General features: G+C 35.4%; 2 protein-coding genes and 1 pseudogene across 2 annotated transcripts; 2 read left to right on the forward strand and 1 right to left on the reverse strand.

Annotated features, from left to right (window-relative positions):
- The first annotated feature begins 33,243 nt into the window (after nt 1-33,243).
- LOC141719710 (uncharacterized) lies at nt 33,244-35,554 on the forward strand. Its single transcript, XM_074522083.1, has 4 exons — nt 33,244-33,326; nt 33,433-33,674; nt 33,759-33,989; nt 34,752-35,554. Exons 1-4 carry the CDS (start codon nt 33,244-33,246, stop codon nt 35,552-35,554), a joined length of 1,359 nt encoding a protein of 452 aa, XP_074378184.1.
- A 6,290-nt stretch (nt 35,555-41,844) lies between these two features.
- LOC141717380 (replication factor A protein 1-like) lies at nt 41,845-43,553 on the forward strand. Its single transcript, XM_074519441.1, has 4 exons — nt 41,845-42,103; nt 42,196-42,283; nt 42,578-42,792; nt 43,226-43,553. Exons 1-3 carry the CDS (start codon nt 41,866-41,868, stop codon nt 42,600-42,602), a joined length of 351 nt encoding a protein of 116 aa, XP_074375542.1. The 5' UTR covers nt 41,845-41,865; the 3' UTR covers nt 42,603-42,792; nt 43,226-43,553.
- A 3,878-nt stretch (nt 43,554-47,431) lies between these two features.
- Nucleotides 47,432-48,992, reverse strand: LOC141719711 (uncharacterized; annotated as a pseudogene).
- Nucleotides 48,993-72,089: the final 23,097 nt, after the last annotated feature.

Consider the following 72,089-nt stretch of genomic DNA (forward strand, 5'->3'; position numbering starts at 1 on the left):
AGAAGAAGCATGGTTGGCACACACACTGAGGGCACATCATTTAAAACTCCCTCTTTCATTCAGGGGGAGTTGCAACACTCAATCAAAATATTACAAATCTTATATCTCAAATTTCTTCTTCTTACAATGAAACACTTGAATCCACTTCTCAAGTGTTGCCAAAATCAAGTGACACAGTTCATGCAACTATGCTCACCGCCCAGGAACCACATTTGGTTGGTGAGAGGCTACATTCTGAGGTAGACCTTGATGACATCAACAAAAACACAGGGGTTTCATCAGTTTTTACTGAAGACCCTGTGATGGTACCAAATGCACCTTCATGTGTAAATCAATCTTCACATATTGAAAGGTTTGAGGGTAGTACTCCTGAGGGAGAGCTATCTAAATCCTCTCCAATTCAATTGGAGGTTCCTCATGTAGGGACAACTCCCCTCAAAACCCTGGCTGAAATTGCTTTATCAATAGAAGTTGGGAGTAAAATTGCCAATGATCCTACTATTGGGGAGATAAGTATAGCACATTCAAGTGCCAGTTCTTTGCAAGAAGAACAAGGGTTTGAGGCCATGGTACATGACAATAACTTGGTCAAATCCCCTTCAATTCAAATGGAGGTTCCCACTCTTGGTGAAAAACACGCTGTCACAACCACAGTTTCCACTGTGAGTTCAACTGTGATTCCAATCACAGGGTTACCTGCCACCTCACAACCCTCTACTCCAAACCAAACAGACATCTCATCAACCTCCAACCCTACTCAACAACCTTCTCACCTCATCTCTCAATGGATGCAGGATGCTCAATCTCAGCCAATAAACATTAATGATCTCCTTGTAGACCAATTATATGGCCTTGAAAATATTACTCAACAGTTACTCACAACTAACATGTTCAATCGGGATTATCAGGCTATCTTGCTGTCATATGAAGAAGATGTTGAAAAACAGCAGCAAAAGATGTTGATGAAGCTGAGAAAGATGGGAATGTGGATGCTTGGCTATCTAAGAATTTCAGTTTGAGTATGGATAAGGTCTTAGCTAGATTCAGAGAAGAATATGTCACCATCCTAGGAAGCAATGCCAAGGCTCTAAATATGACAATAACAGATGATGACTATTTCCAACAATTCTCTGAAGAAATTTTCAAAGTTTGTGTTGTTTTTAGCAGAACTCAGAATCTACTATTTGGATGGCTCATTCATTTTTCTTAGCATAGAGATAATGGAAACTTTTTCAACTACAGAACTGAAGAGGGTGATTAGCTTGATGAAGGACAATGATACAAGTATAAGGATGTGGAAGGCTGTGATGTCTGAGAGGCTGAGAGAAAGGAATGAAAGACATATAAGAATTAAAGCTGAAAAGGAAGAAAAGGACAAGAAATATGCAAAGGAGATAGAAATGTTTGAGTAGAGGTCAAATGAACTCAAGACAGGGGGTTGAGTAGAATATCAAAAGATGGACATTTCCTGAACATTCAAGTTGACAGATTTTCAAGATTTAAAGTTGGTTATCTCAATGGTTACATATTAAATGAATGGCTCAAGCTGGTAGAAACCTTAAGGGGGACATATATAATTGAATAACTTCAAGCACTTATAAATCTCAAGGGCCTCATTAGGAAAGAACTAGCCTATGAAAAATTCACTTGATGGCTGTAATTGTTGAACTTATGTAATCATCAAATGTATTAAAGTTTGTATTAGTCAATCTGTCAGTTTTTATGTAATTATTTTTAGCTCAGTGTTAGTCTTGTTATCAGGCATGAATTTGTGATAAGCAATCTTCTCACAAATTGGGGAGATTGTTGTGCAAGACATGCATATACAATAACAAGACTACGTCACATTAACAACTCTGAAATTTAGTTGTTTAATAATCAATTTTGTATTTTGTATTATATTTCTTGAGTCTGTAAATAGGTTAGAAGATTAGACTGGAGTATTTTTCTGTGAACAGATTCAAGCTAAGGAATAAACTCTGGAAGAAGATCAAGCAATGATCGTGTCTCAGAGAAAAGTGTAGAAGCTTGGAGTTGAAAAAAACTATTTTATGGAAAATATTATAAGTCAAGATATCGACAAGTCACAGATCAAGTTATATCGAGAAGTCATTCGAGAAGTCCAGAATGACTTATCGAGAAGTCTAAAATAGCTTATAGAGAAGTCTCATACATATCGACAAGTCAAATGAAGATGTAGAGAACTGGAGATATCGACAAGTCATTTTTGCATATAGAAAACTCAGAGATATCGATAGGTCAAATATAGATGTAAAGATTGGAGATATCGACAAGTCAATTTCTCATTAGAGATCTCAGAGATATCGACAAGTCAAAATGTGTATGTAGAGATCTCGGAGATATCGACAAGTCATTTCTACATGTAGAGATCTCAGACATATCGACAAGTCATTTCACATGCAAAATTCAAGAGACCTCTATAAGTCAAATATACCTATAGAGAACTCAGAGATCTCGATAAGTCATTATACTTATCAAGATGTCACTTCTCTATAGAATAAACTGGATATCTCGATATGCCTCTCAACTACAGAATGCAAACAAGTTCAAGATTCAAGATTATCAATCAACAAATGATCTATCCACTAGATTTAAAAGTCAATAAAGTGGCTGGAAGAATAAAAAATCAAGGGCCGGGATTAACTGGACAAATGATGGTCACAGACCTGCAAGATTCTGCACAGATTTGCTAAGCTAGAAATGGAAATACAAAAAGGTTGCTTTAGAAACTAGTTTAGTACATTTTATGCAAGTCTTGTAAACCCGTGCTGCTGGTGTATAAAGCATGCACTGGTCCTTAGTTTGGAAGTAACAAACAAATTCATATTTTCTTGTATTCTCTCAAAAAAGAAATTGAGTTCTTATATTTTTAAGAACACGGAATTTGTAGCAAGACAAACTTATTTAAAACAAATTAATTGAGTTTTAAAATACTTTGCTTGTTGTTTTAGTTCTATTAAATATAATATTTCTGCAAATTATAAACTGCTTTGTTCACCTAATATCCAAACTGTTTAAAAAGGCTAAAATACAAAGAAAAACATTCACCTCCCCCTGTGTTGTACTCAATATCTAACAAACCTCATTATGCAAGTACCATTTAGGCTATTTAGTGGCACCGCCCACACACACCCGTAAACACAACAATCACAATCTTTTTGATCGAAAAATCCACCTCCATACTGTGATCAAGTAGCACTCTCCGAGATTTGTTTATTCTCTTTGTTTAAATTTAGTCATACACCTATTACAAAACTTTGTACGTATCGCTAAATTCCAAGTTAATTAATTTTATTTTAATAATCAAAATTAAAATAGGCTGCTAATTTAAATTAGAATCCTAATTTTAGTCTTGGCATTTCGTTATTGCAACTTCTACTATCAAGAACACGTGTCTAATCGAACATAAGCTCTATAACATAAACTCGAGTAAAGAATACTAGTATAAATTTTCAATTTAAATTCTGGATCAAACTAATAAACAAACACACAATATATTGGACTGGATTTTCAACATTCATATATAAGACAATTAAAGTCGAATATAGCAATCATGAACCCTAATTAAAAACAAAGATTAATTATATACCTGCGCTCATTTGCTTTAATTTAAAAATGAAATCCTCTGCAACAAGCTTTTAGGTTCTATCAAGTCAATTCTGATTATTAAATCCAGTTTTATTTTGAGCTAAATTTGTTGGATATATGGCCTAGTTTACAAGTTTTTGCTAAATTGATTTTTACTACAGCTAGTCACAAACAGAGCTTTAAACAGGTAGCCACGGTTCTAAAAATCGGCAAAATCGCCGATTCATCCTCCGGGGAATCGCTATACGGGATGTCACCGATTTGATACTGCAAAAACGGACAAAAAATCATTTTTTTCACAAAACGGGTCAAAATCGGGTTGACATCGGGTTAAACTCCGAAAAATCAGATAGCATTCAACTGATATCTAAAGCTTTTTGATCAATTTTCACAAATCAAACCCAAGATATACATATATGTATGTATTGTATATTTCTAGATTGTATCGGAACGAGAGGTTGATATGAATATACGAATAGATTGTAAAATCTTGGTGAATTGACTTTATAGCATTAAAAGAAATGATTAGATGGTTTAGAATGGTTTGTTCACATGTATAAGGGTAAGAAGACGATGAGAGAAAGTGATGAATTGGGGAAGAAAGAGTAATGAACCGGGGGAGATCAGATATGTACGTATCAGCTTGATACTTGACTAAGTTGGACTAAATTAGTGTAAAGATGACATGTGTTATATTTGTTCGAGCCCATGGCCCATATAAACCCATATCTTAGACTGCTCAGATATTATCGGTATATACTCTTTGTTTATAATATATTTGATAAAATATATTATAAAATTGTACCCTATTTTTGCTCAGATTAATCATTCCGATTATTCCCCGATTTTTACAACCATGAGGTAGCTTTAGATTTTATTTAATAAAAATGGAAAAATGAAATTATAGGTCCGTGAACTGACAGGTTAAGGGACAATAATAGCGTTTTTTGGATATACAAATTACAAAAATAACCAGTTTCAAAATTATGAGCAGATACATGAGAAATGTTGATACCATGTTGCACAAAACTCAAATCAACCCTAAAGATGACTTGGATGGTGATGAGCAGAAGAAAAATGATCAAAAATCTTCTGGCTCAAATCCAAGTCAGTCTTCAAGAGCAACTGACAATAAAGTGAATGAGAAGAGAAAGAGTAATGAAGAGAAAAAGAGAAGAGATGGAGAAGGGGATACAAAGAAGAACAATGTCCAAGACACCCTAATCAAATTCAACCTACTCAAACCCTTTAACCTAACAATTCAAACACTCAACAACCTTCAACCTTAAAGCCTAAATTCCTGTACAAGCAAACTGCAAACACCTTACTCAAAATACCAATCACATCCAGCCATGTCACTTTAAAGAAAATATCAAACCTACCTTCATTCAAGCCTCCAATCAAGACTCACTTCAAAACTCTTGGGAGAAAACAAAAGAAAATGCAAGCTAGTGAGGGTGTTATCTGGAACTGCTTTGATCAAGCTGATTTTCTACCTCTAAACTAGTGCACAGATGATGACTATTACCAACAATTATATGAAGAAATAGTCAAAGTTTGGGTTGTATCTTTGAGTGAAGTCAGAATATAATACCAGGATGACTCCTTCATTTTGCTTAGCAGGGAAGTAATGAAAACTTTTTCAACCATAGAATTGAAGAGGGTGATTAGCTTGATGAAGGACAAGGATAAAAGTACAAGGATGTGGAAGGCTGTGATGTCTAAAATGCTGAGAGAAAGGGATGAAAGACATGCAAGAATAAAGGTTGAGAAGGAATAAAAGGATATGCAATATGCCTAGGAAATTGTAATGTTTGGACAATGATCAAATGAGCTTAAGGCAAAGAGGTTGAGTAGAATTTCAAAGGATGGACATTTTCTGAACATAAAGATTGGCAGTTTCTCAAGATTCAGAGTAAATTATCTCAACAGTTACAAATTGGATGAATGGCTCAAACTGGTAGAAGCCTTAAGAGGGACATAAATAATTGAAGAACTTCAGGTGCTAGTAAATCTCAAGGACCTTATTAAGAAAGAACCAGGCTATGAAAAATTCACCTAGTGTCTATAATGTTTGAACTGGTGTATTACTCTATATATAAACATTTTTAATAATCTGTCAATTTTTTATGTATTTGATTTTAGCTTGGGGTTAGTCTTATTATCAGGCATGAATTTGTGATAAGCAATCTTCTCACAAATTACGGGGGATTGTTGTGCAAGGCATGCCATATAATAACAAGACTAAGTCAAATTGACAGCCCTAAGATTCAATTGTATTGATAATCTATATTTGTATTCTGTATTGTATTTCTTGAGTCTGTAAAATGGTTAGAAAATTAGACTGGGGCATTATCTGTGAACAGATTCAATCTAAGGAATAAACATTGGAAGAAAATCAAGCCATGATCATGTCTCAGAGAAAAGTGTAGAAGCTTGGAGTTGAAAAAAGTTGTTCTATGAAAAATGTTCTAAGTCAAGATATCGACAAGTCACGGATTAAGTTATATCGAGAAGTCCAGATTGACTTGTAGAGAAGTCCAAAATGGCTTATAGAGAAGTCTCAAAGATATCGACAAGTCAAATGAATATGTAGAGGACTGGAGATATTGACAAGTCATTACTACATGTAAAGAACTCAAAGATATCGATAAGTCAAATGAAGATGTAAAGAATTGGAGATATCGACAAGTCAATTTCTCATATAGAGATCTCTCAGAGATATCGATAGTCAAAATATGTAAATAGAGATCTCAGAGATATCGACAAGTCATTTCTACATGTAGAGATCTCAGGCATATCGACAAGTCATTTCTCATGCAAGGATCTAGAGACCTCGGCAAGTCAAGTATACTTATAGAGAACTCAAAGATCTCGATAAGTCAGTATACTTATCGAGATGTCACTTCTCTATAAACTAAACTGAAGATCTCGATATGCTTTTCAAATACAGAATGCAGATAAGTTAAAGATTCAAGATTATCAGTCAACCAATAATCTTTTCACTGGACTGGAAAGTCTACAAAAGCAGTTTGAAGAATACAAGATCAAGGGCCAAGATTAACTAAATAAAAGGTGGTCACAAACCTGCAAGATTGTGCACAGATTTGCTAAGCCGGAAATGGAAATAAAAAAGGTTGCCTTAGAAATTGGTTTAGTACATTTTAGAGCAAGTTTTATAAACCCGTGTTGCTAGTGTATAAATTATGCACGGGACCTTAGTTCACAAGTAACAAACATATCTAAATTTTCTTGTATTCTCTCAAGATAGAAGCTGAGTTCTTATTTTCTTAAGAACCCAGGATTTGTAGCAAGACCAACTTAGTTATTACAAATTAGTGAGTGTTGAAAATATTGTGCTTGTTGATTTATTCAGTAAACATAATATCACTACAACATCTAACTGCTTTGTTCACCTATAATCCAAACAACTTTAAAAAGGATAAAAATCCTAGAAACACATTCACCCCCCACTGTGTTGTATTCAATATCTAATTTTTTTTTAAGGTTGACCTCTTCAGCTTCATAATACTTGTCATGAAGCTGTAAATCATTTATCAACTTATTGGACCTCTCAAAAACTTCAGTTATGCCTTCCTTTGGTTTAGCCATAAAACCCTCATACTGTGAAACCAAGATCCTTCTTTGATTTGATCTAACCTCTTCTGTTCCCTCACACAGTATTTCTATTTTCTGCCAGATCTATTTAGTTGACTCACAGTTAATAATTTTATTGTACATTACATTATCAAGGTACTCAATCAATATGAGTTGTAAGCCACTATCCAGTGAAACCTTTTCCTTTTCAGGCTTTGTGTAGGTTGAGGGATCTATGGGTGCAAAATGTACAGGTATGACCATGTCTCCATCTGTTGATTCGGGAACCCTTTCCATAGGAATGAAGGGTCCATGCCTGGGAATCTCAATGTAGATTGGATTGGCCATCTTTATGAACAACAACATTTTCTTCTTCCATAATATGTAGTTTTTTTTATCAAAGACAGGTATCTTGATACTGCTTATTTTCAATGCACTCATTCTTCCAAGATCTTTATCTGTTTTCTTTCATATTTTGCTCTGATACCACTTGTTAGATATTGAGTGCAATAAAATATAATACAAAGAGGGGGGTGATTGTGTTTCTTTGAATTTTAATTGGCTTTAAAATTATTTGGCTTAAATTGAACAAAGCAGATATGAACTTATAGAGATAAATTATTTAACAGTAAACACACAAACAAGATATCAAAAATTCACTTGATTGTATTAATTAAATTTATTTTACTACATATCTGTGTTCTTGAAAATTAGAACTCAATTACAAATCTTGAGAGAGAATACAAGTTTCTAGATCTGTTTTGATAACTTCTAAACTAAGAACCCGTGCATGCTTTATAAACCAATAGCACGGGATTACAAAACTTACACTAAATGTACTAACACAGTTTCTAAAGCTATCTTGACTATTTCCTTTTCTTGTGTTAGCAAATCTGTGTAGAATCTTGTAAGTCTGTGACCATCCTTTGTCCAGTGAATCTTGGCCCTTGATCTTGTCTTCTTCAAGCTACTTTTATAGTCTTTCCAATTCAGTGAATGAATTGTTTGTTGACTGATAATCTTGAATCTTGAACTTGTCTGTATTCTGAATTATGAAATATATTGTCGAGGTCTCCTTTTGTTATGTGAAGAAGTGACATATCGATAAGTAAAATGACTTGTCGATATCTCGAGTTATCGACATATATAAATGATTTATCGAGGTCTCTAGTTCTCGACATGTAGAATAGATTTTCAACATCTCCAGTTCTCGATATAGGCTTTTGACTTGTTGACATCTTGAGTTCTCTACATGTGGATTTTGACTTGTAGATATCTCTAGATCTCTATGTGAAGAAATGCCTTGTCGATATCTCTAGTTCTCAACATAAACATTTTGACTTGTCGAATTCTGAGATCTCTATATGTATGTTGACTTGTTGATATCTCTTGAGACTTCTCTACAGGTCATTTTGGACTTCTCGATAGATTTCTCGATATTTCTTAATCTGTGATTTGTCGATATCTGACTTAGAACATTTTTACTAGAAAAAAATTATTCAAATCCAAGATGCTACACTTCTCTGTGAGGCATGATCATGAGTTGATCTTCTTCCAGAGTTTATTCCTTAGCTTGAAGTCCGTTCACAGAAAAATTCTTCAGTCTAATCTACTTAACATTTTTACAGACTCAAAGAATACAATTACAAAATACAAATATAGATTATTATACAATTTATCCTTAGGATTGTCAATATGACTTAGTCTTGTTATGTAAAAGCATGTCTTGCACAACATCCGATATGAAATGTGTATTATGTATTACTCCATTACCATATATGCATTCCATCGGCTAAAATTGGACACTTTTTTGAAACCGGCTATTTTTGTAATTTATATATCCAAAAAACGCTATTCTTGTCTCTTACCTTGTCAGTTCACGGACCTATAATTTCATTTTTCCATTTTTATTGAATAATATTTAAAGTTACCTCATGATTGTAAAAATCGGAAATCGGTACTAATCGGTGAGAATGGAGATACTGATTAGAGATTAATCGGTAAATCGGGGATTAATCAGAATAATTAATCAGAGCAAAAATCGGGTACAATTTTATAATATATATTTTATCAAATATATTATAAACATATCGTATATATCTATACTATTATATAAAAACCGGAATGGGGTATAATTTGGTATACCCCTATTTTGGTTAGTTAAATTTTTTTTATTAGTTTGGTTATCCCTCTCTTTTAATCTTTTTTATTTAAGACTAATACAAAACAACCTGCACAGCTATCACACTTTTAACCGGACTCTCCCATCCAATTTCAAATGTACCAGATCTCAACTTACGTTCGGAACTTATAACTCCCATCCAATTTCAAATGTACCAGACTCTCAACTTACGTTCGGAACTTACCTTCGGAGCCTCTTGCACGGATCTTGCGTACCTGTAAACTCCAGCAACACAAGCGGCCGCTTCTCAATGTACTTCCTTTATTACTTCCTTTATTTAATGAAGAGAATAAAAAAGTCGTGATCTTTTATTTTTGATTGAGTGATGTCGTAACCTGTTTGATAAAAGTCCCCTGAGAAACTTAAACTGAATTTGGTTGTATTATTGATGTATGGTGATTGTAGCCGGCTTCTGCGTGTTTGATGATTTGTTTCAGTTGTTTTCTACATGTAATTTAATAAACTTAAGTGTTTAATTCTAAGCCTTAACATTGTATATACTGTCACCGCAAATATGAGAGTCGAGGTACGTTTTTAAAACCATAAAACTACCCAAGTTTCTGATAGTTGCTGATTGTGGAGTGTTGACTGATTTGATTTATTTATGTTTAAAAACTATGACCCTGGTTGGAACCTAGAACTGAGTTTTTTTGTCTCTAAGGGATATTAGGATTTTAGTTTCATATTATAAAACTTTACCAAAATTCGTGATTTAGGATCTTTGAATCTATTAATTAATTTTACATGCTCAAAATTTCAACTCTTTTCAGTAGCCTCATTGTTTGGAAAAAGTAATAGGACAAATGTAAGAATGCATAATGGAAAAAGAAAAAGGATAATCTATTAGGCTGGTATGGTAATTCAAAAACATATATAATAAAGACAAAATACCCTGGAAAGAGTCACAGGGATCATATACGAGGAGCATATGCATCAATAGATGTAAAGTTGATCTGAATTGAAGCTGTTTTGGCGAAAGCTAAAGTACACACAGCAATACAAAATACCAGTACTCTACTACAAACTGTACATATAAATACAACAACATAGTACACAGACATACACATACAAGCAGCAGTTCTTGCTCTTTGTTTCTCATTCAATTTTATAGGATTCGATTGAAAGAAAGCATGGAATCGAACAAACTAATTGATGATGTTTTGTCTTCTTATTCATCTCCTGTTCTAATTCCTTGGATAATCATTTCTCTAATTAGCTTCTTTTTTTCTTTTTATTATTCACTGTGATTTTTCATTTTATATTACTACATAGCTTTCTTATTTAATGCTTTCATCACACATGTTTTCACTAATATTAAACTGTGGTTGTTTGTTCTTTTTAATTAAACAAGGTGGGTGTTTAATATTTTTTTAGTTTTGTTTTACAAGAGACTTTTTTATTTGATTTGTAAACTTGGGGATTTTGATGTGTTTATGTATTAATTCTATGGCATTTTGGATTAGCTTATTGAATTCCTAACCACAAATAATCATTCACCTACATTATTGATACACCACAATAATAAAAAAACTGTCCTGCAGAATCACCAATCTACTACTCACGAAACAGACGTCAATTTCTTTATTATTGTGTATCTCTTGCTTTTTTGCATATTCCTTGGAGCATCTCTAATGGAAGCACCGTTTAAAGGTGCCCGAACATTATCAAGTCATTGTATATAATAATAATTTTTATTTTCTCTCTTTTGGCCAATGTTATATTTGCCAACATTTAACTAGAAACTGCTTTGATAGTTGTCGCTCCAGAAGGTGCCGAATGAAGGGGCAAAAAAACTGGAATATAGTAAAAAACATACAAATGATATATACTTTTGATAGAAGGGTTTGGTTGTTTACATAAATACTTTCGATTTTGACAGCTTGTAATAGACATAATGTCACGATTATAAAGGTGCCACTCCCCTGATCAATAATTTTATTTTTGTATACCACCCATTAATAGGCTTCTGGCGACACCCTTAATGCATAGAGATAGACACCCTTAACGCCTAGAGATATCTAACACATTTCATATATTTTGTACATTTAATATATTAGATTTCCACTTCTTTATACACAAAAAGTACTCTGTATGGTGTGTAGAATATCATATGCTCGAGTTTTAACTGAAGTCATGGTATTTAGTAATAATATTTGATGAGTAATCCCAAGTGGTTTCTATCTGACTGATTTGATATAGGTTGTCGTAACAAATTGTGTATTAATGCAAAGTTGTGTTCTTGACTTGCTTATCGTTACCATTGCGCTTGTGAAATTCCAGAGAAAAATACACTACCAAATTCCTTTCTTTTTATTTGTCAAACTAAATTGACAAAAAGTGATTTTTCAGAAATTCATCTCAAGAATATTTGCAAAAAAATTCTTATTATTCTGTCTTATTGATCTTTGGTTGTAAATTGCGAAAGATGAGCAAATAGATGATGTTAACGCAGTGATGCCAAATGCAAGTGGAATTTGTTAACATTTCCACTTTTCTTTTTAACCAAACCTTGGTTCTTCTTCTAATGATTAATAATATAATATTCTGCTTTGATTATTGTAGTAATAAAATAATGGATTTAGTTTAGCCTTAACCTCCTCTTTTGACCAAACTGTGGTTCTTCTTCTAATGATTAATGATATAATATTCTGCTTTGATTATTGTAGTAATAAAACAATGAATTTAGTTTAGCCTTAACCTGCTCCTATTTTTTTACTAATTTTGTTTGTTTTCAAGTTTGATGCCTAATCTTTTTCATATTTAGAACCCGGAGAATAAGAAGTGTGCGTATCTATTATTTTTACCAAAGTACTTCAGAGTGGAACATGCCAGAACAAAACGTATCTACTATATTTAATATAAGCGTGTGTTTCTATTATTTGCTCATGTATATAAGAAAGAAAAGACCTTCAATATAATAAGTTGAAATAATAATTATGCCACTATAGTAGTGCAACTGGATGCAACCCCGACATGGGTAATAAAGGAGAGTCGTCTTGCAGTAGCTACCCTCTACCTCTAAAAAAATAAAAAGGGCTGGAGTTTTAAATAAATTCTGAGAAATTTACTTTATTCAATCTATCTAAGCTTTAATGTTTTTCTTGATTGGCAGAATTACTGAATTATGAAGCTTCCAGATAATAAAATTAGTGATTTTGAACCCGGAATTGATGAGGAATGGATTTTTGGTAATAGCAATTGTTTGAAAAAGTACCTAAAACAAAACCAAAAACTACAGGAATTATGCAAGAATGAGGTATTACAAGATGTAAATGTCTTTTGAAATAATTTAAATGCCTGCTAATTTAGGTACTAACCTTAAAATGTTTTAAATTTTTTTTGGAGATTATTCCGGAGAAAAGTATGTCAGAAATTATTGCTGGCAAACGCAGGATAAAGCGTGATGCACAAATGCGTGAAGATTACAGGAAAAGAAACCTACACTCTGGTTTGTACTTCTTGATATTTATTTTGCTTCCACGCTAAAACTAGCAATGAATATTTTTCAAATTTTTTAAATTATGATACATTAATGAATATATTTATCAAAGTATTAACATCTGTCTGCAGGAAATGACTTTGACGAAAATTCATTGCCAAAGTCAAAACTATTTACAGGATCTTATATTTCATTTTATTAAAAGGATTGTTTATGTGGTTTTTAAAAGTCCGTTATATATTGATTTTCATGGAAATACAAATAAAACAGTTTTTTGAATTATTGAATACTATTTATTTTCCTAAACATGGATATCAAAAGAATTAGATTTTTTTTCCATAAAAGTCGTGTATTATATGTTTTGTTTGTAGATAATGACTTTGAGGAAGACACACTGCAAGAAGCCCCTTTTGGGGAGTCAGGCCTGTTGACCGGTAAATTAAACTATCTTTTAAATAATATCTTAAGTACAGAAAGGATCGATATTAACATTCCACTATATATTATAGATATGAAACTACTGCTATGTCCGTAGGTCGTGACTTTATGTTACACGAATGCATTATATTTATTAAAGTATTAGCCTATATTTGCAGAATATGGCTTCGAGAAAGATTCATTACCTGAAGCACAATCACTCATGTTGGGGTCAGGATTATTTATAGGTACTCTTATGTTTCCTTTGTTTTGGCAATAACCTAAATACGGTGAAGTTAATATTACATATATGTGTTATGTTTACAAAAAGTGTTGTTTACGTAGTTTTGAAAGGTCCATTGTGTATCGATATTTGTAGAAATACAAATAAAATAGGTTTTCAGATTATTGAATACTAATTACTTTCCTAGATTTGGATACTGAGAGAAATTGTGATATTCCCCCCCCCTAAAAATCATATATCATATGGTTTGTTGGTAGATAATGGCTTCGAGGAAGACATGCTACTAGAAGCATCTTTTGGGGAGTCAGGACTGTTGACCGGTAAATTAAATTATCTTTTCTTTGATATATTGATTACATACTGGATTGATTGGCCAATATTTAAAAAAAAAATTAGTTGTAGTAGCGGAAAGAACAAGGTTGATATTAGATGGATATGTTATATTTATTAAAAATCTGACCTTTGATTTTTTATTTTATTTTGAATTATGTATAATTTTAATGCATATATCCGCAATTTCGCAAAAAAAATATAAATCCTCATAACTAAATCTGGTGTACATTTTTTAAGGATTAATAGTTTTCAGAATTGTAACTTTTTCAATAATGATTATGTAGTGCTGGAGAATGACATTACATGAATAAATACTAATTATCAAGTAATTCGGCTTTGTCTACATGTAATAACTTGGAGGGAACCCATCATGAGAAACACTGATTGATGTTCATAGAAATACAAATAAAAAAGATTTTTAAATTGTTAAAAACTAATTATATATATATATATTAAGGTTTAAATGAAACTAACTCTTTTCATATAGTTGCGACCGTAAGTTATAGAGTTGAGAGAAGCCGTGCACAAGAAAAATATCGTAGAAAAAAAGAGAGTGAAACTAAAGAGGAACAAGCTCAACGCAACAAAAAACTCCGAGAAAGATACAAAGAACAGGTATTACATGACAGGTTTTCAATTTTAAAATATATAGAATGTTTGTTATATTTTACTGACCTCTTTATTTTTTATTTAAAACAGAAAATGAACTCAGAAAAAAACCAAGGTGAAAGTAAAGAGGAGCAAGACCAACGCAACAAAAAACATCGAGAAAAATACCAAGAACATGTATTACATTCCGGGTCTTCAATTTTTAACTACATGTAATATTTGTTTATGTATACTAACATCTTTGTTATTTTGATGATATATAAAATGAATGAAAAACTAGTCTGAAAGTAAACAAAAATGAGAACAGCGGAAGACGCCGAGAAAAATACAAACAACAGGTATTACATGTATGGTTTTTTTTATTTTTAATACATACAAAGTTTATTTATACATTGTTACTAACCTCTCTATTTTTTACTGAAATAGAAAATTAATGCAGAAAAGAACTGTTTAAACCATTATACAGGTTTGCAATTATCATTTCTATGAATAGATTTGTCACGTTTCTTTTGATATTTTAGATATTTGTTGTTACTATTTTTTCGTAATCCTCTCAATCGCACCGCCATTGGTAGCTGGTGAATATGACATTTACTTATCCATTTGAATTGTATGTTTAATTTTGAAGGAGACCTAGATCCCATTCAGCACACCATACCTTTATTAAATGTTGGAGATTGTCAACAGCCTGGAAGTATGTGTATTTTGTACCCAACTTATCATTAAATATTCAAATTTATAAATAATGGGTGTTATACGGTTGATTTATCTAGAGTAAATCTATAATATTGTTGTTTTTTGATTATTAAATAGTCTACCTTATTGCATGAAAATAGTTAATTGATTATTACATTTTTAAAACGTTGACTATGACTAACCTTATTTATTATAATTATCCCTCATAGTTCTTGCTTTACAAGATGAAAGGCAGAAAGCACATGGGAGGGGAAAAATTCTTAAAAGAAAGGCCTTGGAAACTAAAGAACATCAAGAACAATGCAACAAGAAATGTCGAGAAAGATACATGGCTCAAGTAGTATTTTTTTACTTTATTATAAGATATGTATATATACACACACGTCCACAAATGCAGTAACTAACTTTATAGTATTTTCATTTTTAAATTTTTATTATTTTGATGATATGTAAAATGAATGAAAAAACCAGTCTGAAAGTGAACAAAAACGAGAACAGCGGAACAAAACACGCCGAGAAAAATACAAAGAACAAGTATTACATGCCGGGATTTTTATTTTTTAATACATACAAAGTTTTTTTATACATTGTTACTAACCTCTCTATTTTTTAAATGAAATAGAAAATTAATGCAGAAGAGAAGCATTTAAACCTTTATACAGGTTTGCAAATATCATTTCTATAAATTGATTTATCACATTTCTTTTGACATTTTGAATGTTTGTTGTTACTATTTTTTCGTTATACTCTAAGTCACACCGCCACTAATAGCCGATAAATATGACATTTGCTCTTTCACTTGAATTGTATGTTTAATTCTGAAGGAGACTTGGAACCTATTCAACACACCATGCCTTCACTAAATGTTGGAGATTGTCAACAATCTGCAAGTATGTGTATTTTGTACCCAACTTACTTATCATTAAAGATTCAAATTTGCAAACGATAGGTGTTATACTATTAATTTTATCTAGAGTAAATTGATAATATTGCCGTTTTGATTATTAATCTGTCAACATTCACCATGACTAAACTTCTTTATTATTATTATCCCTCATAGTTCTCGCTTTACAAGCTGGGAGGAAGAAAAGACTTGCGAGGGAAAAAAATCTTAAAAGAAAGGCCTTGGAAACTAAAGAACATCGAGAACAATGCAACAAGAACCGTCGAGAAAGATACCTGGATCAAGTAATACTTTTTACTTTATTATATATACACACACGCACACAAAATTTATTTGCAGTACCAACTTTTTAGTATTTTCATTTTTAATAGAAGGCCAATGCTGAAAAGAACCTTACAAACTGTGGTATAGGTATTTGTTTTACAACACTGATACCCTATTTTATTGGTTGAGTGTATATGTGAAAAAATTGTGATGATAAATTTTAGAAACTTGACACATAACAATATTTAAAAGATTTAACTATTCATATGTTCTTTTAATCATTGTAAGTTTTATAAACGTAAATTTAACATATAAATACCTAATGGTACAATTTTCAAAATTCCCAATTAGCTCCCTTTTTTTATTTATCAAAAGGAAATGTTAAAATGTTAAAAGTTAAATGAACTATGTTCTAGGTTTTTGAAAATTATTATTTGTTCAAAGAACTAAAAATGGTTCAAGCAACTTTATTTATAATAATATGTTGTGTTTATTAATAGTGCTTAATTTATTTTCGTATGTAGCAATTTAAGACTATTTTTTTGACTCAATCCTTAGTATTAGATTTTAAGAATGATATACTGAAGCGTTATTCTATTTAAGACTTTTATAAGAAAATTTATTTTTATAATATATGAACCACTTTTAAACACAATGTGTTATGCATTGAGTAATATCTCTATTTTTAAAAGCATATTAAATGTTTTACCATTGGTATTATATTTAAAAAATATATTAAATATTTCACCTTGGAATGATTAATAATTATTCATTTAATCTTCACTTCACACAATTTTTCCTTTTCTTTTTTTCCCCATGCATTAGTTCCGGAAGTAGAAACAAATGCTACATTATTTATTTACAAGCCTTTGTTATAGCATATGTGATTCTTTTTAATCTGGCCTTTCATGTATACATAATTTTTTTTATTGCAGAGAACGAGAGATTAAATTTGAATTGTGATGCGTCAAAATTAATTGTTAGAATTCCTCAAAAGTTTGCAGGTTAGCTAAATTATATAGTGGGTTCTGATTTATTTATTCCCCTACTATTTATTAACTTATTCATTATGTTGCAGCTTTACCATCATTAAGTAAGAGGATGAGGAGTAAAATAAAGTTAAATAAAGAAAATTTTGGTAATTTTAATTTAGATTTATAAAATTGTGTTAAAGTTAGTTTAAAAAGCATCTAATGTTTGTCATGTTTTTGTGCGTGCAACGTCGAACAATGCAATACTTGATATTGGTTGTGCAGATAAAATTTGTTCTGACTGTGGGGCTTTGATGTGGATGTTTGAATAAACAAGAAGGGAACAACAAGTAAGATCAAGCAAGTTTTCTTTGTGTTGTAGCAAGGGAAAGGTTCGTTTGCCATTGTTACGGGAAACTCCACCAGAGTTAAAATCGTTGTTAGATGGAACAAATGAAAAAGGTACCATTTTCCAAAAAAAAATTTGGTTGTACAACAGTGCATTTGGATTTACTTCTATAGGAGCTAACGTGGATAAAAACATTAATAATGGGGGTGGCCCTTTTGTCTATCGCGTGCATGGCGTGGTCTATCATCAAATGGGAACTTTGTTTCCTCAAGAATCAAAAAGGTAGTTTTCTTGCAAATTTATATGTGTGATAGTCAGGAACAACTTCACGCACGTTTGAATTTTCCAAATAGTGAGGATACACTTGATAATGAAATCACGGAATCTTTATCTTCAATGTTACATCGAGAAAACGCTTTGGTAGATATTTATCGTCAGGTTCGAGATAAGTTTAAAGAGTCTGAAATTGTTCCCGGAAGGTTACGTTTGATTGCAAATCGAGAAACTGATGGTCGAGAAACAAATATACCAACCAATGCCTATGAATTTGCAGCATTGGTGGCAAATGATAATCTACTTGATGAGAAGGATATAGTTGTGGACCCAAAGATTGGCCCTTTGCACCGAATATCAATATTGCATCCATGTTAAATGTCCCTTCAGTACCCGCTTCTTTTCCCATACGGAGAAGATGGTTACAGAGTTGGTATCTTACATGCTGGGGTTCGTGCTAAATCAAAAAATAAAAAAGATGTAGTAAGTATTCAACAATACTATTGTTACAGACTCCAGTATAGAGATAAAGAAGGTCATACGTTAATTGTCGGGGGCCGATTATTCTTGCAGTTTGTCGTAGATGATGGACATGTATTGAGCATGCTAGGCTTACATGGGTTATGACATACCAGACAATATTGAGATCTGATCTCTACAATAATGTTGTTGATTCCGTTAATAGAGGAGATACCAATGCTTCCACAGTTGGAAAGCGACTTGTTTTGCCAGCATCATTTACAGGAAGCCCACGTCACATGCAACAAAACTATCAAGATTGTATGGCTATCTGTAGACGATTTGGGAGCCCTGATTTCTTCATCACATTTACATGTAATCCACAATGGCCTGAGATCAAGAACTATTGTGATAAAGTGCCAAACAGTATTCCGACTAACGGACCCGATGTATTGGCTAGAGTTTTTAAGATCAAGCTGGAATTGCTTTAGAAGATTTGACAGATAACCATGTCCTTGGGAAAGTAATTGGAGGTAATCCCTTTTTCATGCATATTTTGACATATCATCTAATTTAACAAATTAACACAGTAAAACTCTAATCGTATGAATGTTTATGTTTAAAAATGTTTTTAGTTATATATGTGTTTTAAAATTTGTGTTGAACAAAAGAACTCTTTTTACCCCTTTGCAAAATATGAGAATGCTAAATTAATTGACTACTCTTATAAACGAAAGGATGGATTCTTAATTAGCTTATTTATTTATGACAATACTTACAATATTTGATTATATTAAGGTTGCACTGTTTTAAAAATGTTCCAATAAAATGATGCAAATGAATTAGTTACATTTTTATAAAGGTTGTAAAATAAAAAATTGAATAAGGTATTAGAATAGATAAAGTATGGAATATGTTATTCCTAGTGGACTAACAATGAGATTTACAGAAGGGGGGGTTGAATGTAAATCTCAAAACTTTTTCAAGTTTTGAGCAGTTTATGAAAGTTGTGTGTTCAAGAAACAAGTGTGTGAATTGCTTTAAGCTAATACAGACAGATATATATTCAAGCACAAATGTAAAGAACACAACAGACCTTAAAAACTTTTCTGGTGGATTTGTTGTTCCACCAGAGATGGTATTTTAGAAAATCTGTGATTAAACAATGTTGATCACAGCTGCATCCTAGTACAAACTAGATGAATTTTCTCTCAATATTTTTCTAAACAGCTCTGGAAAATCTCTCTTCTAATTACTAGCTTCTACTTGGTTTATATACTACCAAGTGCACAAGTGAAGAACAATATAAAATACAGTAATAAAATAAGATCTTCACTTGCTTCTTTTCCTGTTCACTTCAGTACTTTGTTGACTATTGCATCTTTGTACTAAAGAAGAACGGCTGCTTTTTCTGTTGTTCCTGAAATTCGGCTACCACATCTCAGTTGTCTCTATCAACCCATGTGCCTCTGCTTGAAGGTACAACTACCCCTTATCAACGGCTAATCATCAGAACATCAGTTGAAGCTTTCATCCGTTGATGCACTCATCCGTTGAAGGATGTTATCCGTTGAAGCTTTCATCCGTTGATGCACTCATCCGTTGAAGGATGTTATCCGTTGATGACTTTATCCGTTGAAGCTTTAGAGACATCCGTTGAAGCTTAGCTTCTCATCCGTTGAAGGTCTTTAAGTCATCCGTTGATACCACTTCACTTATACAAAATTACAAGGCATGAAGTATTTACAATTGGTCTTCCTATCTGCATATCATCTAGTAGTCAACATGACTCATAGTTTCTCTCAACTTCCAAGAATTACATTTTAAATACAGAGACTGAAATATGCTACAACACTAGACTTATTTCTAAGTAAAGCTACACCATCAACGGATAGCCAAAGTGGTCTTATCCGTTGAGGCTACAGACACTAAATTTCTACTTAAGTATTTTGTTAAACATATCATCAAACTAATGCACATACATTCCTAACAATCTCCCCCTATTTATGTCTATAAGAATTGTAGGCATAAATTCAGGGTTAACTTGATGATAACAAAACACTTAACAGATATATGAATTGAAACTAAGTAGAAATTTAAAAATGCTGCAAAAGTGTATGTACTAGGAGATAATTGAAGATTTACAGTGTTTCCAAGGACACTCCTTTAGTCTGAGCAAATCATCTTTTTCTTCTTTGTTCCCTGGTTTTCTTTCCTAGCCTTTTGTCATTTTCCTCAATTTGGAGTTGGAGTTGTCTGAAGAATTCAGCTTCATCTTCAACACTGACATCCAACTTAGATTGCATTTCTTTGAGAGTTTCATTGCTGGCAATCTTGAGTTGGTCTTCAAGTCTGAAAAATCTTCTGACTCCTTTATCATCTCTAAATTCCATCAACCAATGAGGTGATTTGTGAATTTTCATTTCCCTTTCTTGAATGAGTAAAGTCCTTGGTAAAGCATTGGGCTCCCTCCAAGTTTTCCTTATATTGGCTATCTTGTTGAGAATTTCAGTCTTGGCAGTTCTGGTAAAGCCAGAATCCTTTTGTATAGCTGAATAGACTCTAATCAAGGTAGAGTAGCCTTCATCCAGAATCCTGTGGAGAGGCCATGTTCTTTCCCCAGCTCCTTTATATCTGAACACTAATCTCTCTGGTAGCTGTCTGTAGGCAGCTATTCCCCTTACATCCTCCAGCTCATCCAGATAGAGTTCAATGTCTGAAATTTCTTTTATGTCACAGATGTGAACATAATCATCTTTAGAAATGGGTGACTTAGGCTTAGGTTTTTGTTTTTGAGTGAATTTCTTAGAGGTTATGGGAGGTGTAGATTTTGGTTTTCTTTTCTGTTTCTTTGGCAGTGGAAGAGTGGTTAGAAAGGTAGGCAATTTGATAGTGTCCCAATCAATAGGTTCCTCTTTTGGAATGATTGGTTCACCATGGATGTTTATTGTGGGATCAGCAACAAGGGGTTCAGGTATGGAAGGTAGTGGTTTAGATATAGATTTGGTTACTTCAGTGTTATCTCCACTCCTTCTATGTGCCTTGGCCTTTCTTCTGTTTCCCTTCTGCCATTCCTCTCTTTCTTCCACACTCTCACCAAATATACTCCCTAAAACCTCATCTAGGTTTGTAGTCTTGTCTTCACCCCTGACTTCAATCCCTTTTTCTTTTTCAACCAGACTTGACTTTAGCTGTTGTTCAAGCTTTGCTTGTGCTCTTTTGTCAGCCTTTAATTGCTTGTCTTCTTCCTTCTTGGCTATTGAGAATTTGGTATGTCCTTGCATCACACATATGCTCTTTCCCTCTCTAATGATAATAGCTCTATTTCTCCTTACAGCCTCATCCATGGTCTTTTTGAGATAAGCAATACTCCTGCCTAAAATCTTGTTCTCATCAGCTTTTGGAGGAGGAAAGTCCACTTCTTTTAAAGGATTCTTTGTTGAGTCCTTATTGGATCTTTCATTGGGCTTGAGAATTATAGCTTGTAGTTCTTTGGAAGAAGCTTCTCCATCCTTATGACTCCCTACTGGCATGAGCTCCATGTTGATTGGTTCAATTTTTGTGCTGTATTTCACAGATGTTGATTTGTCTTGTGTAGAACCAAACAACAGTTGCAACCTTTCATCAATTCTCCTCCTTTGTTCTTTCACTTGTATTTCAGCTGCTGCTAGCTGAATCAAATCAATTCCATCAGGCTTGCCCTTGATTTGAATGATTGGAGAAGTAGTGATGGCAGGAACTAGCACTTTAGATATGTTAACTTTTGTAGATGGCTCTCCTTCCCCTTCCCTTTTACTCTCCCCCTTTTTGTTATCATCAAGGAGAGGGGTCAAGCCTTGTGCTTTTGCCAGCTGCATTAGGAGACTGGTTTGAGATTGTTGATTGTGAAGAATGGTGGCCACAGAATCTTCAATAACTTGAACTCTGTCTTCTAACTTGGCCAACCGTTTTTCAGTAACAGATTCTTTCTTCAATCTCAAAACCAAGTCCTGCAATGTACCATAGGGCATGACTGACTCCAATTTTTCTGAAGTATAGGTTTTCAAGTCAGCAATATCCTTCCTGAGATCATCCATACTCAGATTCTGCTTCACTTGCTGCAGCTTCATGAGATGCAGTGAGTCCAGGTGAGCTTGAAGGATAGCCTTGATACTTGCATGTGAAGTATTCTGAATGGCCTGTTGAATAGTGTTGATTTGTTTGACTAAAGAGACATTGAATTCCCCTGATCTATACTCCTTAGTCAAGGCCCATTCAGGTAGATTTGGAATTGAACTAGGGCCTTCATCTCCCCCTAAGTTCATGCTACCATCAAAAGAAATAGAGTCATCATCATCAGAATTTGCTCCAAATTCCTCAGATGGCTCACCAGCTGTAGAAGGCATTTTGTGAATGGCAGCTTTATCCCTTTGAAGAGATTGTGTTGTGTGCACTAGATGTAGTGACCTTTCTGCCTCCTCATTGCCCTGAGCAGCCAACAGTTGATAGGCTGTCACAGGATGAGTAAAAGTGTCAGCATCCAAGGAAATGTTATCAATTACAGCTTTGTAATGTTGCTGAAATTGTCTTTCCTTTTCAGCATCATCCACAATCATTGACTCATTGGCAATGGCTGGTTCCACCCTTGTATCTACTGTACCTGCTTTTCTCTCTTTTTCTCTATGTTCTTGCATCAGGGGCTCCCCCTGGCTCACACATCTCACTCCCTCACCTTCACCTACTAAGGTGGTACTCCACTCACTTACTTTTGCCATGCTGGAAGAAATAGCATGCATTTTTGAGCTCTCAATCTCTCCTTTTGCCTGGGAGCAACCCAGCCTCTCACTCAAATTGTCACTCCCTTCCCTCAATCCTAAGAGTGATTGCACAGTATTCATGTCTTCTACACTTGGAATTAATTCATTTATTTGTGTAGAGACTGTCAACGGATGTGGAATATCCGTTGAAGATGAAACTGATGTTATCAACGGATAACTGCTGTTAAGCTTATCCGTTGAAGAACAACCACTTGTCAACGGATGAGTGATATCCGTTGAAGAAGGAAAAGAAGTTGAAATTGAAAGTGATATAACTGTTGAATCTGTGTAGATTGATTTGAGATGTGGTGACACAGATCCTTCAATTATATCTGAAAGAATTTGCGGGTGATCCAACAAATCATCTAAGAGATGATGATCACCTGTATTTGAGTGGGGCTTCTCCCTGAGTTGTAAAGAGGGAGAATCAGGAATTGATGGGAATAACATATCCACATCCAGAGATGGTGATGAAGTGTTTGGTGATTGATGTGTGATTATTGTGAGAGAATGGGGCTGTGACTCCACATTTATTGGAGTCACATCAAACTGAGTTTGAGAAGGCATAGATACAGATGGATGTATCTGTGCAGTGTGTGCACCCTGTGTAGAAGATTGGGTTCTGGCCTTCTTTCTTCTAATAAAGGCTTTTGTTGGTGAGTGTTTGGCTTTAGTGTCCCTCCCTCTTTTGTTCTGTGTTCCTGGTTTGGAACTATTTTCAATAGTAACATCCTTTTGGGAGGATGCTACTAGGGATGTGCTAGATACCTTTTCAACCACCACAGCTTTTTGAGAAGCTGTGGCTTGGCTAGCTTGGGAAGCACTCAACTTTCCTTCCTTATCCTGGGGGTTTCTTTGATGTTCACCCCTCCCCTCACCACTCACACCCTGTTCACTCACCTCAGGGTTAATAGTTGGTGTTACAACTGTTGTCTTTTGAGAAACAACAGAGGTGGATTTCTTTGTCTTGGATTTTGAAAGTTTAGTTTTGGTGACCTTGGTAGAAATCTGTTGGGGCATCACAGATTTCATGGTCACACTAGAAGATAAAGAAATAGAGAGGTTGGAAGAAGTAGGAGTTGTAGAAGCAATTACCTCACCTACCTGAGGTGCATTCATGATTGGTAAATATACCAATGGCACACTGCTGTTAAGATCCATTCTCTTCAAGTCTGCAAGAACTCTTTTCTCTTGTGCCCAGCACTTGAGTTTATTATTCTCATTGATTATGACTAAACCTTCAGCAACATGGTTAGCCAATAACATAAAGAATCTAGCATAATAGATGTTATTAGGTCTATTAGCTTTGTTACCCAATCTAGTACCTAATTCTAGCATCACATAGTTGCTAAAGTTAAAATACCTATCAGAAACAAGCATATAGAGCATATTAACCAGAGATGAAGTTATGGCATCAAAATTACTAATTTTCCCAGAGAAAACCTTTATAAAGGCATCCCCAAGGAAACTCCATTCTTTCCTAAGGCCTTTTCTTCTAATACTCCCTAAATTAGCAGAGTTAAGAGAATAACCTATGGAATCTAACATGCTGGATACATCACTATCAGTGTGTGGTGTCATGGCATTGTTCTCAGGCAATTTAAAACATGCTTGTAAATCATCACAGTTAATACAGTGAATTTTACCTTTGAGAGTGAAGGAGATAGTCATATCCATGGAGTTGAACTCAGCAGTTGTCCAAATCTCCTCAACTACTTCACAGAGAATTGTTGGGGCTTCCAGCATTGCATAGCTAAGTTTACAGTTTTTGATGAAGTCCATCATTTTGTGATAGTCTGAGTGGGCTTCATTCTTTTCTACCAAAGCTATGAAATTGTTCTTTTCATAGATGAACCCAGATTGAGACATAATCTTCACGACTGGTGCCATTTTTGTGAGTAGAAATTGCAGAGAATAACTTGAAGTTTTTTGCAGAGAGAAAATGGTAAATGCTTGAAATTTCAAGAAAGCGTAAAGTAAAAATGAACAATCAGAAGGACTTATATGCTTTCTCAAATTAATAAACAAAAATATAAAATAAAGATTTATCAATAAATATGCGTTAGTGAATTTCAGCCGTTTAAGAATAAACTGCAAGTATTCTAAAAACTACCTTTAAAACCAATACATACAGATGTATGTATGAGTATCAACGGTTAAGAGAATAGAATCAACGGCTGTTAAACACCTGAATCGATTGATGTGACATTTCAACGGATAAGGCAAATTGTCATCCGTTGAAAGGTACTTCAGTTTTATCCGTTGACGGATAAAAATTCCAGAAATGTATTTGTCTTTCAACGGATAATGACTATCCGTTGATAGAGCAATTTTGACTTTCAACGGATAGGGAACATCCGTTGATGGAATAAACTATGTTAAAAGTCAAATTTGTTCTTGGCAACTAATATATTTCAGGCTTCAATTCAAATTGCAATAAAGACATGAATTTTAAGAGTAATTAAGCATACCTAGCTCACTTACCAATCTTGTGAATGTTGATTCATCAAGTGGCTTGGTAAATATGTCAGCAATTTGTTGTTCACTTGGAACAAAATGTAGTTCCACTGTACCATTCATGACATGCTCCCTAATGAAGTGGTACTTGATATCAATGTGCTTGGTCCTTGAGTGCTGCACAGGATTCTCTGTTATGGCTATGGCACTTGTGTTGTCACAAAAGATAGGAATTCTATCAACATGAAGTCCATAGTCAAGGAGTTGGTTCCTCATCCATAATACTTGAGAACAGCAACTTCCAGCAGCAATGTATTCAGCCTCAGCTGTAGAAGTAGAGACTGAATTTTGCTTTTTGCTAAACCATGATACAAGCTTATTTCCCAGGAATTGGCAGGAGCCTGTTGTACTTTTCCTATCTATTTTGCAACCTGCATAGTCTGCATCTGAATAACCAATTAGATCAAAGCCAGATTCTCTAGGATACCAAATACCTAAATTTGGTGTACCCTTGAGATATCTGAAAATCCTTTTGATAGCAATTAAGTGAGACTCCCTAGGATCAGCTTGGAATCTAGCACAAAGACATGTAGCAAACATTATATCTGGTCTACTAGCAGTTAAATATAAAAGTGAACCAACCATGCCTCTATAACTTGTAATATCCACAGACCTTTCAGTCTTATTTAATTCAAGTTTGGTGGCAGTGGCCATGGGAGTTTTTGCAGATGAACATTCCATTAAGTCAAACTTCTTTAAAAGATCATAAATATATTTAGTTTGACTAATGAAAATTCCATCACTAACTTGTTTAACTTGTAAACCAAGAAAATAGGTTAGTTCTCCCATTAGGCTCATTTCATATTTACTTTGCATTAGCTTAGCAAACTTTTTGCAAAGTTTATCATCTATAGAGCCAAATATTATGTCATCTACATACATTTGAACAAGTATACTAGAGCCATTAACATCCCTAAAGAAGAGAGTTTTGTCAACAGTACCTCTAGTGAAGTGATTCTCCAAAAGAAATTTTGATAAGGTTTCATACCAGGCTCTAGGTGCTTGCTTCAGTCCATAGAGTGCTTTCAACAGATAATACACATAGTCTGGAAAATTTGGATCTTCAAATCCTGGAGGTTGACTTACATAGACTTCTTCCTCTAATTTCCCATTTAGAAATGCACTCTTGACATCCATTTGATAGACTTTGAAATTGGCATGGGCTGCATGGGCTAGAAATATTCTGATGGCTTCAAGTCTTGCAACAGGAGCATATGTTTCATCAAAATCTATTCCCTCTTGCTGAGAATAGCCTTTAGCAACCAGTCTGGCTTTATTCCTTATGATAATGCCATTTTCATCCATCTTGTTTCTGAATACCCACTTTGTGTCAATAGGACTCTTGTTCTTTGGTTTGGGTACCAGCTTCCATACTTGGTTTCTCTCAAATTGGTTCAGCTCTTCCTGCATAGCTAATATCCAATCTGGATCCAATAGAGCTTCTTCCACTTTCTTAGGTTCCTCCTGTGACAGAAAACTACTATACAGACATTCATCTTGAGTGGCTTTTCTTGTTTGCACTTTAGATGATGCATCACCAATGATCAGTTCAAAGGGATGATTCTTGGTCCATTTCCTTTGTGGTGGAAGATGTGCTCTAGATGAGGTGGCCTCAGTATTGTCATGATGTGAGACAGAGTGTTGACTAGTTGAAACTCCCCCTGAGTTGTTGGTCCTTTGCAGGGAACTTGGAGTTCTATCAACTGATGATGTAAATCGATTATCCGTTGATGAACTATGATCAACGGATGCTTCATTTTGTACTTCAACGGATGATGCACTATGTCTTTCAACGGATACTGCATTGCCTCTATCAACGGATGCAGTATTTTGTGCATTATCCAAAGGCATGTTTTGAATCCCTTTTGAAGTGTCATCTCCATCAGTCTCCTCTTCACTATCATCACAATATATCTCAATGTTGTCAAATTTGAGTCTCTCATTATGTCCCTCATCTGTTAGTCCATCAATCTTTTTATCATCAAACACAACATGCACAGATTCCATAACAATGTTGGTTCTTAGATTGTAGACCCTATAAGATTTTCCAGCTGAGTAACCAACAAATATCCCTTCATCAGCCTTTGCATCAAACTTCCCTTTATGGTCAGATTGATTCCTCAGTATAAAGCATTTACATCCAAAGACATGAAGAAAGTTTAGAGTTGGTTTTCTTCTCTTGAACAACTGATAAGGAGTCATGCCTTTAGCTTGATTGATCAAAGAAATATTCTGAGTGAAGCAGGCACAATTAACAGCTTCAGCCCAGAAATATGTTGGTAACTTTGATTCTTCAAGCATTGTTCTGGCAGCTTCAATTAAAGATCTGTTCTTTCTTTCAACAACCCCATTTTGCTGAGGTGTTCTTGGAGCTGAGAACTCATGCATGATTCCATTTTCTTCACAGAACAGCCTTAATGTTAAATTCTTGAACTCAGTTCCATTGTCACTCCTGATATTTCTAACCTTCAAGTCAGGATGATTGTTGACTTGCCTGATGTGATTGATAATGATTTCACTTGCTTCATCCTTTGATCCAAGAAAATAGACCCATGAGAACTTTGAGAAATCATCTACAATCACTAAGCAATATCTTTTTCTTGCAATAGATAATACATTGACTGGTCCAAACAAATCCATATGTAGCAGCTGTAATGGTTCATCAATTGTTGTTTCAAGCTTCTTTTTGAATGATGCTTTCCTTTGTTTGCCTTTCTGACAAGCATCACACAAACCATCCCTTGAGAATTCAACTAGAGGGATTCCTCTAACTAAGTCCTTTTTGACTAGATCATTCATTGTCTTGAAATTCAAGTGAGATAGCTTCTTGTGCCATAGCCAACTTTCAACTGTGCTTGCTTTGCTGAAGAGACAAGTAATGGATTCTGCATCTGTAGAGTTGAAGTCAGCTATGTACACATTTCCTTTTCTAACTCCAGTTAGAACCACTTTGTTGTCTTTCTTACTAGTGACAACACAGGCTTCAGAATTGAAGGAAACTGTATTCCCTCTATCACATAGTTGACTGATGCTCAGTAAATTGTGCTTGAGACCATCAACTAATGCAACTTCATTAATGATGACATTCCTTGTTGAAATCAAGCCATATCCCATAGTAAACCCTTTGCTGTCATCTCCAAAGGTTATGCTAGGGCCAGCTCTCTCCTTGAACTCTGTGAGCAGGGAGAAATCTCCTGTCATGTGTCTTGAACAACCACTGTCCAAGTACCATAGATTTCTTCCATTTCCCTGCACACCATAAAATCAATCAATTTGATTTTGGTACCCAAGTTTCCTTGGGTCCATTCTTGTTAGCCTTTTTCCTAGACTTCATTCCTCCTGCATCTTTAGACTGAGGTAAGTTTGAGTCAACCTTGATCTTAGATGTAGTTGGTTGAGGTGTAGGGTTAGTCACAGAATCATTTAGCATATTTGTAAAATTATTAGGCATTGATTGTGCAAACATGTTATTCCACATAGGCATATTGTATGGCATTTGAGGCATACTAAATGCAGCAAGATAAGGATTGTTAAAATATGGCATGTTTACAAAATGTGCATAAGGATTTTGTTGAGACGTAACAGGCATAGCATGCAGAGGTGATGCAGACATATTAGGCATAGAAGAGGGTACAGTTATGGGAGTCTTCTTAATGGATTTACAGTTAGCAGATAGATGATTAACACTACTACAATGCACACAGCTTTTTCTAGGAGCATACCTATCAGGTGTGTAATTGTTGTGTTTATTAACTCCTACCTTCCCATTTCTATTGGATTTTCTTTTAGATTCCTTTTTATCCTCAACCATCTTGAGCCTATTATTTAACTGTTCTAAGGTCATGTGCCCTACATTCACCTTACTGACATCTTTGGATGTGCTTGCTTCTTCTTTGACAAAGTTCTTTGAAGTTGAACCAAACTTTTTGTTGAGTTTCTTTAGATTCTCTCTTTTAGAAACATCTGCCTGTTTTGATTGAGGAACCTTCAACGGATGCTCCTTTTCTTCCTTCAACGGATAACTTTCATCATCCGTTGATTCCACATCCGTTGACAGCCCATCAATTAATTCCAGTTTCTTTTTATTTTTATCCCAGGCAGTTTCACAGAATGATTCAATTCCTTGGACCTTAGCAATTTGAGCACTTACATCCCTAGATGTCTTCCAGGCTTTAATCACCTCTTGCTCTTTCTCTAATTGATTGGAAAGTATTTCTACTTTCTTAACAGATTCAGCTAGTTCATTTTCAACAGATATACAATGCAACTTTGTTTTCTCTAGGTCAATCATCTTATCTTCTAACAAAGCATTTCTATTACTTAAAAACAGATTGTTCTCTCTAATCCTACTATTTTCTTTAGCAAGAGATTTAAGAGACACACGCAAATGATACAATTCAGTAGACATGTCATTAAAAGCATCATTGCACTCTTCTTTAGTAAGTTGTGTTAAGTCAGTAGTGATTACCTGATTGCTTGATGAACTAACTTCATTTTCTTCAGAATCAGCCATGAGAGCAAGGTTGACATACTCCACATCTTCATCCTCTTCATCTCCATTAGCTGCCCAGTCCCTTTCTTGAGTAATGAAAGCCCTCTCCTTTTGCTTGAGTAGATCAAAATATTTCTTTTTGTAATCTACTTGTTCAAATTTCTTCTTTTCAGAAGTTGGCTTTCTGCACTCACCTGCAAAGTGTCCACTTATACCACAATTGAAACATTTGAACTTGGATTTGTCCACAGTGTTTTTGTGAGGTTTAGTGGCTCTAGTGTTTTTCTTGAATTTCATCTTTGCAAATCTTCTGGACAGAAATACAAGATGCTCATCAATACCATCTGAGTCATCTTGGCTGGAGTTGTCTTCATTTTCAGCAACTTGCTCTTTCCCCTTGCTTGATTCCTGATTTCTTATACCATCTTTGGAGTTTGATGTAGATCTCACAGTTTCTTGTCTGCATTTCCTCTCATCTTCAGCTACCAATGCAACTGAACTTCCTTTCTTTCTCCCCTTCTCCAATACCTCATCCTGTTCCAGCTCTAGTTCATAAGTCTTCAAGATTCCATACAATCTTTCAAGAGTGAAGTCCTTATAATCTTGAGAGTTTCTTAAGGAGACAGTCATGGGTTTCCATTCCTTTGGCAAGGATCTTAAAAATTTAAGATTTGAATCCTTCACCTGGTACACTCTTCCATACAGCTTCAGTCCATTCAACAGCTTTTGGAACCTATTGAATGTTTCATTTAAAGATTCATTTTCTTCAAAATGAAAGTATTCATACTGTTGAATGAGAAACTGCATTTTGTTTTCTTTCACTTGTTCTGTACCTTCACACAGTAGTTGAACTGTGTCCCAAACCTCTTTGGCAGTTGTGCAATTTATCACATTATCAAACATATCCATGTTAAGACCATTAAACAAAATGTTCATAGCCTTCTTATCCTTGTGGACTTCTTCTGTGTCTTCCATTGTCCATTCTGCTCTAGGTTTTGGAATGGATTGACCAACAGCAACTGTGGCTGTAGCAACTGTTGCTACTTTGTGGGGAATGTGAGGACCATTCTCAATGCAGTTTACATAACCTTCATCTTGGGAGAGTAGATGAAGGTGCATTTTCACCTTCCAATGGTGATAACTGTCTTTGTCAAGAACTGGGATCTTTACTCCAATATCCTTCTTACTCATCTTTGTTAGATTCCAAGATCTTTAAACTCTTTGTATGTCAAGAGCCTGCTCTGATACCAATTGTTATTCCTAGTGGACTAACAATGAGATTTACAGAAGGGGGGGTTGAATGTAAATCTCAAAACTTTTTCAAGTTTTGAGCAGTTTATGAAAGTTGTGTGTTCAAGAAACAAGTGTGTGAATTGCTTTAAGCTAATACAGACAGATATATATTCAAGCACAAATGTAAAGAACACAACAGACCTTAAAAACTTTTCTGGTGGATTTGTTGTTCCACCAGAGATGGTATTTTAGAAAATCTGTGATTAAACAATGTTGATCACAGCTGCATCCTAGTACAAACTAGATGAATTTTCTCTCAATATTTTTCTAAACAGCTCTGGAAAATCTCTCTTCTAATTACTAGCTTCTACTTGGTTTATATACTACCAAGTGCACAAGTGAAGAACAATATAAAATACAGTAATAAAATAAGATCTTCACTTGCTTCTTTTCCTGTTCACTTCAGTACTTTGTTGACTATTGCATCTTTGTACTAAAGAAGAACGGCTGCTTTTTCTGTTGTTCCTGAAATTCGGCTACCACATCTCAGTTGTCTCTATCAACCCATGTGCCTCTGCTTGAAGGTACAACTACCCCTTATCAACGGCTAATCATCAGAACATCAGTTGAAGCTTTCATCCGTTGATGCACTCATCCGTTGAAGGATGTTATCCGTTGAAGCTTTCATCCGTTGATGCACTCATCCGTTGAAGGATGTTATCCGTTGATGACTTTATCCGTTGAAGCTTTAGAGACATCCGTTGAAGCTTAGCTTCTCATCCGTTGAAGGTCTTTAAGTCATCCGTTGATACCACTTCACTTATACAAAATTACAAGGCATGAAGTATTTACAATTGGCCTTCCTATCTGCATATCATCTAGTAGTCAACATGACTCATAGTTTCTCTCAACTTCCAAGAATTACATTTTAAATACAGAGACTGAAATATGCTACAACACTAGACTTATTTCTAAGTAAAGCTACACCATCAACGGATAGCCAAAGTGGTCTTATCCGTTGAGGCTACAGACACTAAATTTCTACTTAAGTATTTTGTTAAACATATCATCAAACTAATGCACATACATTCCTAACAGAATACTTGGATCCTGTATCAAAAAAAAATAAGTAGATGCCAAGAACCAAAAATTAAATAAACCAAGGACTAAACAGTTGATAGATTCAATGTACTTATAATGATCAAACAGCTGAAACTGATCGTTTTAAGGTATTTTGTATGAACTACAACATCTAGATATACATGAGCTCATAAAATAGTTTTTAGTTCTTTAACGTAATTACTAAGAAGAAATGTTGTCTTTTTAGTAGCTTCTGCTTTGATTTACGTTGACCTCTTTCCGGTGTATAAAAATTAATACAACTTTGAAACTAGAGTCAATATAAGCAAGCCTCATATTTGGTACAAACTTTACATATATTTTTATCTTGGAAATTTATTTTTTTAGTTTGGATCCAACATAATACAAACTCACTTATCTATTTCTTATGTCTCGACCCTCGGATAATGTTTTGGTGCATTAGTTGATTTATTACATATTTCAATCATTATTATTTCTTTTTGCAGTTGCATATACCATTGAATTCCAAAACAGGGGTTTACCTCATGCACACATAATCGTGTGGCTGGAAGAATCTGATAAGTGTCACTCTACCGATGAAATTGACCAAATAATATGTGCAGAAATTCCTGACAAGAACAAGGATCTAGTAGGATATGATGCTGTTTCAAAAATACATGATTCATGGACCCTGTGGACCGTGTAATAGAAATAGCCCATGTATGAAAGATGGCAAATGTAAATGTTTTTATCCAAAAGAGTTCAGGACTGAAACTACTATGAACTCTAATGGTTATCCAGTATATAGGCGGAGGGATGATAAGCATACTATACAAATAAAAGATATTGAAGTTGACAACAGGTTCTTCCTTAGTGTTATTATAATCAAATGGCTGCATGTGAATCCTTATAATGCCCTATTAACACATTTAATTAGCTGATTTTTAATGTAATATTGATTTTTATAGGTTTGTTGTTCCGTACAATAGAGGGCTGCTTGTGAAATACCAAGGACATATCAACATAGAATGGTGTAACCAGGGACGATTGATTAAGTATATGTTCAAGTATGTAAATAAAGGCCCGGACAGAGCAACCCTTGCAGTTGAGCGGGATGATAATGCATTAACTGACGAGAACAACAAATGTAAAAATATTAATAAAGTTGAAGATTATGTAGCATGCCGTTATCTTTCTTCTATAGAGGCATGTTGGCGAATCTTTGAATTTTCAATTCATTACCACAAGCCGGTTGTCACAAAATTAGTATTTCATTTGGAAAATGAATAACCAGTTTGTTTTCGAGAGAATGAGCCATTGCCATCAGTTGTACACAGAATAGACCCCAAAGCAACTATGTTCATCCAATGGTTTCTCACAAATAAGGAAGATTCAGCCGCAAGAGAGCTGACATTTGTAGAGTTTCATGAAAAGTTCCTATGGGATGAAACGCAGAAGATTTGGAAACGTCGAAAGAATAAGATTTCTGTTATTGGTCGTATAGTTTATGTTCATCCCACAGCAGGTTAGTTGACTTGTTATAATAGTTGTAAATTAATAGTTTACATTATCATGTATGTAGTTGTTTTATTTAAGAACATATGTCTATATAAATGTCTATATGCATATACAAAGATTTCCCTACACATGTATCTTTATTTTAAAATATTTTATTGAGACTTAATTTTGTTATATAATAATCATTTATACACAAATGTTTAAAGTAATAAAGAATTACCTAATTAGCCCTAAAATATGATTTATGAAGTTGGTCATTAAAAACTACTAACATTTATGTAGTGATTTATAATTTAGTTTGACTTTTGGTTCTTGAGGGTTTGGTCTCAGGACCACAATGATGATCTGGTTCTTTTTATATGTTCCTGGTATTTTATTATTTATTCTTCTTTTATTTTTGTTTTGTATGCCTTTTTCTTTTTATTTTGTTCTGTCAATGTGGGTTGGGTTGAAAGTGGTAGTAGTATTTACATATGGGTTTTTTTTTGTGTTTTTAACTAGGTTTTGTATTATTTTCTTTGGGATTATCATGAGAATTTTTATGAATTTTAAGATGGGCAGTTATTTTTTTGTTATTACTGTTTATGTACATGCATTATTCATAGTTCCGTTTTGTGCAAGTGTTTTGGGGTAAATTAATAACAAATAATTTAATAATAAAGGCAATTTTAAACAAGCCCTTTGACACTATATACTGTAGATGTGTTCATGTTTATCTTTCATTAATTTAGCCTTTCAAGTAATTTGACAGCTACTTACTTTATTGCAGGTGAGAGGTTTTATCTAAGAATGTTGTTGAACTTTGTGTGGGGTGCAATGTCTTTTGAAGATGTTCACACAGTAAATGGTATTGTCTACAACACCTATAAAGAAGCTTGCTTTCACCATGGTCTATTAGAATGTGATGACGAATGGCATGCTGCAATTACAGATGCTTCTATCCATCAAACTGGTGTTCAACTGCGTGAGTTATTTGTTACACTATTATTGTTTTGTGATATTTCAGATGTCATGGATTTATGGGTTAGACACTGGAAAATATATTCTGATGATATTGAGCGTAAACAACGAAGAGACTTTCCAAGTCCGTCTTTTGTTATAAATGACCAACTAGAAAGTCTTACATTATATGATGTCGACTTCCAACTGCGAAAAAGAGGCAAAATATTACGTAATTTTCCAACTTTGCCAAAACTGGATAAAGATTTGCAGCGACAAAGTAACAACACCCTTTTATATGAAGAGAATATGTATGACAGACATGCATTGGCTATTGAAGGTAAAAATTCTCGTGCTATGTTAAATGACAAACAAGCAGATATTTTTGAAACAGTGGTGAACAATGTTAGGTGTAAAACTGGGGGTTTATTTTTCGTTTATGGATATGGAAGTACTGGAAAGACTTTTCTATGGAAGACCATAATAAGTAATCTTAGATCAGAAGGAAAAATAGTACTTGCAGTTGCATCTTCTGGAATTGCATCACTATTAATTGAAGGAGGCCAAACTACACATTCTAGATTTAAGATACCAATTAATGTGAATGAAACTAGCATATGTGATATAAAATAACAATCCTTTTTGGCCGAATTGATTGTGCAATGTGATTTGATAATTTGGGACGAGGCTCCAATGAACCATAAATACGTTTTTGAAGTTGTTGATCGGTCTATTCGTGATATCATGCGGCATAAAGATAAGAACAACCTAAACAAACCATTTGGAGGAAAAACAGTTTTATTGGGGGGTGATTTCAGGCAAATTCTTCCTATTTTGCCAAAAAAAGGACGCGAAGACATTGTGATGGCATCTGTAAATAAATCATATCTATGGGATGGTTGTAAAGTTTTTAAATTGGAGAAAAATATGCGCATAAAATCTGATGTTCCGGCAGTTACAGTTTCTGGGAAAAAAATACCGTATGCTAATTGGGTAGTTGGTGTTGGTGTTGGCGATGGAGATGTACCAACAGTTGCATCTTTTGAAGAGAGTGAACCTTGCTGGATTGAAATTCCTCTCGAACTACACCTTGATCCAGAAGATGACGGAAAAAGGGTCATTATTGATACTGTGTATGCTGAATTATATGATAGCCCTAAAGAGTCAGATTACTATAGGGATCGTGTCATCTTGACTCCCCTAAATGAAGATATTGACCTTATTAATAAAGAGGTCCTCAAGAGATTCAGAGGTTAGTACATAAAAATCTTTATTAATGATCTTTGCATACATATGATACATCACTATGTAACTGTTTTTAAACCTCAGTTCTAATATGAACGGTTAGTGCATTTTCTTATTAGATCTCATTTGTGTGTTTGAATCCCTCTAAATGTCTAAATAGAAATGTATCATATATTATATTAACTTCAAGGATAAATATAGTTGATCATGTGATATTAGTTCCACTTGTGTTCAAAAGTAATTTAGAAAAATAATCAGAAATGCTCTGTATATTATATTAACTTTATAATGTTAAAACTTAAAGAGATACACGGTTAGAGACCTGATTTTACTATGCAAATGTTTGGGTAGATAATATAATAATGTTTCGTGCGCTATATCAATGCATAAGTAATTTTACAAATAATGTTATATATAATAAGAAAAGTGATTTATTTGTATGTGTATACTAATATTGTTCAATGTTCGAATATTTATAGGGGAATCTAAAGTATATCGAAGTGTGGATTCAATTTGTAAGAGCACAGTCAACTTTGAATCAATGAAAATCATGTACACTCCAGAATATTTGAATTCCCTTAAAATTGGAGGTATACCAAATCATGAATTGGAACTTAAAATTAGAGCTCCCATCGTTCTTTTAAGAAATCTGGCTCCAAATAAGGGATTGTGTAATGGTACACGATTGATTGTGACTCAGTTATGTGCTCGAGTTATAGAGGGAGTTATAATAAGTGGCAATCACATTGGTGAGAAGGCTTTTATTCCTAGAATTTGTACGAGGCCAACAGATACGACACTACCTTTTGCATTTAAAAGAATACAGTTCCCTGTATCCCTGTGCTATGCAATGACAATAAATAAAAGTCAAGGGCAAACACTCAAATTTGTCGGATTGTATATCTGCCAAACCTAGTTTTTAGCCGTGGACAGTTTTATGTGGCAATATCGAGAGTGACTACACCATTAGGATGAAGGTAAAAGTCACCCGTTAGTTGGCATGACCAAAAATGTTGTTTATCATGAGGTTTTAATAACTTGTGATTATGGTAACAAACCATTACTATCATAACATGACTTTTCTGATAAACTGTGATTGAGAGGACAAAGCATTACTACTCAACACTTTCTTATCATATGTATTGCCTATATTGCCTATCATTTTTGCTATATCTAGAGGTTCAGTTTTCTTAATCACTAAATTTGTGAAGAAGAAGACTGCAAAGGTTAAGAATGGCGTGTTTGGTGAGATGATTATATGTTTTTCGTTTTTTTTTTGGACTGAATGTGTCTTCTAATTGATTCCTGTACAGTTGCTTATAAGCATAAGTGTCTTGCTGAAAGTCATCTTAGTAAGATCTTACAGTTTGCCGTTGGCGAATTGCAGAGTCTTGACTCTGGTTATCAGCTACTTATCTATAGTGTGGACCACACACCACTTTGCATTTGCTTCTGAAGAAAGTATACAGGTTCTTGCAAGAACTATCTAATTCCTTCAAGCACCAGTAGTTCAAGCTTTCCTATTCTCTCTGCAAGTCATTGTTCAAGCCCCGCAACCCTGAACAAGTTTCGGATAGTAGAGGCAACCTCGGTGTGGAGATTGCAGAGGATTCAATACCCATATTCGCATTCTGTAGCAACAGGTTTTCTTTTTTCTTTTTTCTGTTTCAAATTTTTCTGTATTCTTGCGATATATCACTGTATTCAGGCACACTTGGAGGATCTAGAAGAAAAGTATGCCACAGAAAAATCTTATGCTGCTAGAGAAGCATTTTTAGCTGAACTTGCTTTAGATTCTAAGAAGGCTCAAAACTTTTTCACCATGATTATTATTTCTCATGCATTGTTAGTACTATTTCCGCTAGCTTTAAGCTATGATCATCCGAATGCAGGTCGATCTTGCTGCGGAAACTTAACTATTGATCATCCATTTGCATTGTGATCCAGCTGTGGTCATCCAGGATTTCAGGATCTTTTGTTTTGCATCAATGATGTGCTTTTGTTTCACATTAGTTCAGGATCGTATTGTGTGCTAGATATAGACTATAATTATCATTCGGTCACGTTACATGACCCTCACATGTCAACCTACAACACCATTGATCTTGGTAGTAATGGTAATGGATTTTCGGTCGAAGTATATGTTGAAATAGTCCTCTCTCCAAGTTATATAATTCAAAAATTTTATTTAAATCCAACGGCTGACATTGAGTTCTTTCTACTTGGATGTTCAGCTCAATTTTCATTGTTCCAAGGTTTCCCAGGGAAACACTTTCCCTATAGAAATGTATCGGGTATGGGCTGCGAGGAGTATTACAGGTGTCCGGCCTGGAGTGAGATTGGGCTTAGCAAGGTAGGCTCTACTTATGGGACAGGACCACCAGAGTTTTGTGCAGTGCAGTTTGGAGCAATAAAGGCTGTGAATCTCAGTAAGCTTGACTGTCAGGGGTATAGTAGTGCATACAGTCTTGTGCCCCTTCGTGTTGATGGATAAGGGTCAAGTACTCTGTGCAAGCGAATAGTGATTTATTTTGTAAAGCCTGTGCAGTTTGCAAGAAGAAGAAGAATAAAGACTTGAGAATGACCAGAAAGGAGAATTGGTGATGGAAGAAGAAATTAGCTTCTAAATTCAGAGTACTTGCATACATGCAGTGAAATTCAGGTTTGTGCCATCAGTAATAACTTTACATTACATTCAGCTGTTTCTCTCATCCTGCTGCCCCTGCATACGGTCATATTTTTCACGCTTTTTCTCTTCATTCTCTTCCCTTCGTTCTGCTATTCCTCCCGGTCATCTGCCGGTTGCATTATGCTCGCTTCTCATCTGGTTCGTTTATATTACTTCTTGTGTGTACGTGTTGGTCTGGGATGATTTCCCCAATATCCCCAACTTTACACATCATTGACTTGAGGGTGTTGAGCGGGAATCAATTGTATCTTACCAAAGATTTGAACAGACCAAGTGAACCAACTTCTTTGTGCAGATATCATATTGGTTTGAAGGACCCTGTTCAGTCTACATGAACTTGATGTCCTCATCCCTATATGACTGACTGTTCAAAGAAATATCTTGCAGGAGGAATAATGGGATCAATTTTGGTTCTACTGGTGTTGCTGCATAAGTAGATCGTATGATCCCATACTAAAAAGTAAAAATTGAATTCGGAGAATTAAGGGATCACAAATTTATGGGCTGGGTTATTTAATGAGTTGTTAGCATATTTCTTTGTTATATGGGGAAGTGGGATATGCAATTAATTCACTGTATAAAATTTTAATTTATCAAAAAGGTGACAATGCTTTATTTTTTAACAATGTTGTTTCAGGTTTGTTTCACATCAATGTGAAAGATCAAGTTTTTGCCCTAACCTGTGAAATTGAGAATAGAGTCCAGAAGCAATTGTTTGAGGAGGCTGAAGATTTAACTTAAGAGTTGAGCGTAATGATCAATGCAGGTGAAATTATGTGTATATTTTTGTTTTATTATTAGTAAGTTTTGATAACTATTTATATGTATTTTATTTATGAGTTTTTAATAAACAGATCTGAGGCTTGGTGATATACTAAGTAAGGATTTTCTTATGCTGCTTATTGAGTTGCTCAAGAATAAAAACTACCCCAAACACTAGGTTTGTTGTGCTTATGTCTGTTACAGTACTTATTGTTAGTGGCTTCTGGATTCATTGTGAACTTTCAAAGTAACAAATTTGCATATTCTCACAGAAGCATGCTGCAACTATCTTTCAACCCTTAGTTGTTTGAGTAACGAAGATGTGGTTGTGTCAATAAAACACATAACTCCGGTCTCATCTTGCCTCCACAAGCTGAATTGTACAAGTGTAATCAAACTTATTTACAGCTGTGTTATGACTATATTCTATTTTTCATAATTTATTTTGAATAGGTTAGGGTTTATTTATAAAACTCGAATCATTTATATTATAATCTGGGAACATTTTGGAGATCAAACCAGCACTCTTCAGTTGTCTGCTCCCCCATTCACTTGATGTCCCTGTTGCAAATGGAGTTCTAATGCAACTCTTTTTGATGACTAATTATAAACTAATACCTTCAAGACATGTTTCTCTACATGCCTGGATCTCCATTGTACTCTCGATATTAATGTTAATCCAAATGTAAATTGGCGAACAAGTGGTGCTGTTTACTCGCCCAGAAATAATGTATTGTAATACATGGCTCAACCTAAAAGAGTTGACGCAAGAGAATTCGGATAAATAACACTATCAAATGATTCTTACATGTGAATGATATACCCCGTTAGAAGAATCATTCATGAAGTCTACTAATCTGATCTTGGGGGTTCTCAATATTAAGTTTAACGTTTTTTGTTCCTCTACAAACTCCCAGTTCAGCATATCATCATGCTTGTTATAGTGACATGTTATGGCATCATGAAGCTCTGACTTTCCGAAACAAACCATCCCTTGTCTTCTTGAATCAGTAATAACAACATGTTTAAGCCGTGGTCGTAAAACTTATATATGATTATGATAATTAACTATTAAGCAATAAAATGTTATAATTTTTTATCCACACTAAACAAATTTTAAAATTATGTTAACACCTTTGGCTTGTATTGCCTGCAAAATGCATTCTCTAAGGTGCATATCATGTGCTATCTAACTAATGTGAAACCTGCATTCTGATAAACCTTTAAATTGCAAGGATAAGCAAAGGTATCTCTTGAAAAGGGTTTATTGAAAATTTGATCCAATGTTAGTACATGTACAAGTCCTACAAAATAAATCATTTATCGACCCACCAATGCATAGTTGCATCCATTATAAAAATAAATAGTTCATCCATTAATAACCAATGCTCCATTTGATTAAAGGAATGGAATGCAGGTAATTAACTTAAATAAAACTTTTAAAATTAAATTTCAATTCAGCAGTACTAGGAAAAAATACATGTTAGACATTGAATAAGATTTTATTTGTTTGACTAAAAACATGAATAGTATCAAATTGTTGATATATCATTCCCATTATAATACAAATTATTATACCTCGATTACATTATTCAAACCAATACAACTCTTAAGAATCCCAACAACTGTCAAATGAGCCATTACTGAGCAAGAATATCACATATTAGATATAGAATAGGATTGTATTTGCTTGGCTGATTACATGGATAATATCAAATTACTTATATTTCATTCCCATTATAATACAAACTTTTGTAGTTTGACTACATTATTCAAACCAAATATGACTCTATCAATTATATTTCAACACTAATACCTAGAATTCACAGCCCTATATATACGGTTCCTTGCTATTCGTTAGTATAAGAAAAAAGAATAAAAGAACAAATTCCTAGCAACTATCAGGTGATCTATCTCAATACAACTATTTGTGATGTTCATATTTGAAGTATAAATAAATATTAATTATCTTACTTTCATTCAAATGCAGATATGGAGCCATATATACTGTTGAAAGATTTGAGTACCAGCAACGGAAAAAGCTTAATCAAGGTTCGGGTCTCAAGGGAGTGGGAAGGCAGAAGATCAGGATCTCAACATGTCACAAGCAAGACTTATATTATCATAGATGAAGAGGTCCATTTCTTTGTTTAACTATTTATTTCTCACAATACTGAGCTGATAAAAATTATAAATGCCTGAAATAAACCAGGGAACTCAAGTCCAGACAGGATCATTACAGTTCGGAATGATAGCAGATTTCAATAAAAAGTTAAAACTTGGAAGTGTCTACATGATTTCGGACTACAATGTAGAATATGCACCTGAAAGCTATAGACCCGTGCCGGGAGAATACATAGTCAAGTTTCACCGCAAAATAATTGTTATGAAAATTGATGATGTGGTTGGCATACCTAGGTTCAAATTTGAGATGAGAACGTTTCAGGAAGCACGAGTGGGGCTAGGAAATGTTGTAAATCTCATGGGTAATTACAAATATTCATACATACTAACCTTCTTTTTATGTTTTTATTCAAATCTGGGTTAAAACCGTACTAACATGTATAATATTTGTTAGATGTTGTTGGTAAGTTGACAGAGATTACACAAATACAAACTTCAACTGGTGGAAGACAATTAATAGATATTGTACTTGCAGACCAGAGGTATTTTGTAACATATTTTTCCTATCATTGGTCTTGATAATTACAATCTGCATAGAGTTTCTAATAGTGATTTTACTATTTTTGCACAAGGAACGACACAATAAAAATCTCGTTGTGGGAGAATTAGGCATACAATTTTATCAGCTGTGAAACCGAATATAAAAGGCCAAATGTGTTTGTTATTGTAACGAGTACCTCGACTAGAACTGTTAGAGGCATGTTTTTTAACAATATAGGATTTGTATTATTCATAATTGACATGGTCCTTAACCCTATCTTTTGGCGTTTTTGCAGGAGAAATTGTACTATGGTCAAGTAGTTCGACCCAATACTTTTTCAATATTGAATACTCTGCTATTGGGGAACTGCATGACAATCCTAATATGAAAGATAACAAAATACCGGTTGTTGCACCGTTTATTAAAAACCCAGCACATATAGTACCACCAGATATTGACTTTGTTACAATAGAGCAATTATTCGATGCACAATTACCGCATGGAGAAAGCGTAAGACGAGACTATTCTTAAATTCATTATTTATACCTAAATATTTTTTTTATAACGAGACTTCCATTCTCCAACATGCAGACTGTTATGTTTTATGTTGAAGCAACTGTGAGTGCGATAGTTCCAGATTATGGATGGTACTACATTGCGTGCAATAAGTGCATAAGAAAAATGAATGAAGTGTAAAATGCAACAACTATAAGTATGAAACTAAACCAATTCCTAAATATAAAGTAATACTAGTGGTTCAGGATTCAACTTCGGCTACTACCTTCGTATTATTCGATAGACTGGTCATGAAGTTAATTAATGTCTCCGCACAACATATAATTGATAATGACCAGGTATTGATCTACTCTTTAAATGTAAATGCTTTACATAAGCTATTTTATCTAAACTCTTTATTGATAATCTCTTTATGTTTTTGAAACAGAATGCAAGTCCAGATATTATCCCTCCAGTTTTGAATAATATATTGGGGAAGACTTACAAATTTAAGCTGAAACTTTTATCCTATAATACTGTGAATAAGCGAGAAGACTACACAGTGGCTGATACATAAGAGTTGGATACTACAACTACTGTAGACAATAAGAGAAAGCTACTTGATGATGAGCAGAAATTAGAAGATAAATCACTAGCACCGGTCAATTCAGACTTAGGAGTAACTCAGAATGATACTAATGACCAAACAAACAACGGTGATCAAAGCCCCCAAAGATAACTGATATGAAGAAAAAATCTGGAAAGCAGCATAACAAACGTCAGAAATAATATTATTAAGATGTTTTTCACTTATTTATGCTTTGTTAGGAACAATACATACTAATTAAGAAATTAGTATTATTTATATTCTTACCAGTGGTAGATTTAGTAGGATTTAATATTTGGAATTTTATCAAACTATGATATTTAAAGTAATGGTTTATTCAGTTTTTTGAACCTGATACATTTTAATTATACTTCCAAGTTTTAACTTTTTATTGAAATCTGCTATCATCCTGAAAATGGTCATGTATGGAATTGAGTTCCCTGGTTTATTTTAGGTATTTATCTAACTCACGCATATGTCTGTTTTCACTCTAGGCACAAGTAACACATGGAATTTCAGATGATGGCTGATAGCCTGATACAAAGACAAGCTTCTATATACATAGGCACACATATTGATTTTTGTTAATTCTTTATATGTTGTCGCGGTTACTAACAAGCTTGCAAGGTTGCGTAGCCAGGAAGACGAATGAGGAGTGACCAAAGAAGTTCAACACTACATTTAGTAGTAAGCTTCATGTTTTAGTTTTATTGACGCTTTTCAAAAGATTATATAATTATGTTAAGTTTTGGGATGTTTAGTTGGAATATAATTATGAATTTATTTTAATCAAACATCCTTATTTTCGTCTTTCTTCGGTATAATATTTTTTAATTCAGTCGTAAGTTAGGTGTTCCACGGGTAAGTTTTATTCGGTGTCCTTAGCTTTTAGTTATCTCGTCTTCTCATTCATAGATCAGTCAATAGGTCAATTTCAAGTATGAGAAAGTGTTTAATCATAATTATTTAAAGCATATCAACAGTAATGTATGTGCTCTGATTTTCTTCAAATCTTAATCGTGGTTGCATTTTGATCGCATCATTATAAAATAGGTGTAGATTGGAACAATCGGCAGAACATGAGTCTTTCTTACTTTACCCAGTGAATTTATATTTCAATAGTGTCACTCAGTTGGCTATTATATGTACCAAGTATGTACTTAAACATGTAGTTCTATTCTTTTTATTAGCATACAAAGGGCTAATTAGGATGAATCTATGCAAATGTTATAAATTCCAGTGTAACTCATAATACTAAAGCAACAGGGCATTTACATCTTTCAGTTACATGGGCATGTTGTCTGGACCAATTCTGCCCTCAACCCGTTTTTTATTTTCAGTTCTTTATATATTACTAAAATTACACATTTTATTTTACTTTTAAGTTTTAAAATTTAATTTAGATTAAGCATTTTAGTCTTACTACATAACTACAGTACCATCTTCATTTTTTCAAGATGTCATCCTGATCACTCTCTCAGCCTCTCTATAACTCACATTTTAATATTTTCCAGGCCTTAGCCATGGATTTCAGAAATGCGCTGTAGAAATAGTTGACACAAGTCCCTGCTACTAGCACCATTCAACCCAAAAACCAACCGATTAAAACCTACTAAAGTTACCAAGAAAAATGAATCATCTACCTCTGCAAGCTCTGAAAACCAGCCTTCATCCTCGAGAAAAATCATGATCCTTTGACTACTCTCAAACTCATCTGTAATCTCTGAGGCGTCAGAGGCACAAGAAAATTGATAAAGAAGGCTTTTACATGGCTGCGATATGGCTTCATAAACACCACCCCCAGACTCTAGCTTCTAATGTCCACATTTATGCTACTTTTGGCTACTTCAAGAAAACTGAGTCCGCCAATAATCAAAGATTAATTGTTCTGAAGTTGAGAATATTCAAATACATTATATCTTATTCCTCATTCTTACTAACTTGGCAATGTTTCTTGGGCAGCTAATGTTTGAGCATGGTTATGTCCCAGCATCACCGTCCTGATACTAATGCATGTTCTGCATAGCTCTTCTCCACTATCAAAATATCCACCTCTCAGCAGCAACTTGGCTCTGGTTTCAAGAAGTGTAGCCTTCAACAGTGTCACGTCTCCTTCAACCATGAAAGCATTAATAGTTTTCTTTGCTTGAATGCAACAGTTTGTTCTCATAACATATTACATTGATTATGGTTTATTTTGAGTTGTGGTTTGATATTGACATTGAAATCCATTCATGGGTTCAGGAGTTGCTTTAAAGACTGATAAGCCATACTGAAATTACTCACTTTAGTCTTATATGTTTATCGATATTTTATTTTTTATTGATTAATTAACATTTATGATTATTTCTTGCATATTATTAAGTTAAAAGAAACAGAACTATCCATCAATTAAAACATATTATCACAACATAACTAACACCAAATAGAACTCTAACGGGAGAATTTTAAAGTTAGAGGAAACTTACAAATATTAGACTTCTAATAACATAGTAATAATTATCTAACTTATCAAATATAAATAAACCCAGCAGCTGTAAAGCCATAGAGAAAATAAAGGGATAATGAAGCCTGAGACACAACTTCCCCAGAATCATTCAAAAAAACAAGACAAGATACTATCACCCACACAAAATTCTGTGAAAACGACTATTACTTATAGCAGCGCTAAGCTATTACTTCCAAAGGTAATTAACTATGCAATTCTTTTTAAATTTATTTTTCTTCCAATTTTCTTGAAAGCAACCTATCTTAAAATTTACCTTTTCATATGAATTATAGAAAAATAGGGAATATGACATGCGCTACCCAAACACTCCAACAAGACCTACAAAAAGACAAAGACTAAAGAGAAACAACATAACTTTCTCCAACTGGTGCCATCTTCCACCAGATTTGTTGAAGTTAGTAGAAAACAAGCTCAACTATGAACAACGAGTTAGTTTACGTGCTACTTGCAAGAATTATTATGTTTATGCATTCAGTGAATGATTCTTTACACGACCTCCCACTAAGTTTTGTTGCACTTATACTCATGAAGACATCAAACGATAGGTTCAAGAGTTTCTTCGATTTCCTAATTTTCTGGATAACAGGACAAACACAGAAAACAATCAAAGCTTTGTTAACTCATATTCTTATTCAAGAATTGTATCAATGGGGACATGATGTGCACATGCCTAATGAAAGCATGTTCACATACTTCATGACTATGGCACAACGACTTGGAAATATGAATGTTGAATTTTACTGGGTTTGTAATAGCATAGTTGTAAGAAATCACGTCTACTACGATATATTGGAATATTCGTACAGAATAATCGAAGATTTGTCTAAAAAAGGACACCTGCTCAGCATGTTATTCAAAAGTATGATAGATATATATTTCTTCCCTAAAAGAAGACAAGATGCCGTCACGGCTATTATACAAATGATCACTTTACCCAAGACAAAACTGGAAATTAATGGCATGATACTGGCTTTAAAAAAAATTGGTGGCCAAATATATCCAGATACAATATTTGACGAATTAAGTGGCATGCCAATTTGCAATGCTCAACTTTCAAATGAAGACAATCATTATCGACCTGATGGATGCCTTTCAGCTACAATACTTGTCCTCAATGCAAAGTTGCAGTGCTCATGGGATGCCTTTCAGCTTATCTTACTGAATCTATTGACTTCTACTTAGATATGTTTTAAATAGCCTAAGACATTAGTATTCTATGCACATCTTCACTTTTGATTAAATTATTCTAATTTAGGAATATCAGTAGTAATATTCAGTTAGGTGAACAGTGGAATACCCAATAATTTAAAAAAATTATCCCGTTTTCTTTTGTTTACATTGTTTTGAAATTCAGTTTACTGAGAAGCAAGCTACTTAGAATTCAGGTAGTTGTCATAAATTCACTACAACTCCATGCATGTCATCCTTCGAATATGATGATTAAATACCTAAACAAAATATTTACTTGCAAATATTGCCCGGGAAGTACTTGGTGCCCGCTGTGACTAGGATTAAAATTAAAATTAAAATTAAAAGTGTCAAATTAAAATTGGCAATGTTAGAGCTTTAATTCTCAACAAAAATTGGGACGATCTCCAGTATTGATCAGAATCCAAAAAACAGTTCCTCGGAGTGAAGGGGTCCAACAAAGCAATATTGTTATTTACTTTTGTGTAGATCACAAGTGGACCAATGTTGCCTAAGTAGACTGAAACTTTCGGGGGCAAGCAAATCAGATCCTCACGACAGATCGGGCATATTTCAACAGAGAAAGTATGCTTATAATTGTAGTTATTGCTCTTGGTGTCATGGGAAATGAGCTGTTTATCAGTCCTACTCTTGACCGGAACAACTTTACCCAGAAATTCCACAAACTTCACAGCATGACTGCGATTAGCAAAGAAGAAATCAATTCCCTGGTCCATCTGCGTGATTCTTATCGCACGGACAGCTGCTTCATGCTTAAGTATGACCAGTTCCAAAAAGAAAAAGGTTCTCCTATGAGAAACATGTTGCCTTAGTTGCACCGCAGCCACCCATTAATCAAGGTTCGCCTGCACACGAGCGCAAGATTCGCACATTTGGTTTTGCACAACATATTCTACCATATAAGTTTGTTCAAGGACTGCACCATTAAGAACCTCCTTCTGTACCTTGAGTCTGACTTTGAGACTCTTAGAGTGAGGTTCAGTCTAAATAAACTCTGCATGAACCAACCTAACTTTGTTCAAGTTCTTCAATCTTTTAACACAAAATGTCAGGAGTTCCCTTGATTCAAGTTGTGCTTTAATCCAAGTTCTGGGTGGCTGCAAGTAGGTATCACATTCAGGGCAGTGAATGATGATGAAATGCTTTCGTAAACCCTCAGTTATGTCAACTTCAGAACGCAAGAACTTGACGCACATATTACCAGCATCTGGAAATAACGTGTTAATATTACCAGCATCTGGAAATAACGTGTTAGAGAATCAATCAAGACTATAATCAAACCGCATATAATTTAAACAGAGTAACTTGTTTGTGAACCCTATAAACTTTCTCCAACTTTATGATGTCCTTGCTCCATTTACTTGCATATCAATAAATTTGCATGTATATTAATACATTTATCATTTTTATTAAATTCAATGCTTAGTCATTATAAAAATTAAAAATTAAAGAATGATCATTCAAGGTAGAGAACCATGATAAAAAGATAACCCCAAAGTTAAATTAACATATGCTTGGAAATTAAAAACCTTAAAACATACTAGATAGTCCGTCCATCAACTCAAATTACTCACTTTAAAATTATCAAAAATAATAATTATTAATAGTTAAAATTACAATACTTTGTGAAAATTATTTTAAATAAAAAATTAACATATAAAACGAAATTATAAACTCCAAAACATCCTAGCTAGCCCGTGCATCGCACGGGTTATATGTTAATACCGATAATATCTGAGTAGTCTAAGATATGGGTTTACATGGGCCATGGGCTCGAACAAATGTAACATGTCATCTTTACATTAATTTAGTCTAACTTAGTCCAATATCAAGTTGATGCGTACATCTCTGAATCTCCCCCAGTTCATTACTCTTTCTTCCCCAATTCATCGCTTTCGCTCATCGTATTCTTACCCTTACACATGTGAACAAACCATTCTAAACTATCTAATCATTTCTTCTAATTCTATAGCCCCTGTTTGGTTGAAAGAAAATAAAGAGGAGGGGAGGGTTCTTACAATAAAAAATGTGTTTGGTTCATATTTTTAGAGGGGAGGGGAGGGAAATGAAGGGGCCTAAAATCCCTCATGGGTCTTATTTTGTTTCCTCCCAATTTGGGGTTTTTTGGAGGGGAAAAATTTTATTGACAAAAATGACCTTACACATTCTTAACACTTACATATATTCTAAAGGACTTATATGTAATTTTAATTATAAACCCCTCCCTTCCCCTCCTGTACCAAAGTTAATTCCAATTCCCCTCCCCTCCCCTCCCCTCCTTCAACCAAATAGAATTAATATTATATCATTTCCCTCCCCTCCCCTCCCCTCCCCTCTATTAAAATTCTTCTCCTTCCCTACCCTCCGTTGAACCAAACACAACGATAAAGTCAATTCAACAAGATTTTAAAATATATTCGTATATTCATATCAACCTCTCATTCCGATACAATCAACAAATATACAATACATATATATATATATATCTTGGGTTTGATTTGTGAAAATTGATCAAAAAGCTTTAGATATCAGTTGAATGCTATCCGATTTTTCGGAGTTTAAACCGATGTCAACCCGATTTTGACCCGTTTTGTGAAAAAATGATTTTTGACCGTGTTTGCAGTATCAAATCGGTGACATCCCGTATAGAGATTCCCCGGCGGATTATTCGGTGATTTTTCCGATTTTTAGAACCGTGGCTACCTTTTTAAAGCTCTGTTTGTGACAAAAACTTGTAAAATGGGCCATATGTTCAACAAATTTAGCTCAATATAAACCTGAATTTAGAAATCAAAATTGACTTGATAGAACCTAGAAACTTGTTGCAGAGGATTTCATTTTTAGATCAAAGCAAATGAGCGCAGGTATATAATCACTTTCTGTTTTTAATTAGGGTTCCTGATTGCTATATTCGAGTTTAATTATTTTATATATGTATGTTGAAAATCCAATCCAATATATCGTGTGTATGTTTATTAGTTTGATCCGAAATTTTAATTGAAATTTTATAGTATTCTTTACTCGAGTTTATGTTATAGAGCTTGTGTTCGATTAGACACGTGTTCTTGATATTAGAAGTTGCAATAACGAAATGCCAAGACTGAAATTAGGATTCTGAGTTAAATTAGCAGCCTATTTTAATTTTGATTATTAAAATAAAAGTAATCAACTTGGAATTTAGCTATACGTACAAAGTTGTGTAATAAAGTTGTGTAATATGAGTATGACTAAATTTAAACAAGGGGAATAAAAGAATCACGGAGAGTGCTACTTGATCACAGTATGGAGGTGGATTTTTTGATCAAGGAGATTGTGATTGTTGTGTTTGCGGGTGTGCGTGGGCGGTGCCACTAAATAACCTAAATGCTACTTGCATAGTGCGGTTTGTATTTGCTGCAAGTAGTGTTCTCCCTGTATATGTCGTTGTTTTTTGTGAAGATCGTACGAGGAGTGGAAGTGTCAAAATTTTGATTCTAAGCAATGACTTCACGAAATGTGGTATGTTGGAGATGTTACCAGCAGGTGTTTTCATAAATCAAAGTATAGGCTAGTGTGTCTTCCATTGGAAATAGATTAGGAAACATGTTGAGCAGCAATGAATATATATCTGAGCATGATATGCATAAAACATAATTCAAGAGCATGTTTTGGGCTGCTTATAAGTCCATAAGGAAGTCACCTTGTAAACAGATGCTAAGAACCAATGGCTACTCCTCCTCCCTAATCTTGGGCGCAATGCATGTGTCTGTTAAATAATTTCCCCAACAACGACATATAAAACCGCATCTCCATTCTTATTTTATTAAAATTGGATCATTATCAGAGATTGCATAAAGGATCTTAGCAAAAGAAAAAAAAAGACTGCATAAAGAAAATTGCTCTAACCCTCTTGCCATAGCCAAACAATTTAAGCAGATTATTAATTGTCAGCTCTACTTTTCTGAGACTCTAGCTTACTTGTTTGGACCATCTGAGTAGGCCCATGAGCTGATCTTTTATTCCCAATCTTATTAGGTGTTTAGTCTTTTGCTTTTGCCTTCTTTGTGGCAAATAAGTCAAAATTTGTAGAGATATCGACAAGTTAATAAATATGTATATATAAATTGAAAGCTGTTTTGGATCATGAGATTCAACCTGGTCAACGGGAATGGAAATGAAAGTTCAATACAATATATTAGAATCTCATTCTCTTTCCCATATACTATGTTGAATAATGATCCAAATATGCAAAAGGTAAAGAAAATTTGAGTACACGTTTTTCATCTCTTTCCTGTCTTCGGCAGCGTGGAAAAGTAAACTCCTACACTATCTTTTAACGACATAACAACATTGCTTAATTTCCTGCTAATTAGTATTACTCGTTTAAATCTCGTGTGATGTACGAGTTCTCGTTAATATTAATTTTTTTATCTCGTCATATTATAATTTTAAAATATTTACATAAATTTATAATAATTATAAATCTATGATTAAAATTACAGGATAACATGTGGTCATATTTTAGTAGGATAAATAGACAATGTCCAATAATTTAACAATTTAGTAGTTTAGCGAATATATAACACTATTTATTTTTTAATAAAATGATAAATTGTGGTCATAATTTTGTATGATAAGTAGTATATGTCTAGTAGTTTAACGAATATATAACACTATTTATTTATTATTTTAAATAACCAAAATTAAGTGTTAGGTCACACAACACTGTAGAAGTGGGTTGAATACAGTGTTAATACAATCAAATCGGTTTAACACAAGTATGTAACAAAGATCAAGTATATTGAATAAACTCTGTTACAATAAGAACTGTTGTTCTCTCTCAGTGATGAACAAATATCACTAAGAGCTGCTAGGTTACAATGTATAATCTTCTCGATAATGATAACATATATAGTGTAAACCCTAAGTCTGTGTTTATATAGTACACAGTTTCAAGATAACTTCTAATTGATATGAAATACAATTCTGTCTCCTAAAATATATCAATCAGATATCTTCTACAAGTCTTCCAGTCTTCTAACTCTTTCCATGCATATCTTCTTTTATTTCAGTCTCGATCTTCTACTGTAAATCAGCTTCCTTCCTTATATGAAAGTCTTCCCACACTTAAGTTCTGATATGACCTTAAGTTCTGATATTATGTTCTGACTTCCAGTAAGTCCTGATTTCAGTAAGTCCTGAAATGTCCTGTTTGTTAAGATCTGAAAACTAAACATGGATCATATTAGACATGACATCTCAAATATATCTAGCAATCTCCCCCAACTTGTAAATTATGCAAAATATACAAGTTAATAGATTTGATGATGTCAAAAACATTTAAGTACAAATGCAATAAGAGTTTAACTAGATAACTAACTATAACTTACAGTCCTTGTAGCTTTTACCAATCTCACTGAGTCAATCTGAATCCATAATGATTCTTGACAAAGCTTGATATCAGCTTTTCTTCTTTAATCCTCAGGACTTGAGAGAGTGTAGTCTTGACTTGCTTCATCTCTTCATTCTGACTTCCAATCTGGTAGATTACAGTCCTTAAAGCAGAGATATGGTTTCTTTCTAAACCATCATTCAGTCTTATTACCCTAGGAAGAGAAGAATCTTCATTGTAGCACAGACATTTCTCATTCAGTATCACTTCAAGCTTAGCAGAATCCTTCTTCATTGGAGTTTCACTTCCATCATTTTCAACAATACTAGGAATGAATTCTGTAACTCTTGAACCAGAAATTCTTGCTTTATCTCTGATGGTCTTCGATATGAATTTTCACCATCTCCTGGTAATATCAGACTTTACCTCTAAAAGGTAATGAAAGAATTGAAGTTCTTTCAATGATTTGTTTAGCACATCTGATTCTGACATCTGATATGTCCTTCCATCTTCAAGAAATAGAATCATAATTTCCTTGACATTGTGCTTGTCATGAGCATCCAGTACCACTTGAATAGAGATAACCTTATCAAGGTATTTCTGTGTAACATCTTCAAGAGGTCTGTCAGTCAATAAAAATGGATCTCTGGTAGCAACTTCAACTCCTGTTTTGATCTTTGCTTCATCAGAATCTAGTTCAGCCCTGTCTCTTGGTTCTCTAGCATTTAACCCAATAGTCATGAAGTAGACAACAATTGGCTTTTCTTTGGATCTGATGATTTTACATTTTTCCACAGAAGTTTCTTTTTATCAGCTACTTCCATTTTGTCTAAATCAACTTGAGCACTGTCAGAGGTTGACTTGATTACTTTATCAGAACTTGCTGTTTCAGTTATAGCTTGTAGTTCTTCACTTTGAACAACTTGAGTCTTGTCAGAGGTTGTCTTTGATTCTTCAGAAATTTTCTTTCTTTTCAGAGTTTGAACATCTTCATCTTCAGCAAGAATATCATCAGTAACTTGAACTATTTTGCACACTGGCTTTATCAGAATTTGAGAAATTTTCATCTCCAGTGGCTTGGTTGGTTCATCAACTTTTTCTTTCCCTTTGTCTTTGGGATCAATCTCAGATTGTGATCTTGTTTTGGGCTTTGATGCCTCAGTATGTGACTTCTCCTTAATCACAATGCCTTTTTCCTTAGGCCTTGGAGGTTTCTTTGCAACAGAAGCTTTTGGCTTTAGATTTTTCTTTTCAGCTTTAAATCTAGTTTCTTCCTCTTTGAGATTTTCTAAATCCATTCCTGGATTATGCTTCAGAAATAATCTTCTACCAATTTCCTCATCAAGTGTCTGAATCTTGGGATCCTTGTAATAGACAGTAGTCTGCTTCCCTTGAGCTTCAGAGTTTGCATGAACTTTTGAGAATCTTGACTTTCACCTTGTATCAGAACATCAGGCTTTGTCATCAGACTTTGCTCATCAGAACTTGATATCAGATTTTGAGTTTCAGTACTTGCTATCAGATTTTGAGTTTGAGCAGCTTCAGAGCTTGTTTTCTTTTGAATAGAAGATATGCTTGTATCAGTAAAGTTTCCTTGAAGAAACCTTGCTGCTCTGCCCTTTATTTTGAACTTGACCTCTACCCTTGCTAGGGTTTCCCTGGTCATCAGCTTCATCATCTTTCTTCTTCAGTATTGGATCATTTGAGCATTTAGACTTAACTATCTTCTCCCCTTTTTTGGCATCATCTGATAGTAGGAGTGAGAGAAGAAGTTCCACTGAAGATTGAATATCATTCAATTGAGCTTGTTGAGAAACTTGATTAGCCAGGACCTCAGAAATTTGGTCCTGTTGCTTCTCTTGAGCTTTCTCAAATGCTTCTACCTTTTCAAGTATAACTCAGGATATGTCGATTCAAATTCAACATTTGTTTGTCAAATCATCACAAATCATTAGTAACCATAATTTTAATCAAAACATTCATCAAGAAATACAGTTCAAGTAGATGAAGTAAAGATTAACAGGCTTCAAAGAATATTAGAGAGAGAGAGAGAATAAGAGAGATTAAGAATGGAAAAGTAGGTAAAAGATTAAAAAATCTTTTAACTCCCATATATATACTATCTCCACTCAACAACCCTTTTTAGAAGTAAAACAGACACTTGTACACCTGTCAACCAGTAAATAGTTAAAGCAGAGTTAGTGGGTACGAGAAATAAGCAATAATTAACGTGCACATGCAGTTTTTCAAGACAAACACGTTTACCACTAACCCAAATGATTATGACTGTTTTAATCTCACCTAAGTATATTCTGATTATATATGACCGTTACAGTATTTACCACAAATAAGTCAAATAAAAAAATAATGCCACGTAAGTATCAGAGTTTTCATCAGGAACTTGACTATTATCAGATTTTAACAGTCATCAGAACATGACTTCTTAACTCAAAAAGTGAATGTTTGTATCTGTGATTTTTCATACAATTACTGACTTGTTTCCTCAGAGTTTAATCATAAGAACTTCCATCAGAACTTATCCTCAGAATTTATGCAAATGACACTTAACTGTTTGTCAAAAACAACTTAATCACCACAGTAATTTTCATCATTCATATGGACTGAGAGTGTGTGCATTAGAAAAATATCAGATAAAGATTAAAGTCTGATATACTTCGAAACATCTTAGAAATAAGGCATAACTAAGAAAAGTTCTTAAAATTTGTCATTAATAATGAAGTTTACTATATGATAAATTTGTGCATAAGTCCACCTCAACTGTTTGTGCTCATTTTATGCATCTTTTAGAATTTTTTTTCACAGTGGCTTCTCAATGTAAATGAGTCACAACTGCTATCAGAATTTGTGCTATTATCAGAGTATTTCTCCATTAATCAGAGAATGTGAAAAGTCACCAAGAAAAATTTATTTGCTTTTCTAATGCATATTACTTAATACCAGCAATGCACTTGGGTCTTCCCTTCCATATATTTACTCTAGATCTCAAAGGAGTACATGACTTTAATTTTCTTTTCTTTTCTTTTGATAAGTGAGGCTTATCAAGCATGTGGTTCATCCTTAAGATTTACTGACACAAGAATTTGACAGATAAGAAGCAAGAATCTAGTTTGTGACTTAGTAATAAGATACACAAAGTAAATTTGACTAAGATCAAAATCAGAATTTGCTTGTGTTAATGAATTTCCACATAAACAACTAATTCAAACATGGGATTTGTAGTATGTTAAAGACTACTAGGTCAGCATCTAACACAGTTATTCTCATTGGATTGAATAGTCACAGAACATTCAAATCACTATCAGAGTATATAGATCCACATCAGATAAAAATCAGCATTTAATGTATTTCAATTTAAGCACATATTTCATAAAAATAAGACAATCTGTAAATACTGTTTATAAAGTCTGATGCATGAGAACAAAACTAAGCAGATTTAAAAAACGAACCTGAAACCATTCCAAGTTCATTTACCATTCTAGTTAAAGTAGCTTCACATAGTGGTTTTATAAAGATATCTGCTAGTTGTTAATCTGTTGGAACAAAATGTAATTCCACTGTACCTTCCATCACATGTTCCCTTATGAAATGGTACATAATGCTGATGTGCTTTATCATTGAGTGTTGAGCTGGATTACCTGTCATAGCAATAGCACTTTGATTATCACAGTAAATAGGTATTTTAAAGAATTCTAACCCATAATCCAGTAACTGATTCTTCATCCAAAGAATCTGTGCACAACAGCTTCCTACAGCAATATATTCTGCTTCTGCAGTTGATGTGGAAATTGATTTATGTTTCTTGCTAAACCAAGAAACTAATCTGCCTCCAAGAAATTGGAAGCTTCCACTTGTGATTTTCCTATCTATTTTGCATCCTGCAAAATCTGCATCTGAGTAACCCATTAGCTTAAAATCTGATTCTCTACGAAACCATAATCCTAGATCAGCTGTACCCTTGAGGTACTTGAAAATTCTTTTCACAGCTATTAGATGAGGTTCTATTGGATCAGCCTGAAATTTTGCACAAAGACAAGTAGCATACATGATATCAGGTCTACTTGCAGTTAAATAGAGTAAAGAGCCAATCATACCTCTGTAGTTAGTAATATCTACTGATGAACCAGTATCTTTATCTAACTTGGTTGTAGTGGCCATGGGAGTGGATGCAGTTAAACCGTCTTGCATTCCAAATTTCTTCAGTAAATTTCTGGTGTACTTGAATTGATTGATAAAAGTACCTTCTTCATTTTGCATGTCTTGAAGTCCCAGAGAATAGCTAAGTTCTCCCATCATACTCATTTGATATTTTGACTACATTAGCTTTGCAAATCTTTCACAGAGCTTAGCATTTGTAGAAACAAATATGATATCATCAACATATATTTGTACCAAAAGTAAGTCCTTTCCATGGTTGAGGTAGAAAAATATTTTATCAATTGTGCCTCTGTGAAATCCACTTTCCAGAAGGAATTGAGCTAAAGTCTCATACCATACTCTAGTAGCTTGCTAAAGGCCATAAAGTGCTTTGTCAAGCCTGTAGACATGATTTGGAAATTTTGAATGTACAAAGCCTGGAGGTTGTTCAAAATACACCTCTTCTTCCAATTCTCCATTTAGAAAAGCACTTTTCACATCCATTTGAAAGACTCTAAACTTTTTGTGAGCAGTATAAGCCAAAAAGATTCTTATGGCTTCCAATCTAGCAACTGGTGTAAATGTTTCATCATAATCAATACCCTCCTGTTGAGAGTAGCCCTTAGCAACCAGCCTTTCTTTGTTCCTTGTAATTATGTCATCACTGTCAGTTTTGTTTCTGAACACCCACTTTATGCCAACAACTGATCTGTTCTTTGGTCTTGGTACTAGGGTCCAGACTTTATTTCTTTCAAATTAATTTAACTCTTCTTGCATTGCTTGCACCCAATCAGCATCTTGACGAGCTTCTTCCACTTTCTTTGGTTTAGTCTGAGATAGAAAAGAATGATAGAGACATTCATTTGATGTTGCAGTTCTAGTTCTGACACCTGCTTCAGGATCTCCAATTATCAAGTCAGGTGTATGTGATTTAGTCCACTTCCTTGCAGATGGAAGTTGTTCTCTAGAACTGGATCCTCCCACATGATCCATGATATCTCCATCAGCATTTTCTGATGCTCCTCCTGTAGTTATGCTCTCTGACACTTCAGTATTTGAGTTGAATTCATCAGGATTTGAAGTATCAGAGTTTTCAGAATTATCAGAATTTGGCTCATCTGAACTTGATGAATCAGAACTTGAAGAGCCAGTGACAGGTTCTGATGCTTCTTGAGAGTCTTGAGTTGTGGTAGGTTCTTCAGCTTGTTCCCTCTGGATAGGTGCATTTTCCCTTGGAGTAGTTACCACAGTTTCAATGACATCAGAACTTAACCCGTCAGAACTTACAGGTTCAGAGTTTAAGTAATCAGAATTTACAGTATCAGAGTTTAAATCTTCATTTTCAAATCTCAGCTGATCGTGATCATTGAAATATTCAAGTCCGGTAATCTTCTTATCATCAAAAGATACATTGATAGATTCCATGACAACCCTTGTTCTTAAATTGTAGACTCTGAAGGCTTTTGTGGAAAGTGGATATCCAACAAAAATTCCTTCATCAACTTTTAGATCAAATTTTGATAGCTGTTCAGGATGAGTCTTAAGAACAAAACACTTACATCCAAATACATGAAAGTATTTCGGATTTGGCTTCTTTTTCTTCACCATCTCATATGGTGTTTTTCCATGCTTGTTTATTAGTGTAGCACTCTGTGTAAAACAAGCAGTCTGCACAGCTTCAGCCCAAAAGTAGGTTGGTAGCTTTGCTTCATCAAACATTGTTCGTGCAACTTCAATGAGAGTCATGTTCTTTCTTTCTACAACTCCATTTTGCTGTGGAGTTCCAGGTGCAGAAAATTCCTGTTTGATTCCATGCTCTTTGCAGAACTCTTCCATAATTGAATTTTTGAACTCAGTGCCATTATCACTTCTTATAATTTTGACAGAATCTTTGACCAACTTATCCAGCTGTTTGACATGATCAGTTAGAGTAGATGCAGATTCATTCTTCTTGTGCAAGAAATACACCCTAATGTATCTTGTGAACTCATCCACTATAACCATAGCATATTTCTTCTTTATAATAGACATGACATTGACTGGACCAAATAGATCAACTTGCAGTAGGTGATAAGGCTGAAGAATTGAAGATTCAGTTTTGCTCTTGAAAGAATATTTTCTTTGTTTTGCCTTTTGACAAGAATCACAAAGGCCATCAGGAGCAAATACTGATTTTGGCAGTCCTCTCACAAGATTTTTCTTTACGAGCTCATTTATGTTATTGAAATTTAAATGAGAGACTCTTTTGTGCCAATTCCATCTTTCTTCAATTGATGATCTACTCAACAGACAGATTGCAGAACCATCAGTACTTGTTGAAAGTCTAGCTTCATAAATGTTACCATGCCTGTAACCTTTCAGAACCACTTTGCCTGTAGAATTGCTTACAACTTCACAGTGTTCTTCAAAGAAATCTACATGATAACCTCTGTCATGAATTTGACTTACACTTAGCAGATTATGTTTAAGTCCTGAGACAAGAGCTACTGATTCAATGATGACATTCCCAAGATTGATATTTCCATATCCCAGATTTTTTCCCATGTTGCCATCTCCATAAGAAACTCCTGGGCCAGTTTTCTCCACAAAGTCTGATAATAGGGCTTTATTTCCAGTAATATGTCCTGAACATCCACTGTCCAGCACTAGGATGTTTTTCCTGTTGCCCTGCAATCACAAAGACCACTAATGATTAGTTTTAAGGACCCAGACTTGCTTGGATCCTTTGGCCTTTTTAAGTTTGTTAGCATTTGCAGCGGATTTAATTTCAGAGTTTATGCTAACATGCTGTTTATCAAAACTTATATCAGACTTTGCATCAGACTTTACACTACAAGGAATAATACTAACTTTCTTCAAAGAAGGTTTTATTTGATAATAATCATAGTACACACTATGATATTCCTTACAAGTATAAATGGAATGCCATAAACTACCACAATGAATACAAGAATTTTGTGGCTTAAACCTAACAGACTAACTCTTAACTCCTGATCTAGGAGGTAAAGAGTTTATATCTTTATAATTCCTGCAAAAAGAAGCAAGATGGTTAGAGTTTTCACAGTTATAACATTTCTTTCTAGGAGCATTAGTAACAGGCATATAATTATTGCTTCTATTCACACATTCCTTTCCCTTCCTATTTTTCCTAGCTTCATTTACCTTGTTGACATTCCTAATCTCTTTCAGCTGATGTTTAAGTTGCTTCTTTGTCATTAAGCCTATATTTACTTCAGTTGGTTTATCATGTTCTAATTTGTCAGAAGTTGTCTTTTCCTTAACTTCTGTCACGGACTCTTTCATCTTTTCAAAATCAGACTTTATAGTTTTTTCTACAAACATAACATGATTTACCTTTGGCTTAGCAGTCTGTTTAACAACAATTGGCTCAATTTGTTCAGTTCCTTTTTCACTTTTATCATCTACATAACCTAAGCCCTCTTTCCAGTTTCCACTACTTAATAAATTCTGAGTTGTTCTGCCAGAGTTAGTCCAAGCTCTGATAATCTCTCTTTCCTTTTCTAAGTCAGTTTTTAGAGATTCATTCAATTTTAACACTTCATCTCTAACATATAAAGCATCATCTTTTTCTTTCTTAATTTGATGAAGAAACACTAACTCCTTTTATAAATAATCATTTCTCTTTTTATAAGCAAGATTCTCATATGTTAATCTTTCACATGTTAAATTCCTCTATAACTAATGAACATGGTTTTAAGATATAATCTCAACTCAGTAATATCATCAGTATGAAAAGCATAAGTTGTTTGAGGTACCTTTAATTCAGCAGTTTCAGGACTGCCATCAGCATTTGCCATCAAGGCATAGTTCACCTCATGTTCAGAATCTGAAGTGTATGTCCGGCTTTCCTTCTTTGTGACAAGTGCCTTGCCTTTGTCACTGTTTCCTTTCTTGCAATCAGGAGATAGGTGGCCTCTTTCACCACAATTGTAGCATTTGACATTTGAGTTGTCTCATCTGTCAGACTTTCCTTTACCTTCAGACTTTCTGAACCCTTTCTTATCAGAACTTCCACTTTTCCTGGAAAAGTTCTTGCCTTTTCTGAATTTTCTGTAGGCTATCTTTGTGATACCCTTCACCATAAGAGCACACAATTTCATCATCTCTTCATCAGCATCTATTTCAGGTAAACTTTCAGTTTCTGAATCATCATCATCTGAATACGATGATTCTGAATCAGACTTTATGATGAGAGCCTTTCCTTTGCCCCTTTTTGAGGCAACCATTTTAGGAGATCCTCAGCCTTAAGAGCAACTGTCCTTGACTTTCTTCCATACCTCTTGCTCCTTTGATCCATCTCAAGTTCATAAGTCTTGAGCATACCATAAATTTCATCAAGAGTAGTTTCAGTAAGGTCATAGTTATCTCTTATGGTAGTAGACTTCAAATCCCAATTTTTAGGAAGAGCTAAAAGGAATTTTAGATTTGAATCTTCAAGATCATATTCCTATTCCACTAGTGATAGATCATTCAAGAGTTTGACAAACCTGTCATATAAGTCAGTTAAAGACTCATCAGCTTTTGAGTCAAAGTGCTCATACTCATGAGTGAGTATAGTCCTCCTGTTCTTCTTGATTGCCTCAGTTCCCTGGCATCTTGTCTCCAAAGCATTCCATATCTCCTTTGCAGTTTTGCAATTAATTACCTGTTTGACATGACATTATCAATGGCACTATGCAGCAAATGCCTTACCCTTGCATCCTTGGCAATAGATGAGATGTCTTCAGCTGTGTACTCACCTTTCTCCTTTGGTATGGTCATTGCTGGTTGATCAGCAACTACAATAGAGAGCTTGGTAGGCTTATGTGGTCCTTCATTAATTCGATCAAGGTATTCTGGATCTGTAGCTTCCAGAAACATAACCATCTTCACTTTCCATATGGGATACTCAGAAGGTCTCAGTATGGGAACCCTTATAGTCTCATATCGACTGTAGGTTTGAGTCTTTTGAGTTTCTTCAGTTTTGGTGGGCTTGGTTGGAGTTTGTGCTTCTTCAGACATGATTGTTTGGATCTTTACTGTATGTGTGTTAACATATAAACTCTGATACCAATTGTTAGGTCACACAACACTGTAGAAGGGGGTTCAATACAGTGTTAATACAATCAAATCGATTTAACACAAGTATGTAACAAAGATCAAGTATATTAAATAAACTCTGTTATAATAAGAACTGTTGTTCTCTCTCAGTGATGAACAAATATCACTAAGAGTCGCTAGGTTACAATGTATAATCTTCTCGATAATGATAACACATATAGTATAAACCCTAAGTCTGTGTTTATATAGTACACAGTTATAAGATAACTTCTAATTGATATGAAATACAATTATGTCTCCTAAAATATATCAATCAGATTTCTTCTACAAGTCTTCCAGTCTTCTAACTCTTTCCATGCATATCTTCTTTTATTTCAGTCTCGATCTTCTACTGTAAATCAGCTTCCTTCCTTATATGAAAGTCTTCCTGCACTTAAGTTCTGATATGACCTTAAGTTCTGACTTCCAGTAAGTCCTGATTTCAGTAAGTCCTGATATGTCCTGTTTGTTAAGATTTGAAAACTAAACATAAATCATATTAGACATGACATCTCAAATATATCTAACATTAAGAAATAACCATTGACCCAGATTATACCCCTTTATGGTTATATGGTATAATATAGATTTTCCATGTATACATACTGAAATACAAGGCACATTCAACATTTCTTAACCCTTCCGGATATATAGTATAGTATAGATTTTCCCTATATACATACTGAAATACAAGGTACATTCAACATTTCTTAACCCTTATCATAACCACTTACATTCATTTAGTCTTTATCTCTATGATTAATTCTTACAGTGTTAATAATACATTATTAATCCGTAATGAAGAAATATCGATGATTAACCACATGATAACTGCTAAAGTTGCTAAAAAAACTTAAAAGAAAATTGAATGCAAAGATTATCAAAACCCATCTTAAACAGAAGCTAACCTGTGGAGAAAATAGGGGTCTTTGGAGTTTCTTCAGTTTTGGTGGGCTTGGTTGGAGTTTGTGTTTCTTCAGACATGATTGTTTTTGGATTTTTACTGTATGTATGTTAACAGATTGTTCTGATACCACTTGTTAGGTCACACACACTGTAGAAGGGGGTTGAGTACAGTGTCTAGCACAATCAAATCGAATTAAGAACACAAGTATGAAACACAGAATAATCTTATTAATAAAACAGTATTACAATGGAACCGTTCTCTCTCAATGATGAACAAATATCACGAGAGCTGCTAGGGTTACAATGAATAATATTCTCAAATTGGATAACACATATATTGTAAATCCTATGCTGTGTTTATATAGACACACAGTTACAAGATAATCTTCTAATTGATATCGAACATAAGTCCGCATCCTAAAACATATCAACTAGTTATATTTTCTTCCAAGTATTCTATTCTTCATAGAATTCTTCTCCATACATATCTCTTCTTATTTTAGTCTCGATCTTCTTTCCTTTCAATCAGCCGTCTTCCTTATCTGAAAGTCTCCTTAAGTCCTGATATTATTTCCTGATAAATATCTTCTGATAACTTAAGTTCTGATAACTTAAGTTCTGGTATCTTAAGTTCTGACTTCAGTATAAGTACTGATTTCCAGTTAAGTCCTGATTTGTCCTGTTAGTTAAGATCTGAAAACTAAACACAAATCATTATTAGACATGACATCACAAATATATCTAACAATCTCCCCCAATTTGTAAATTAGCAGAGTATACAAGTTCAGTAGATATTTGATGATGTCAAAAACATTAAGTACAAATGCATATGAGAATTTGACTAAGTAACTACAACTCACAGTCTTATAGCTTTTACCATCCTTAAAGTCTGATATTAGCTTTAACCTGTATAACCTTCAGATTTTATCAGTTGTAGTTCTTTGACTTGGCTTCAGTATGTAATCTTTTTAATATCAGAAGTTGTTCTGAGATAATTCTTCAACAGACTTCTCTCAGCATATTCAAGTTCATTCTGCATCCTCCTTTTTGCATCTTTAAGTTCAACTGTATCTTCACCTGTTTGGAAGATAGCAGCCCTGAGATTATTTATTTTTGCTTTCCTTATATCCTGATCCATTCTGATTATATAGGTATCAGACTCTAGATTGAATTCAAGTCCCTTAATACCAGAAGTAGTGATGATTTTTGTAGTATTAGGCTTTATTTCAACAATATCACCATTGTGATCTCTCTACTTAGGAAAGTATGGCCTGTCAAACTTTACAGAGTAAAGTTTCTTCTGCCTTTGAATATCAGATTTTAAATAACTGGCAGCACCATTTGTTGATCTGTTCTTTACTTGAAGTAGAAATAGAACATTGATAGGGATAAATAAATTATTATTGTATAATTAAATACTGCATTAATTGTACAAGCTGCGGGCTACTAGGCCCAATAAAAAGATATATGAAACTCAGACCAGAAAGGTTAAGCCTGATGGACCAGATCAGGCCTGATGGAATAGAAAAGGTCGAAAAGCCCTAATTATTAATTAATTTCGTAATTAATTAATAAGGGAAAAATCAGCTATTGAGAAGAGTCCCGATAAGGATATAAATCCTTATAGATTAGCCTCAAGGGGACCTAAAAGGATAAGGGATCAGCTTCCTACTTCCTAGGACTCCTAAGTCTATCCTAATTCAGAGGCTTGTCCACCAAGTCTCCTATACCAAGTCCAATTCAAGGACTCCCACATCTATATAAGGGGCCTCACCCCACAAATCAGAACTACATTTTTTGACTTGATCCTTGGCAATCAGCAAGGTACGTAGGCATCTTGTTAAGGCAGATTGAGTCACGAAACACAAGAGCAGTCAAATCGAGCCTTGGAGCTCACGTTCCTTAGTATTAAATACAGCAATTATATATAGTAGTTTTAATCCATAACATTTGGCGCCGTCTGTGGGAAAACGGAACAACAACCATGGCGAGAACACGGAGAACAACTAGCACTCTGGAGGAGGGAACACCATCAGGGACAACCCAGGTGATTTCATCAACCGTGGAGGTTCCTCCCCATTCAACTTATGCATCTACTCAGGGGGAAGCCCAGACAGGGGCAACTCATCCTCAGCCACAAGGGACAACTCCCCCGACTATTCAAGGTACGAATCCTCAAGTTCAACAAATACATATACCTGTGAATTCTCGACCCGTCGGGTATGAATATTCAACTATTGTTACTACTAACCCCCCTTATGGGATGCCCCTTCACCCTGAGGTTGGAGGAAGTGGATATGCTGGGCGAAGCGAAGCACGAGGGCGGTCGCCCCCCTATATACGAGGTTTGGATCCTATCCCTGAGGATCGGGAATTTTCTGGTCCATACACTGAGAGAGACTCCGAATCTTCGGATGATGAAGTGGCCCCGAGAAGGAGGCGTCCTGGAAAAGAGCCAATGGCCGATGGAAGGCAACGCCCCCAAAGCACCCCAGGGGCGAATCCCCAAGAAGTGCAGGAAAAGATCAGGGCTCATGAGGCTGAAATCCAAAGGCTGAGGCGTGATTTGGAGGCTCACCAAGCCACCAGACCCCACATACCTCCTAGGGGGAGAAATCCTCCTCCTATCATAGACCTGGATGGTCCGGTAAGAAGAAGGGTTGCTGTCCCAAGAACTGATCCAAGCAATCTCCTTCCCCTTGGAGATCCTGATGATCCAACTCCACCCTTCACAGAAGAGATAATGAATGCCCATATCTCAAGAAAATTTAAGATGCCCACTATCAAAGCCTATGATGGCACGGGAGACCCCGCTAATCATGTTAGGACATTCTCTAATGCACTGCTGCTGCAACCCGTGAATGATGCTATAAAATGTCGGGCCTTCCCTCAAACCCTGTCGGGTATGGCTCAAAGATGGTACAGTCGCCTACCCCCAAATTCTATTGGATCATTCAGAGAATTAAGTCAGGCTTTTATTAAGCAATTCATCAGTGGAAGAGTCCATGAGAAAAGTTCAGCATCTCTTATGAGTCTTGTGCAGGGAGCTAAAGAATCCTTAAGAGATTACCTAAATCGTTTTACAAAGGAGGCTTTAAAAGTCCCAGACCTTGATGATAAGGTAGCCATGATAGCACTGCAACAAGGAACTAGGGATGAGTTTTTCAAGATGTCTTTGGCCAAACGACCCCCTGAGAGCATGTTGCAGCTCCAAGAGAGGGCAGGGAAGTATATCAAGGTTGAAGAAAGTATGAGAAAGACCGTAGTAAGTAATGAGCCCACTGGAGGCAAGAAACGAAAAACTGATTTGGAGTATATCGCTAAGGATAAATATCCTAGAACTGAACAAAACCCTGATTCAACCCACAAGAAGGGAGGACCTGGGCAAAAGTTCACTGAATACGCTAAGCTGAATGCTCCCAGAAGTCAGATTTTGATGGAGATTGAGAAAGACAGAGATATTCGCTGGCCTAAGCCCTTGAAGGCTGATCCCGCCAAGCTAGATAAGGGCAAGTATTGCAGGTTTCACAAAGATGTTGGCCATGACACCGATGAGTGTAGGCAGTTGAAAGATGAAATTGAGTTTTTGATTCGAAAAGGAAGGCTGAACAAGTATACTGGAGATGGAGGAGACAGAAACAATAATGGAAGGAAGAACTTTGAAGATCGTAGGAGGGACCAAGATGATCAGGGGCGGAATCCCCAACCTAGAGGACCAGTTATAAACACCATTTATGGAGGGCCGAGACCTCGAGGGCCTGTGATAAACACGATCTTTGGAGGTCCAACTGCTGCTGGATTGTCCAAAAATTCCAGAAAGGCATATACTAGAGAGGTTATGCATATTGTTGGAGAAGCCCCGAAGAGGGTCAGGACAGAAGTAACATTGGCTTTTGATGATTCCGACCTAGAGGGTGTGAAGTTTCCCCATGACGACCCGCTGGTCATAACGCCGATAATAGGAAATAGCCCGGTTAAGAGGGTCCTTGTGGATAATGGTGCTTCTGTGGATATCTTGCTCCACGACACCTTTCTAAGGATGGGGTATAACGACTCCCAGTTGACACCAACCGACATGCCGATATATGGATTTGCTGGAGTAGAATGTCCTGTGGAAGGGATAATTAAATTGCCAACCACCATAGGTACGGAGCCAAGGCAAGCAACGCAGATGCTGGATTTTGTGGTGGTAAAGGCTAGTTCAACTTATAATGCTATCATGGGGAGAACAGGGATACATGCCTTCAAGGCAGTCCCCTCTTCCTACCATTCAGTCATGAAGTTTCCCACCCGAAACGGGATTGGAGAAGAGAGGGGAGATCAAAAAATGGCTAGAAGCTGTTATGTGGCCTCTTTGAGGGCAGATGGAGTCGGGGGGCAGGTTCTTCCTATTGAAGATATGGATGTTCGAGAAAATGATGAGAATAGAGGAAGGCCAGCAGAAGAATTGGTTTCGGTTCCTTTAGATCCCAAGAATCCTGAGAGGATGACTTTCATTGGAGCTACATTAGAGGAGCCCCTTAGAGGGAAGTTAGTGAAATTTTTGCAAGAAAATAGTGATGTGTTTGCATGGTCAGCAGCTGATATGCCAGGCATAGACCCGGAGTTAATTACCCACAAGTTAAACGTGGATCCAAGCCGGAAGACAGTGAAACAAAAGAAAAGAAATTTTGCCCCGGAAAGACAAGAGGCTATAAAGCAGGAAGTGGAAAAGCTCTTAGAGGCTGGTTTCATTGAGGAGATTCAATTTCCGGAGTGGTTAGCAAACCCTGTAATGGTGAAGAAGGCTAATGGAAAGTGGAGGATGTGTATAGACTTCACCGATCTGAATGATGCATGCCCCAAAGACTGTTTTCCGCTGCCTAGAATTGATACTTTGATTGATGCCACCGCTGGACATGAGATGCTGAGTTTCATGGATGGGTTTAGCGGATACAACCAGATCAAAATGCATAAGGATGACATTCCAAAGGTATCATTTATCACTGACTTTGGTGTTTATTGTTATCTTGTTATGGAGTTTAGTCTCAAGAATGCAGGAGCCACCTATCAAAGGTTGGTGAATAAAATTTTTAAGGATCTTATTGGGAAGACTATGGAAGTCTATGTTGATGACATGCTAGTCAAGAGTCTAGTAAAGACTGATCATATAACCCATTTGAGGGAAGCTTTTGAGGTCCTGAGGTACCACAAGATGATGTTGAATCCCACGAAGTGTGCTTTCGGAGTAGGATCTGGAAAATTCTTGGGATTGATGGTCTCAAAGAGGGGAATTGAGGCTAACCCCGATAAAATAAAGGCAATCCTGGACATGGAACCCCCAAAAACTGTCAAGGATGTTCAGAAACTCACAGGAAGGGTTGCTGCGCTAGGACGATTCATCTCCAAGTCAGGAGACAAGTGCTTGTCATTCTTCAAGTCATTAAAGAACATTAAAGACTTTGTATGGAGTGAGGAAAATCAGAAGGCATTTGAAGAGTTAAAGAAGTATATGGGCCAGGCCCCGTTGTTGGCCAAGCCAGTTCTGGGTGAAGTTTTATTCTTGTACTTGGTTGTTTCAGAAAGCGCCTTGAGCGCGGTGTTGGTTAAGGAGGAACTGAAAGTCCAGAAACCCGTATACTATGTCAGCAAAATTTTGCATGGTGCTGAGTTGAATTATTCAGCCATTGAGAAATTCGCTTTAGCCTTGGTGATGGCTTCAAGAAAGCTGCGTCCTTATTTTCAAGCTCACCAAATTGAAGTGCTAACAAATCAGCCACTGAGAAATATCATTCACAGTCCCAAGGCAAGTGGGAGACTAATTAAGTGGGCAATAGAGTTGGGAGAGTTCGATCTCAAGTATAAGCCACGTATGGCCATAAAAGCCCAGGCACTAGCTGACTTCGTGGTGGAATATACCATACCCAACCAAGAAGTCGGGGGGCAGGAAGATACCACACCTCAAGATAAGGGAGTCGACAATGGGGACAACGAGAAAGAATATTGGGTTCTCTATTTTGATGGAGCATCAAAAACAAATTCCAGTGGAGCAGGGTTGGTTTTGCAAAGCCCTGATGGATTCTTAATAGAGTATGCCATGAAGCTAGACTTCCCAACCACAAATAATGAGGCAGAGTATGAAGCCCTGATTGCTGGCCTTGGTCTAGCTGGGACACTTAGAGTCAAAAACTTAAAGGTCCGTGGAGACTCGAAGTTGATCATATCCCAGGTAAAGGGAGAATTTGAAGCAAGGGATGATACGATGGCAAAGTATGTTCGCCTAGTAAAGGCTGTGATGACCCAATTTAATGAATGCCATGTTGAACACATTCCAAGGGAAGAAAATGCTAAAGCAGATGCGCTATCAAAGTTTGCTTCATCTGAGATTGAAGAAAGCTCAGGAAGTGTGTACTTCCGTGTTTTGAAGACACGAAGCATAGATGTTAAGCTTGTGGCTCCCGTAGGCTTGGGGACGTCATGGATTGATCCCATCAAGGCTCACATTCAGACCGGTTGGTTGCCAAGCGATACAATTGAGGCACGGAAGTTAACTGTTCGAGCACTAAGGTACTCTTTGATAGATGGGATTCTATATAAAAGATCTTTCGTGGTTCCTTACTTGAGGTGTCTCAGGCCCGATGAGGCGCGCTTAGCTCTTAAGGAAGTGCATGGAGGTATTTGTGGGCAACACTTGGGGGGCAGGGCCTTGGCTCATAAGATAACTCGTTTAGGCTTCTATTGGCCAGAAATGATGGCTGATGCCAAAGAATATGTAAAGAAGTGTGATCGTTGTCAGAAGCATGCACCAGTCGCCAGACAACCCCCCGAGATGCTGACCTCTATCAACTCACCTATTCCCTTTGCTATGTGGGGGATGGATATTCTAGGGCCTTTTCCTATGGCCACAGCACAAAGGAAGTTTCTGATTGTAGCCATTGATTATTTCACCAAGTGGATCGAAGCCAAACCTTTGGCCAAAATCACAACTAAGCAGGTTGCACAATTCCTGTGGGAAAACATTATGTGCCGATATGGAATTCCCCGTATCCTCGTCACTGACAATGGAACGCAATTCAACAATGAGGAATTCAAGAAGTATTGTGAAGAAAATGAAATTGAGTTACGATTCACCTCTGTGGCTCACCCGCAAGCCAATGGGCAAGCGGAAGTAGCAAATCGGATAATCCTGGATGGATTAAAGAAGAGGATCGAGAAGTCAAGAAATAATTGGGTGGACGAGATACTTCCCATATTATGGGCCTATAGGACTACCTGTAGAGTCACGACGGGAGCAACTCCCTTCTTGTTGGCATATGGGGCAGAAGCAGTAGTTCCGGTGGAGAAATCACATTCCTCTCCAAGGATTCAGGCTTTCAACGCAGAGGAAAATGGGGAAGGTCAGAGGTTAGCCCTGGATTTGATCGATGAAGTGCGAGATAAGGCACATGCAAAGATAGTAGAATATCAGAAAAAAGCTTCATTCTACTACAACCTAAGGGTTAAAGAAAGGTTTTTTAAACAAGGCGATCTAGTCTTGAGGAAGATAGAAGCATCTGGTGTTGGACAGAAAGGGAAGCTTGCCCCAAATTGGGAAGGGTCGTACAGAGTCAAGAACGTTCAAGGTAGAGGAACCTACAAGCTCGAGACTATGGATGGTTTTGAAGTCCCGAGGACCTGGCACGCACAAAACCTGAAGGTTTACTACGTGTAAGATAGGCGAAGTACGATTCTCACTTGTCATTGTGACAAGTAGGTTTAAAAGCACCTGGAAGCTTTGCTTGCGTAGGATTTTATATTCCAGTAGAATTTACATTGTCTAGTTATTATTGATTAGGGTCGAACCCATGCTATGTAAGGTTTTGAAAAACCAGACTTCATATTAAAGAGTTTGAAATTACTTCAATCCAAGGATGTTTAAGGCTCAAATGCATATTAAACAGAAAGAGGCAAGAAAAGCAACATATAAAATATAAGCCCCGAAGGGTAATAAGTTTTGAATACGATTAAGTCAATACAATAAGACAAGCCATGCAAGGCTGAAAAAGCTCTAAGGAGCTGAGGTGCCCTCGGCGTCCATATCATCGTCTTCTCCGCTCTCGCTAGATGTCTCCGTCGTCTCGGAGGAGGAAGAGCTGTCATCCTCAGCAGGTCTGGAAGAAGACTCGGGAGGAGGAAGAAGTGGATCCTGAGGAACATGGTCCGAGACAACTACTCGGGTACGAAACCTCTGTAGCAAAGCCTCGTCGTCAGGGCAGATGTAGTCCGCCGGGTTAATATCAGGACAAGCCTCGTTCACGGTCCCAAGGGCCGTGTCCCAACCAGTCCTAAAAAACTCGGGAAAGACTGAATCATCCCTAATCCTCATAGATTGGGCAAACTCCTCCGAGTCCAGATAATTGTCTATAGCTTTATCCTTCTCCGCCCGAAGTACCACCAGCTCGGCGTTAGACTCTCCGAGTTCTTCCTCCTTGCGCTTGAGCTTCTTCTCCAGGGTAGCATACTTCTTCTGCTGCCTCCTGAGGGCATTATCGGCCTTATCAGAAGCCCGCTTCCATGATTCGGCTTGCCTCACAGCGCCTTGAAAGTAGGCGTTAGACTGAAACAAAACAATTAACAAAGTATAAGGCAAGAAAGTGCTACAAGAACGAGAAATAAGTTTAAAAAAGAGAAGGCATACCGAAGCCAGAGATTGGGCTCCCATGAGCTTAATCCTCTCAAGGTCAGGGGTGGCCACCACATCAGTAAAGTCCTTTGGAGTCACGCTATGGTAGGACCAATCCCAAGCATGCTTCGTGGAACCAACCACGGTATCCCCTCGGCGGAATCCCCAGAGAGGCTGAAAGGCGCCTGTAGCAGCAGCAGCAGGGGCAGCAGCAGTGATAGGAGCATTATGGCCCTCAGCTCCTTCAGTTGAAGCCTCCCCCATAGGCTCCTTGTGCTTTCTCTAGAAGATAGGCTCTGTCGCCTTTCCTCTGGTGTCTAGGCCTGCTAACCGAGCTTTCTTCATCCTAGCTGTTTCCTCGACCAAGGGGACATTGTCCTCGTTAATCTCCTTAGCAGCTGAAACAAAGCAAAAGACAAAATAAGTGATGTTAATAATGCGTGAAATAAAGAAAAATTGAGAAGGGAAGAGAAATACCCTGTTGAGAAACAGAGGATAGTCCCACATGAATCAGGGAAAACTCTTCTAAAAGAGTCCAGCTGGTGGTGGTGCCATCATCCTGAGTGAGCCCATTGTAAATGATAGTTTCTTCAGGAGTTAAGTGAATGGATTTGAGGCTACCATCACTGACCTTCCCGAAGGAAGATCGAAAGAGCGTGCCCCAGTCGCCATTCTCCCAACGTAACCCAACGAAACTATTCCTCCAATTTGGATTATTATCAGGAATAGAGGCGCTATTAAAGATATGTTTGCTTTTGGGCCTTTGTTTGACATAAACCCAGCCACAAATATTGGAAGAACTATTGTAACATTG

The sequence above is a fragment of the Apium graveolens genome, chromosome 4 (genome assembly GCF_009905375.1).
Source record: "Apium graveolens cultivar Ventura chromosome 4, ASM990537v1, whole genome shotgun sequence".
Lineage (NCBI taxonomy): Eukaryota > Viridiplantae > Streptophyta > Magnoliopsida > Apiales > Apiaceae > Apium > Apium graveolens.

Bases quoted from the DNA above. Each gene is read 5' to 3' on its own strand.
- LOC141719710 (XM_074522083.1), top strand. From the start codon at position 33,244: ATGAACTCTAATGGTTATCCAGTATATAGGCGGAGGGATGATAAGCAT. The intron at 33,675-33,758 runs GTTGGCGAATCT...ATGAATAACCAG, and splicing joins TCTTTCTTCTATAGAGGCAT to TTTGTTTTCGAGAGAATGAG. The intron at 33,990-34,751 runs GTTAGTTGACTT...ACTTTATTGCAG, and splicing joins TTATGTTCATCCCACAGCAG to GTGAGAGGTTTTATCTAAGA.
- LOC141717380 (XM_074519441.1), top strand. From the start codon at position 41,866: ATGATAGCAGATTTCAATAAAAAGTTAAAACTTGGAAGTGTCTACATG. The intron at 42,104-42,195 runs GTAATTACAAAT...AATATTTGTTAG, and splicing joins AAATGTTGTAAATCTCATGG to ATGTTGTTGGTAAGTTGACA. The intron at 42,284-42,577 runs GTATTTTGTAAC...GCGTTTTTGCAG, and splicing joins ATTGTACTTGCAGACCAGAG to GAGAAATTGTACTATGGTCA.